At 47.2% G+C, this 72,089-nt stretch overlaps 3 protein-coding genes across 3 annotated transcripts; 1 reads left to right on the forward strand and 2 right to left on the reverse strand.

Annotated features, from left to right (window-relative positions):
- Positions 1 to 12,982: 12,982 nt before the first annotated feature.
- LOC119462495 (uncharacterized) lies at positions 12,983 to 16,158 on the reverse strand (the record flags this gene model as incomplete). Its single annotated transcript, XM_037723841.2, has 1 exon — positions 12,983 to 16,158. A coding segment is annotated over exon 1 (3,006 nt), but the record flags the coding sequence as incomplete, so codon positions are not given.
- Positions 16,159 to 21,412: 5,254 nt separating this feature from the next.
- On the reverse strand, positions 21,413 to 24,092 carry LOC119462499 (uncharacterized). Its single transcript, XM_037723844.2, has 2 exons — positions 24,028 to 24,092; positions 21,413 to 21,975 (listed from the first exon to the last, which is right to left on the reverse strand). Exons 1-2 carry the CDS (start codon positions 24,036 to 24,038, stop codon positions 21,534 to 21,536), a joined length of 453 nt encoding a protein of 150 aa, XP_037579772.1. The 5' UTR covers positions 24,039 to 24,092; the 3' UTR covers positions 21,413 to 21,533.
- A 13,125-nt stretch (positions 24,093 to 37,217) lies between these two features.
- On the forward strand, positions 37,218 to 40,611 carry LOC125939737 (uncharacterized). The gene is made up of 2 exons (XM_049655113.1): positions 37,218 to 37,455; positions 40,450 to 40,611. Exons 1-2 carry the CDS (start codon positions 37,236 to 37,238, stop codon positions 40,452 to 40,454), a joined length of 225 nt encoding a protein of 74 aa, XP_049511070.1. The 5' UTR covers positions 37,218 to 37,235; the 3' UTR covers positions 40,455 to 40,611.
- Positions 40,612 to 72,089: the final 31,478 nt, after the last annotated feature.

A 72,089-nucleotide genomic window follows, 5' to 3' on the forward strand; every position in this document is an offset into this window, starting at 1 on the left:
TTTTGGTTAAAGAAAATGTTAAACTGAAGAAAAACACAGAGACACTAAGCCCTCTAAGGTTAGTTCACTGTGAGGAAGACATCAAATCAAAGTATCCAGAGCTCGTATGCACAGAAAACTATCCTCCGCCAATGAAGTCACATGCAGTTCCCTTTGAACTCGCAGACAAAACAGTGATTTGGAAACCCCCATACAATATGTCAAGAGAGGAAAAGGTTTGGTTGAAAAAGGAGCTGCAAGCAATGTTTGACGCCGACATCATCCGACCATCAGTTTCACCGTTTGCTTCGCCTATAACAATCGCTCCTAAAGACGATGGGACTTTTCGTCTTTGTACCGATTATAGGATTCTAAACTGCCAAACAGAATTAATACCTTCCCCGATGCCAAAAATTGATGCTATTATCGATGAAACTGGTGGTTGCGAATGGTTTTCACGGATCGACCTCTGCAAAGGCTTTTGGCAGATTTTCTTGACCGAGGAGACCAGAAAGTACACCGCATTTGTTACGCCATTCGACTTGTTCGAATATAATCGACTGGCTTTCGGATGGAAGAATTTCTCAGCGTGGTTTCAAAAGGTCATGAATGACATCCTGAAACCATACTTGGGCACCTCTTGCAATGTTTATATTGATGACATAATCGTTTTCTCGAAGACAAAAGAAGATCACAAAAGTCACATTTTTCTAGTTCTCCACGCCTTCATCCTCGCACATCTCAAAGTAAACTTTAAGAAAAGTGCATTCTTCCCAAAAAAGTGGTATTTCTAGGCAGTTCATTTGACGGCTGTACCAAAAGCACAAAGCAGGAATCCGTTGAAAGAAATTCTAAGTTGGTAAAGCCTTACAACGTACATTCCCTTCGTGCCTTCCTAGGCCTTTCTGGACATTTCAGGGCCTCTATAAGAGACTATGCAGTCAAGACACGATGCCTCGCCCGACTGATGCAAAAAGACGTACCATTCCTGTGGAATGACTAGTGTGAAAGTGCCTACCGTGAACTAGTAAGGCTTATATCATCCGACCCTATTCTCCGTATTCCTGAATTCTCTCTACCATTAGTGTTGACCACTGATGCATCGCATTGTGCAACTGGGGCAGTGCTCTATCAGAAACTCTCAAACGAACCTGACCACCAAAGGCATCATGTGGTGGGATACTACAGCTATACATTGAAGCCTGAATAAGTGAGCTACACCACCACCGATAGGGAAGCACTGGCCGTCTTGAAAGCTATTCAGTATTTCCGGACTTACCTAGAAGGAGCGAAATTCACACTTTTCACTGACCATCAGGCATTTACACACCTTCTTGATATGGCACAACCACGAAAACACATTGCAAGGATGGTTAACTACCTGCAACAATTTGACTTGGTCGTTTCGCACCGCCCTGGTCCGCTGCTCACCGATGCAGATGCCTTGTCCAGATTGTTCGTCTCCGAAACAAGCCAACAGCCGGAACAAATAAATTACGTGAAGCTGTGGGAAGGCACAGAAGAAATGAAAGAGATTAATGGAAAGTCCACGTGCCACCGACAATTGTTCCGAAGATCCTTCACCTTTACCACGATACTCCAGGGCCAAGCGGGCATGATGGATTTTGGCGCACATATAACAAGCTACTGAAGCGGTTTACATGGCCAAGCATGAAAGAAGACATTAGCAACTATGTACGGACATGTCACACATGTCAAGTAAACAAAGTGAAGTACAGACAGGCGACAGCCGTCATGATAGTCCCGCAGCATTCGCGAGTCCCCTTTGAAGTCATTCACTTGGATTTCGCAGCGCTAAAGAAAGCGGGTGAAGGTGTCAGGGAAGCCCAGGCGTTTCTACTTTGCACAGATGAATCCACCAGTGTGATTACGGCTAAGGTAGGAAAGGAGACGCCCACAGCGTCATTGCTCTTCTTCAAGCCGAATGTTTTAGACACACGAAGACCATAGTGTGTGACAATGGGCCTGCCTTCCGTAGTGCTAAACTAGCCAAGTGGACTCGAGATCATGGCATGACCATCAAATTTGCTCGCCCTACCACCCCGCCGCAAACAGCTGCGGAGCGTGCCATCCGGGATGTGAAGACATTTATAAGGATGTACCCAAAGTTTACAGGTAGGTGGAAGTGCTGCCTAGAGGCTGCTGTGAGGCACCATAACTGGTTATACACCAGTGGCTTGGGGTGCAGTCCTCTTCCTGCGGATCGCGAACTGGGTATCCTTGGCAAGCCATACATGGTATGCTATACATGTTTTTCATTCTTGCATTTTGTATACATCACTTAATATTCTTATTCTTCTTCAAACCTTTACTATCTGCCTTGTACAACTGCCTATGTAACTGCTACATGGTGTGCCACCTGGGGTATTAATATGCAACTGCAATATAAAGTGTGCACGTAACGACGCTAGGCAGCGCGCTTCTCGCATCGCGTTTAGAGTTACTGTACTATATGGTTCCCACAGGGAGCCAAAGTTGAGCCTCTGCAGTGTTTTCCACGTGGCCGCTCCGTTGCCATTCGCCAAGTGCGGTCACGTGGAACTCCGAAGTGCTGCAGAGAATCAAAACGCAGCCTGGTGATACCAGGCTGCGTTTTGAGGCTGCGGAGATATTCAGTTTTTTAACACGAAAGTGTTTTATGCCGGGGTCCACCAAGACTTCACTGACGTATTTCCGTCACGGAAATACGTCATAGAACATAATACAAAGAAAGAAGCCAGAAGAAAAAGTTCCACAAACATGCAAAATTTGGAAATCGAACCCACGACCTCTCGGTCCGCGACGATAGATCGCCGAGCGTTTAACCCATTGCGCCACAACACATTTGCAGAGAGCTACACAGACGCGCCTTATATATCTAACACTCCTCCGTGTACCCGCGCTCTTGCTCGGCGGTGCCGCCGCCTACGAGCAGAAAAGAGAAGTACTGCATTATGACACTAACGCGCACCGACAGTGAACGCTTCGGTGGTCTCAGCACTACGACGCCTCGATGCCAGCATTCGAAGGGACGCTGGCATCAAGAAGCACTACCAACGCCACCTAGGTGGCGTTCACCGTACTCAGCACAGCGGAGCGTGGCCTCCGCAATTAGCTCTGAAAATGTTTCTGAAGTTGATCGCGGAGGCTGCAATTACGACGCGCTGTACGCGCTGATTTGACTCGGTGACGATTCAGTTACGTGCTTTGTCTTGCGCGTTGTATTAGTGTGTCAGTTACGTGCTTCGTCTTTCGCGTTGTGCTAGCGTGTGCAGCGTAGTGCAGCTTCCATATGCACGACGGTTGCTCATGGTCATCGACGTTGGTAGTCGTGATGGAGGAGACGTGCCACCAGGCGTCAGCGTGGGTGCATCAACGCCTAAGGGCGCTTTAGCCACAAAACACCAATAGACATTATATATCAATGTGCAATAAACATTACACTACTTCTGTGAAGACACGTTTCACTTTCGTGTTCTATACCGATTCCTATAAAAGAGGGATCAACCACATTTTTTTTGTCAGATCCCTTGGTCCATAAACTTTTTTGGTCGAAAGTACGTGCTGACGTCGAATTACTCGATGAATAAACGGATATGCGCAGATTCGCTTTCCCGAACAAGGAAGGTAAGCATGTAGCCGATTGCAATGGTGGCCCAACCAGGTCCAATCACTTATCTGGAAATCAATGATTCGGTGCATACATCACTTCCCTTGCTAATGTATGTGCTGACGCCGATTTGCTCGATGAATAAACGGATATGCGCAGATTGGCTTTCCCGAACAAAAAAAAGGTACATGTAGCCCATTGCAATGTTGGCTCAGCCGAGTCTAATCACTTATCTAGAAAGCACTGATTCCGTGCATACATCACTCCCCGTGCTAATGTACGTGCTGACGCCGATTTGCTCGATGAATAAACGTATATGCGCAGATTGGCTTTCCCGAACAAAAAAAACTACATGTAGCCCATTGCATTGTTGGCTCAGCCGAGTCTAATCACTTATCTGGAAAGCACTGATTCGGTGCATACATCACTCCCCGTGCTAATGTACGTGCTGACGCCGATTTTCTCGATGAATAAACGGATATGCGCAGATTGGCTTTCACGAACAAGAAAGGTAAGCATGTAGCCCATTGCAATGTTGGCTCAGCCGAGTCTAATCACTTATCTGGAAAGCACTGATTCGGTGCATACATCACTCCCCGTGCTAATGTACGTGCTGACGCCGATTTTCTCGATGAATAAACGGATATGCGCAGATTGGCTTTCCCGAACAAAAAAAGGTACATGTAGCCCATTGCAATGTTGGCTCAGCCGAGTCTAATCACTTATCTGGAAAGCACTGATTCGGTGCATACATCACTCCCCGTGCTAATGTACGTGCTGACGCCGATTTTCTCGATGAATAAACGGATATGCGCAGATTGGCTTTCCCGAACAAAAAAAGGTACATGTAGCCCATTGCAATGTTGGCTCAGCCGAGTCTAATCACTTATCTGGAAAGCACTGATTCGGTGCATACATCACTCCCCGTGCTAATGTACGTGCTGACGCCGATTTTCTCGATGAATAAACGGATATGCGCAGATTGGCTTTCACGAACAAGAAAGGTAAGCATGTAGCCCATTGCAATGTTGGCTCAGCCGAGTCTAATCACTTATCTGGAAAGCACTGATTCGGTGCATACATCACTCCCCGTGCTAATGTACGTGCTGACGCCGATTTTCTCGATGAATAAACGGATATGCGCAGATTGGCTTTCCCGAACAAAAAAGGTACATGTAGCCCATTGCAATGTTGGCTCAGCCGAGTCTAATCACTTATCTGGAAAGCACTGATTCGGTGCATACATCACTCCCCGTGCTAATGTACGTGCTGACGCCGATTTTCTCGATGAATAAACGGATATGCGCAGATTGGCTTTCCCGAACAAAAAAGGTACATGTAGCCCATTGCAATGTTGGCTCAGCCGAGTCTAATCACTTATCTGGAAAGCACTGATTCGGTGCATACATCACTCCCCGTGCTAATGTACGTGCTGACGCCGATTTTCTCGATGAATAAACGGATATGCGCAGATTGGCTTTCACGAACAAAAAAGGTACATGTAGCCCATTGCAATGTTGGCTCAGCCGAGTCTAATCACTTATCTGGAAAGCACTGATTCGGTGCATACATCACTCCCCGTGCTAATGTACGTGCTGACGCCGATTTTCTCGATGAATAAACGGATATGCGCAGATTGGCTTTCCCGAACAAAAAAGGTACATGTAGCCCATTGCAATGTTGGCTCAGCCGAGTCTAATCACTTATCTGGAAAGCACTGATTCGGTGCATACATCACTCCCCGTGCTAATGTACGTGCTGACGCCGATTTTCTCGATGAATAAACGGATATGCGCAGATTGGCTTTCCCGAACAAAAAAAGGTACATGTAGCCCATTGCAATGTTGGCTCAGCCGAGTCTAATCACTTATCTGGAAAGCACTGATTCGGTGCATACATCACTCCCCGTGCTAATGTACGTGCTGACGCCGATTTTCTCGATGAATAAACGGATATGCGCAGATTGGCTTTCCCGAACAAAAAAGGTAAGCATGTAGCCCATTGCAATGTTGGCTCAGCCGAGTCTAATCACTTATCTGGAAAGCACTGATTCGGTGCATACATCACTCCCCGTGCTAATGTACGTGCTGACGCCGATTTTCTCGATGAATAAACGGATATGCGCAGATTGGCTTTCCCGAACAAAAAAAGGTACATGTAGCCCATTGCAATGTTGGCTCAGCCGAGTCTAATCACTTATCTGGAAAGCACTGATTCGGTGCATACATCACTCCCCGTGCTAATGTACGTGCTGACGCCGATTTTCTCGATGAATAAACGGATATGCGCAGATTGGCTTTCCCGAACAAAAAAGGTACATGTAGCCCATTGCAATGTTGGCTCAGCCGAGTCTAATCACTTATCTGGAAAGCACTGATTCGGTGCATACATCACTCCCCGTGCTAATGTACGTGCTGACGCCGATTTTCTCGATGAATAAACGGATATGCGCAGATTGGCTTTCCCGAACAAAAAAGGTACATGTAGCCCATTGCAATGTTGGCTCAGCCGAGTCTAATCACTTATCTGGAAAGCACTGATTCGGTGCATACATCACTCCCCGTGCTAATGTACGTGCTGACGCCGATTTTCTCGATGAATAAACGGATATGCGCAGATTGGCTTTCCCGAACAAAAAAGGTACATGTAGCCCATTGCAATGTTGGCTCAGCCGAGTCTAATCACTTATCTGGAAAGCACTGATTCGGTGCATACATCACTCCCCGTGCTAATGTACGTGCTGACGCCGATTTTCTCGATGAATAAACGGATATGCGCAGATTGGCTTTCCCGAACAAAAAAGGTACATGTAGCCCATTGCAATGTTGGCTCAGCCGAGTCTAATCACTTATCTGGAAAGCACTGATTCGGTGCATACATCACGCCCCGTGCTAATGTACGTGCTGACGCCGATTTTCTCGATGAATAAACGGATACGCGCAGATTGGCTTTCCCGAACAAAAAAGGTAAGCCTGTAGCCCATTGCAGTGTGCTGGCTCAGCCGAGTCTAATCACTTATCTGGAAAGCACTGATTCGGTGCATACATCTACTCCCCGTGCTAATGTACGTGCTGACGCCGATTTGTCTCGATGATAAGACGATATGCGCAGATTGGCTTTCCCGAACAAAAAAGGGTAAGCAGTAGCCCATTGCAATGTTGGCTCAGCCGAAGTCTAATCACTTATCTGGAAAGCAACTGATTCGGGTGCATACCTCACTCCCCGTGCTAATGTACGTGCTGACGCCGATTTCTCGATGAATAAACGCGAAGGACGAAGCACGTAACTGACACACTAATACACGCGCAAGACAAAGCACGTAACTGAATCGTCACCGAGTCAAATCATCGCGTACAGCGCGTCGTAATTGCAGCCTCCGCGATCAACTTCAGAAACATTTTCAGAGCTAATTGCGGAGGCCACGCTCCGCTGTGCTGAGTACGGTGAACGCCACCTAGGTGGCGTTGATAGTGCTTCTTGATGCAGCGTCCCTTCGAATGCTGGCATCGAGGCGTCGTAGTGCTGAGACCACCGAAGCGTTCACTGTCGGTGCGCGTTAGTGTCATAATGCAGTACTTCTCTTTTCTGCTCGTAGGCGGCGGCACCGCCCCCGCAAGAGCGCGGGTACACGGAGGAGTGTTAGATATAAAGGCGCGTCTGTGTAGCTCTCTGCAAATGCGTTTGTGGCGCAATGGGTTAAACGCTCGGCGATCTATCGTCGCGGACCGAGAGGTCGTGGGTTCGATTTCCAAATTTGCATGTTTGTCCGCAGATCTCGAGAAAAGGATAGCGCAGATTGGCTTCCCGAACAAAAACGGTAAGTAGCCCTTGCAATGTTGGCTCAGCCGAGTCTAATCACTTATCTGGAAAGCACTGATTCGGTGCATACATCACTCCCGTGCTAATGTACGTGCTGACGCCGATTTTCTCGATGAATAAACGGATACGCGCAGATTGGCTTTCCCGAACAAAAAGGTAAGCCTGTAGCCCATTGCAGTGTTGGCTCAGCCGAGTCTAATCACTTATCTGGAAAGCACTGATTCGGTGCATACATCACTCCCCGTGCTAATGTACGTGCTGACGCCGATTTTCTCGATGAATAAACGGATATGCGCAGATTGGCTTTCCCGAACAAAAAAAGGTACATGTAGCCCATTGCAATGTTGGCTCAGCCGAGTCTAATCACTTATCTGGAAAGCACTGATTCGGTGCATACATCACTCCCCGTGCTAATGTACGTGCTGACGCCGATTTTCTCGATGAATAAACGGATATGCGCAGATTGGCTTTCCCGAACAAAAAAAGGTACATGTAGCCCATTGCAATGTTGGCTCAGCCGAGTCTAATCACTTATCTGGAAAGCACTGATTCGGTGCATACATCACTCCCCGTGCTAATGTACGTGCTGACGCCGATTTTCTCGATGAATAAACGGATATGCGCAGATTGGCTTTCCCGAACAAAAAAGGTACATGTAGCCCATTGCAATGTTGGCTCAGCCGAGTCTAATCACTTATCTGGAAAGCACTGATTCGGTGCATACATCACTCCCCGTGCTAATGTACGTGCTGACGCCGATTTTCTCGATGAATAAACGGATATGCGCAGATTGGCTTTCCCGAACAAAAAAGGTACATGTAGCCCATTGCAATGTTGGCTCAGCCGAGTCTAATCACTTATCTGGAAAGCACTGATTCGGTGCATACATCACTCCCCGTGCTAATGTACGTGCTGACGCCGATTTTCTCGATGAATAAACGGATATGCGCAGATTGGCTTTCCCGAACAAAAAAGGTACATGTAGCCCATTGCAATGTTGGCTCAGCCGAGTCTAATCACTTATCTGGAAAGCACTGATTCGGTGCATACATCACTCCCCGTGCTAATGTACGTGCTGACGCCGATTTTCTCGATGAATAAACGGATATGCGCAGATTGGCTTTCCCGAACAAAAAAAGGTACATGTAGCCCATTGCAATGTTGGCTCAGCCGAGTCTAATCACTTATCTGGAAAGCACTGATTCGGTGCATACATCACTCCCCGTGCTAATGTACGTGCTGACGCCGATTTTCTCGATGAATAAACGGATATGCGCAGATTGGCTTTCCCGAACAAAAAAGGTACATGTAGCCCATTGCAATGTTGGCTCAGCCGAGTCTAATCACTTATCTGGAAAGCACTGATTCGGTGCATACATCACTCCCCGTGCTAATGTACGTGCTGACGCCGATTTTCTCGATGAATAAACGGATATGCGCAGATTGGCTTTCCCGAACAAAAAAGGTACATGTAGCCCATTGCAATGTTGGCTCAGCCGAGTCTAATCACTTATCTGGAAAGCACTGATTCGGTGCATACATCACTCCCCGTGCTAATGTACGTGCTGACGCCGATTTTCTCGATGAATAAACGGATATGCGCAGATTGGCTTTCCCGAACAAAAAAGGTACATGTAGCCCATTGCAATGTTGGCTCAGCCGAGTCTAATCACTTATCTGGAAAGCACTGATTCGGTGCATACATCACTCCCCGTGCTAATGTACGTGCTGACGCCGATTTTCTCGATGAATAAACGGATATGCGCAGATTGGCTTTCCCGAACAAAAAAAGGTACATGTAGCCCATTGCAATGTTGGCTCAGCCGAGTCTAATCACTTATCTGGAAAGCACTGATTCGGTGCATACATCACTCCCCGTGCTAATGTACGTGCTGACGCCGATTTTCTCGATGAATAAACGGATATGCGCAGATTGGCTTTCCCGAACAAAAAAGGTACATGTAGCCCATTGCAATGTTGGCTCAGCCGAGTCTAATCACTTATCTGGAAAGCACTGATTCGGTGCATACATCACTCCCCGTGCTAATGTACGTGCTGACGCCGATTTTCTCGATGAATAAACGGATATGCGCAGATTGGCTTTCCCGAACAAAAAAGGTACATGTAGCCCATTGCAATGTTGGCTCAGCCGAGTCTAATCACTTATCTGGAAAGCACTGATTCGGTGCATACATCACTCCCCGTGCTAATGTACGTGCTGACGCCGATTTTCTCGATGAATAAACGGATATGCGCAGATTGGCTTTCCCGAACAAAAAAGGTACATGTAGCCCATTGCAATGTTGGCTCAGCCGAGTCTAATCACTTATCTGGAAAGCACTGATTCGGTGCATACATCACTCCCCGTGCTAATGTACGTGCTGACGCCGATTTTCTCGATGAATAAACGGATATGCGCAGATTGGCTTTCCCGAACAAAAAAGGTACATGTAGCCCATTGCAATGTTGGCTCAGCCGAGTCTAATCACTTATCTGGAAAGCACTGATTCGGTGCATACATCACTCCCCGTGCTAATGTACGTGCTGACGCCGATTTTCTCGATGAATAAACGGATATGCGCAGATTGGCTTTCCCGAACAAAAAAGGTACATGTAGCCCATTGCAATGTTGGCTCAGCCGAGTCTAATCACTTATCTGGAAAGCACTGATTCGGTGCATACATCACTCCCCGTGCTAATGTACGTGCTGACGCCGATTTTCTCGATGAATAAACGGATATGCGCAGATTGGCTTTCCCGAACAAAAAAGGTACATGTAGCCCATTGCAATGTTGGCTCAGCCGAGTCTAATCACTTATCTGGAAAGCACTGATTCGGTGCATACATCACTCCCCGTGCTAATGTACGTGCTGACGCCGATTTTCTCGATGAATAAACGGATATGCGCAGATTGGCTTTCCCGAACAAAAAAGGTACATGTAGCCCATTGCAATGTTGGCTCAGCCGAGTCTAATCACTTATCTGGAAAGCACTGATTCGGTGCATACATCACTCCCCGTGCTAATGTACGTGCTGACGCCGATTTTCTCGATGAATAAACGGATATGCGCAGATTGGCTTTCCCGAACAAAAAAGGTACATGTAGCCCATTGCAATGTTGGCTCAGCCGAGTCTAATCACTTATCTGGAAAGCACTGATTCGGTGCATACATCACTCCCCGTGCTAATGTACGTGCTGACGCCGATTTTCTCGATGAATAAACGGATATGCGCAGATTGGCTTTCCCGAACAAAAAAGGTACATGTAGCCCATTGCAATGTTGGCTCAGCCGAGTCTAATCACTTATCTGGAAAGCACTGATTCGGTGCATACATCACTCCCCGTGCTAATGTACGTGCTGACGCCGATTTTCTCGATGAATAAACGGATATGCGCAGATTGGCTTTCCCGAACAAAAAAGGTACATGTAGCCCATTGCAATGTTGGCTCAGCCGAGTCTAATCACTTATCTGGAAAGCACTGATTCGGTGCATACATCACTCCCCGTGCTAATGTACGTGCTGACGCCGATTTTCTCGATGAATAAACGGATATGCGCAGATTGGCTTTCCCGAACAAAAAAGGTACATGTAGCCCATTGCAATGTTGGCTCAGCCGAGTCTAATCACTTATCTGGAAAGCACTGATTCGGTGCATACATCACTCCCCGTGCTAATGTACGTGCTGACGCCGATTTTCTCGATGAATAAACGGATATGCGCAGATTGGCTTTCCCGAACAAAAAAGGTACATGTAGCCCATTGCAATGTTGGCTCAGCCGAGTCTAATCACTTATCTGGAAAGCACTGATTCGGTGCATACATCACTCCCCGTGCTAATGTACGTGCTGACGCCGATTTTCTCGATGAATAAACGGATATGCGCAGATTGGCTTTCCCGAACAAAAAAGGTACATGTAGCCCATTGCAATGTTGGCTCAGCCGAGTCTAATCACTTATCTGGAAAGCACTGATTCGGTGCATACATCACTCCCCGTGCTAATGTACGTGCTGACGCCGATTTTCTCGATGAATAAACGGATATGCGCAGATTGGCTTTCCCGAACAAAAAAGGTACATGTAGCCCATTGCAATGTTGGCTCAGCCGAGTCTAATCACTTATCTGGAAAGCACTGATTCGGTGCATACATCACTCCCCGTGCTAATGTACGTGCTGACGCCGATTTTCTCGATGAATAAACGGATATGCGCAGATTGGCTTTCCCGAACAAAAAAAGGTACATGTAGCCCATTGCAATGTTGGCTCAGCCGAGTCTAATCACTTATCTGGAAAGCACTGATTCGGTGCATACATCACTCCCCGTGCTAATGTACGTGCTGACGCCGATTTTCTCGATGAATAAACGGATATGCGCAGATTGGCTTTCCCGAACAAAAAAAGGTACATGTAGCCCATTGCAATGTTGGCTCAGCCGAGTCTAATCACTTATCTGGAAAGCACTGATTCGGTGCATACATCACTCCCCGTGCTAATGTACGTGCTGACGCCGATTTTCTCGATGAATAAACGGATATGCGCAGATTGGCTTTCCCGAACAAAAAAGGTACATGTAGCCCATTGCAATGTTGGCTCAGCCGAGTCTAATCACTTATCTGGAAAGCACTGATTCGGTGCATACATCACTCCCCGTGCTAATGTACGTGCTGACGCCGATTTGCTCGATGAATAAACGGGTATGCGCATATTGGCTCAGACAGGCTTAGTCGTGTCTCACGAAGGCCGTGCCGCGGCCGCAACATAAGCAAGTAAACATGCATTATTCGTATGTGTGGGGTGCTCTTTTTATATAAGCTACGTGCATACCGGACCATTCTGTTCGAAATAATATAGATAGAAGAAAACGTTTCGCACATCATTCATTAATTACGCATCCTTTTAAAACAAAGGAATAATTTGGAAAAACATTCATTTGGTACATATATAAATAGAATACTTTTGGATTGCTATTGCAATAAGAGGCTGCGAAATACGTGAGAGTTATCTTTGTAATTGTCAGACCTGATTATCAATAGGAAATAATGTACCAATAAAGTTCAGTGTTGCCATAATATTCTGATGCGCATTGCTGGAGTGAGAAAGTGAGTTCTTGCTAATGCTGCCAAAGGGATTGTGCGAAACACTCACCACATTAGCAATCAAAAAACTAAAAGCAGATTTGAAAATGTGAGCGCAAACTCTGTAAATGGTGAAAGTTTCGTTGAACTGTTAGGAATATTGAAAGAGAAGATTTGGCGAGTAGCATCTTTCTAATGCTTCGCCACTGTGTTGTAAAGCACTATTATATTGTGAAAGCTACCGATGGGAAGGCAACCATTGCTTCATCATTGTCATTGAGCTTATGTGTGGTACATCGAGTTTCGGCCACTTGTATGTAACTTTTGGCTAATACACTGCGTTCTGAAAGACAATTTTTAGCAACTTCCCTAACTCCTAAATCGCTAAAATTTCGCCTACTTTTCATTTATGTCGCAAAAGAAGGTCGCTGGTCACTAAATAGAGAGAGAGAGAAAAGACTTTATTCGAGGTCAGACTAAGACCTATAGATATTCCTCCGCCAGGAGGACCATGGCCAGCTGGTCGGCGAAGGTCGCCGACGCCAACCACACCCGCCAGTGGGGAGGTGGGGGGTTAGGGTAGTGAGGGGATTGTAGGGCTGCGGGGCAAGAGAAAAGGATGTGCTCTACATTTGCGTACGTAGAGGGGCAGTTGGGACATGAGGGGTCTGAGCGGTAACGATAAAGGTATAGGCGTGCTGGAGTGATCAAGGTGTTGAGCTGGATGGCCCTGAGGGTGCGTACTTGGGCAGTGGAGAGACGAGGGTGTGGTGGCGGAAGCGTCTGCAATGAATGCCGGAGGTGTTTGTAGTGCTGCTTCAGAGTTTTCTTATAAAAGTGTGCCTCGTCCGCTATGGGCGGGCAAGGCCAGGGGATCGTCGGCGCCCGGCTATTAATCTCGCGGGCAAGCTCATGAGCGAGCTTATTGCCGATAATCCCCGCATGACCTGGCACCCACACCACAGTGACCAAAGCAGGGGAGAGAAGGGAGAGAGCGTCAGAAAGGTCGTCATGAAGATTATCGGGAAGTCTGTTGTCGCGAAGAGCCCTGATTGCCGCCATGGAGTCCGAGCAAATGCGATACCGAGGAGAGGGAGGAAGAAGGGTTAGTTCGTGCGTTGCGTGAACGATCGCGGCCAATTCAAGGGATAGAGAAGAAGTAGGAAGTGAGAAGGGGCCAGCGGTGGAAGTGATGGGAATGCCAAGGGGGGTCGGCATTGTCACACAAGCAGTGGAGCCATGAGTTTGGTAATACGCTGCGTCGACGTAGCATGTGACAGTGTCCGGTGGAAAAGGGTCGTGGAAGTGAGCGCGGGCTTGTCGACGTCCCTCATGAAGATGTGGGGTCATATTAGAGGGAATAGGGGCACAGCGGAGATTGCTGGGAAGAGGTCGTTGAGGAGTGTACAGAGGAAAGTCAATGGGCCGGATGCCAGCCCGCTGCAGTAGCCAATGACCCTGCGCAGAGCTGGATAGGCGGCCAAGTTGTCGATCCCTATGGAGGCACAAGAGCTCTGCAAGGGGAAGAAATAAGCCTGTTGCGTAGAGTTTGGCTGTGGATGCGTGTGTCGGAACATGTAGGGCAGCTTTATAGAGAGTGTTTAAAGCCGATTGAATGCGATGCATTTGCGTCTGCGTAAGTGTGCAGTATGGCAGGGAATAAAGGATTTTGTTCAAGGCAAAAGCTGTTACAAGTTGATTGGCTCTGCATTCGTCGAGACCGCCGCGCCGCCTGACCACTCGTCGGACTGAGTGAGTTACTTGGTGGCAGGTGGTGATCGTGGACTGTATTGCGCGGCTGAAAGAGTGGTCTTGGAGGGGAAAGCCTAAAACCCGGCAGGATGACGTGCGGGGGATGGGAGTACCGGCGAGAGTGAGATTAAGGAGGGGGTTTACAGACCGTTGGTACTTTGTAGCGGAAAGGAGCAGCAGCTCAGATTTCTCTGGAGCTGCTTGCATACCAGAGCGGGAAAGGAATTCGGAAATGAGGTTGAGGCCGGATTGTAATGTGAATTCCACCTCCCCCGGTGAGCCGTGAGTACACCAAAAGGTTATATCATCAGCATAGAGAATTGACTGTAGGTGCGGAATCTCCGACAAGGATTTTGCGAGAGGGGCTAGCCCGAGATTAAAGAGGGTTGGAGAGAGCACAGCACCTTGAGGTGTTCCGCGGGTGAGCGCGATGGGCGGGGACAACGTGGTCCCGAGTCGGAACTGAGCTTGTCGAGAGCGGAGAAAAGAAGAAACGTAACAGTAGAGTCGGGATCCACAGCCGGTGTCTTCGAGGGGGGAGAGGATAGCGTCATGAAGTAAGGTATCGAAGGCCTTGCGCACGTCCACAGTGACAAGTGCGTGAACTTGACACCTCGAAGGTTGAAAGAAAGTTTCCTGAAGAAGGAGAAAGAGGTCTTGAGTAGACATGTAGGGGCGGAAACCAATCTGATTGTGCGGAAGGAAGTGAGTATCGTCGAGAAGATCCGTAAGACGTGCGAGTACCATGCGTTCCATGGTTTTCCCGACACAGGAAGTAAGTGAAATGGGTCGCAGGTTGGAGAGTATGGCGGGCTTGCCGGGCTTTGGTATTAGAGTAATGATGGAAGAGGTCCATTCATCGGGAAGAGTGCCGTTGGCCCAGTGTTCATTTATTTTGTTTAAAAGAAATTCTTTATCCGAATCAGGCATGTTCTTCAACAGAGAGTAAGTGATGTGGTCCGCACCCGGAGTGGTACCAGTTTTGTTTTGAGCCAAAGCTCGTTCTAGGTCCGGCAGAGTGAAGGGGCTGTCCAAACCGCTATTGGAAGGCCCTGTGTACTCAGGGTACAGGGAAGGAAGTGGAGGAGGGATGTATATATCCGTGACCTGTTGAAGGAGGGAAGTAGCACCATGCTCGGAGAGATGCTTTTGGATTGTGGGGAGAGGAGCAGGTTGAGGGCCAAGGAGGGACCGGAGGATCAACCAGGCTGATTTAGTGTGGAGGGAAGAGTTGATAGAATCGCATATGCGATTCCAATTTGTTGTCTCAAGGATGGAGCAGTGAGTTAGTATGTCAGTGTTGAGTATGTCTAATGTATGTCTAAGCTGGATGTTGTTAGGTTGGGTGCGGATGCGACTAAGGAGGCGTTTACGGCGTCTCCAGAGACGCATGAGGTGTGGGTCAGCGTGGTCCGACGGGGGGTTAGCTTCTGTAGTGGTGGTGGTCTGCGACCGCGTTCGCCGTAGCGAGTCCACCCACACATCATAGTTGGGAGTTGACTCCTGGACTCGCAGGCGACGAAAGAGGTGCCAGTTGGTCTGGGTGATGCGTTTTTTGGGTTTGTGAGTGAGTGTCAGTTTAATTTCAATTATGTGATGGTCGGATAGGAGGGTGTCCGGAAGGACTTGCCAAGTCTCTGGAGGATTGTGGCCATGGTGAAAGGTGAGGTCAGGCGTTGTATGACGTTGTTTTGCGTTTCCGTCTCGTGTGGGTGTGTCTGGTGTATTGATGAGTGTATATGAGTGCTGCATAGTGTGTGCGTGAAGAAGGCGGCCAGGGCGCAGAGTGTTTGGGTAACCCCAGATGGTATTTGGGGCATTGAAGTCTCCGCCAAGAATAATGTCACGGTGTTTTGGAAAGGATCGAAGAAAATGAAAGAGAGGAGAGAGAATTGTGGTAGAATTTGGGGGATTATAGACGTTCACAAGTCTGAGAGATGGGTTCGGGGGGTCTGGGTAATACGAAATGGCTGTTACATATGGAAGTAACGTGGATGGAACATCTTCCACTTCATAAGCGATATCCCGGCGAATATAAATGGAAGACAGCGTCGCGGCGGGGTCGGCGTGCAGAGCTCGGTAGCCTGGGATGTTTTTGGTATGCCTTGTTTCTTGTAGTAGGATAAAGTGAGGTAGCGTGGTTTGCGTAAGGAGCCATTGCTGTAAGGGGGTGCGGTTTGTGGAGAGGCTACGGCAGTTCCACTGAATTATTGTGATCGCCATGATGCTTGTTATTGGAAGGGTTGGGTGGAGCGAGAAGGGTGGCGGGCTTAATTTTGGGGGCTAGGCCTACTGACGCAGCGGGTATGGGGTGGGTGCGCTTGAAGGGGTGGTTCTTGTCTTCCATAGGGCCTGGGGCGTCATTAAATGCTTTGTTTATGGTGGAGTTCAGATTGTCAAGGGACTGTGTGAGGTTTGAAATGAGCGTCTCGAGGTTGGAAGTACGTTGGTCTTGTGCCTCGATACGTTTTTGTTGCATCTCAACGAGGGATGTCAGTGCGGTTACGCGAGAGGTAAGCTCCGTCAGCCCCAGCTCCAGCTGTTCAACGCGGCAGGGAGAGGGGGAGGTTGTGGGTGCGGGTGCGGGAGTCGTCGGCGACCTTACCTGGTGTACAGGTTTCTGCAGGGGTGAATCTTGCTTCACCGGAGCAGGCGTGTGGTATTCCGCAGGCTTCGGTTGTGCACTCGGTGCTGGTTGAATCACAGGGGTTGGTGACACCTGGGTCAGACGCGGGTGCTGGCCCCCCCACTGGGCATGTGTAGGCAGTAGGCTTGACGAGGCGCGCACCTTGGGTATAGATGAGGGACTGGAGGGTTTTACTGGGGGTTGTGACGTGTTCAGACTCTTCCACTGCTGTCTGTGTAGGAGGCGCTGCTTCTTGGCCGCGTTGGCGCAGGCTTCATCCCGTTGCATCCGAACTGGGCATATTTCTGCAAAGGGAGTGTGATGGTCTTGACAATGAAGACACCATGGTGAGCAGGAATGTGGTTCATCAGGCTGGCTGATGAGTGTGGAACAAGTGGGGCACAGGCGCTGGTTTCCGGGGCAGGCACACGTGCGATGTTCATATTGCAGGCAGATAGTGCAATGATGGGCCCGGGGCTTATGGGGACGGCAGCGGAATTCGAGTCGTTGGTAGTACACGGAAAATGGAACGTGCATGCCATGCGAAAGTGATCAGGGCGGAGTTCGTATTTCCCATGCGGCGGGCCAGTAGGATGTCGGCTTGATAGCTGTCTAAATCACGCAGAAGTTCTTCTTGGGTAGCGTCAGGGGCAATTCCGTGGATAACCCCGCGGCACGAGTTGGTTGGAGCTGCGAGGTATGGAGCTACGGCATATATGCGGCCAGCGAGCACGATGCTCTCAACGCTGAGAAGGCGGCTGGCGAGTTCGATGTGGTGGGTCTTGAGTATGGCGAGGCGGTTGCGATTGCGTAGATGGACTGAAACGTCGGCACAAGTATGCGCCGGGAGCTTTGCTGCTCATATGAAAGCTGGGAGAATGTCCAGCAGCTGGGCGGAGGTGGCGGAAGGTAACGCTGGCAGGTGGACACAAACCGCATGGAGGTCAAAACTTGGGCGGGCAGCAAGTCGAGGCTTTCGGACATTTCCGGGCGTTGTCCATTCTCCTTCAGGCTCATCCAACTCGATAGGGGTTGGAGTGGAAGTGGGATCTGACGTCGGCGTCTCGTCAGCCATGCCGGCACGCAGCAGTGGTGGGGTAGGGCTAGCGAGGCGGTCACCGCTTCAAAACTTGAAGTGGCCGAAGACGACGATCCGTGGGAAAAACCACTAAATAGAAAACTTTGTCGCTAAACGGACTTGAAAGTCGCTAAATCTAGCGACAAAATCAATCAAATGGCAACATTGGTTTCAGACCGGTGAATTACAAAAAGCAAAGCTGATCTTGTGTATTCAAAGACGGTTAGATTAGGCGGCCCCAACAAACACGGGATGATGCAACTTGCAAGCGACAGCAGGTGGAACCTGTTTCGTACTGCCTGGCGGCAGCCTTCTCTGCAATGCAGGCATGCATGACACGTCCTACAGGTGACTCGCACCACGAAGAACCGCAACCCTTCTGCGTAGTGCAGCCGACCGAGCGTTATCTGCTACAGCGCGTGCCGGCAAGGCCCGAAAGACAATCTTAGGTACCCTATAGCAGAGGATATGTAATAAAAAAATTACACTAATACGGGTGCAATTCTGAAAGAACACTCAGCCGCAGCTGTTGGTTTGTTGCATATGTGTCAGTGTGCAGCTGCCTCTGCCCGCTTTCAAAAGCGGGGGGGCCAAATGGCCTACTTCGCACCCCCCCCCCCCTCTCCTCACAGGGAGGGGAGAAATCAAGGGCCCCACCCCCGTAGATACGCCTATGCACTTATGTTTAGATTACGGTCAACAGAAATGGCCTTTGATAATGGCGGTGCATAACATTTTTTTTTCAGCATCATTAGTTTGTTCAGTTCCGCAAGGGCAGCCAAGCCACCGAATCTATGGCGCACTGGGCACGAGGTCATGGGTACGACTCCTTATCATGGCGATCGTATTCGCACTATAACGGAACGCAAAAAAAAAAGCAAGCATACGAAATCACTGGTATTTAATCTAAGCATGGCGCTTTTACAAGTGTACACGTGTATTCGCGTGTTTAGATTAAATGCGGTCAGTCAAAAGTCTGTAATTTAAAAATATTTCTCCCCCTCCCTCTCCCTCTTGTCCCTCCTGCATTTCGCGAATTTTAGGCACAAATGCGCCGTGTAGGCTTTCACAATGTCCAAGGATATGTGGAAGACTGTGCCGCCACCTCTCCCTGCAGATGCCAAGTAATCGTCCCGAAGTGTCGCCTCCAAGATTGTCGGCGTAACGGGCACCTGTGTCTCATCGAAAATCTTGGAGGTCATGTCGCACGCCGGTAATATCAGGTGTGTCGAAGGCAGCGCTACTGTAAAGCGTTTCCTATGTAAATGAGCTGAAGTGCACGGATTTAGTAGAGCCCGAATTGAAATACGGCGCGTGATTGCCTTCAGTACGTGCACATAATCTCCGAGGATTCCGCTGCGGTACCGAACGGGAACTGCAAGGCGCTCAATTGGTCTCTACCAACGCCGACAGAGGGCGCACGTCTTCTTCGCATTTTAGAGATTCTGTATATGGCTTCCAAAGGGTTGGTAGCATCTACAGTAAACTCTAATTTAGTGTCTGACAAAACGAGCAACGTACGGCGCGTTCTTTGAAGCTTGCGCAACTGTTTTGCGTGAGCGAAGAAAATTACGAGCAAGCTTTAACTCGTGGTATACACCGATAGCACTATTCAAATACACGCGGAACGCCGGATTGCTTTCATTAGTCAACCGACTTGCCTTCATTAGGCTGGACTGATTATGAATGAATTCTGCGCATTACACTCGCAACTACTCGCAACAGTCGTACGCAGACAGCGAGCGGGTGTAGGGAGGTTGCCTAACTACAATATTGGTCTTTATTTCTATAAAAGATTTGCTGAGTTCTAAATTTGACGATTCAATTTCCTACTAATTTTGTTACTATTTTTATTTAAACATTTGGAACGTATATCTGAACTCCACTCTAACAGTCGCTGGAATTTTACCTGCGAAGATGTTGATTAAAGGCAATCGGAAAAGAACGCGAGCTGGGAACGTTATTGAGAGCAAACGGACGACGCCCGATGCGCTGACTTCCAACTAAATTTTATTGCGCAGTGACGGAAGATAACGGCAAAGAAATACGGCGCAGAAGCAATCACACACAAGCACACGCACACATACGCAAAGAACGAAATATGATTACATATCCGTGACTAGGGGACCTGTGCAGGGCTTCTTCCATCCGCGAAAGAGGGTGCTGGGGGAGGCGGTGGAGGGGGTAATTATGTAGATACGCGACCTCGATCTGTCAACGTTTTTTTTTTTTAAGATTTTAACGTTTCTTTATAACGTCTTAATAGTCTTCTGTTTATTTTTTCAGATGCCGCAAGTTTCTTTCGTTCGGCTGAGCCAATGATGAGTGAACGCATTTCTGCGTTACACATCTATTTCAATCAGGAATGGTGCGAGAGAAAGTTATTCGTGCTAATATCGATATATCATGACCTTGCTTACTATTTCTTTCAAAGTGGCTCTTTGCTGGTAACCTTTTCCTTCGCTAATATAAAAGCCTATTTCACTATTTGACTAGTTTAAGCCAATCGGCAGGTTAGCTGGCGCAGGCTTCCGCCGGTGCGGCGAAGTGATTTCTTCATTTTAGGAAGCAACTATGCAGAGTAATTCGCTTGTTCAGCCGCCGGTCACTGCGTTCACTGTATCCCAGCCCCGATTTGGATTGACTCGTAACGCCTTTCCTCACACCAGAAATTGCCTCGAGTTTATGATATATTTGAGGCCAGGCCATCAATTTGCAGGATATTCATTAAAATTGTCACACACACACACACACACACACACACACACACAAGGACGTGAACGGACCTCGGTTGCTCGCTTCTTGTATATGGATGGTCCATTTGGTGGCGACGGCCCGGCCCGCGTCCTCGTCACAGACGAATTCATGAATATTGGGCTCATTGGGCCTCAGTAGAGAGGGAGAGAGTTAGTCTTAACTGAAGATGTCAAACCTGTTATGTGCAGCGCTTGCTACTTCAGATGAGATGTCTGAGATGACACGAACAGGAAAAGAATACGAGAACTATGCGGAGAAAAAAAAAAGTGAAAACCTTTCTTCTTGCTATGTCGGGCACAGATCCTCTGATTTGCATGTCTGGTTGCTGATATTGCGTCTGGTTCTGCTTTACGCATGCCCTTACAATAGTATGTAGAGGTCCAACGAGCTTTCCGTAGTAATGACCTGGAAAAGAACATCATGCGCGTTGAATAATCATAACACTGTGGCGCACGTGTCGCTACAAGGAAAAACGTTTAGTGACAACATACTCTTTTATTAACGTGCTGTCCCCAAATGTTTTAGGTGCGATATGTGCTCAGCGAAGAATACATAGTATAGTAAACAAACAGTTGCGCCGACTTACCATGTCGCAGATCTTAATCTCCGCAATGCACGTAACAGTGATTCAAATAAATTATTGCGAAGTTTTCCTCGCTACACATTCAACTTCCTTTCACAGCCGTTGCCTTAAAGCATGATAGATAGCATCAATAAGCGTGCGTAACAATGAAATTTATTAGGAATGAGGGTATGGTGGGGAATGGTCGCCCTGTTCATAGTGACGCAGCATCTCGTGCGCTGTCCGGAGAGCCTGGCGACTGACGTCCGCATGTTTAGAAGGGCTGTCGCAGAACCAATGGCCGAGCGATGGCCAGTGGATCGAGGGCTTTCGCGGGCAGGACGAGAAACCAGTTCCTGCCTCCTCCTCCTCCTCCTCCTCCTCCTCCTCCACGGCGACGCTGGCCGCGATAGTCGCCATCGTCGTGGCCAGGGATGACGACCCGACGACGGGTCGATGAGACGACCGTGGTCGAGGGCCGGTCCCTGTCATCTTCGTCGTCGTCGTCCATCATATCGCCGCCTCCTCCTCGGCCACGCGTGGTCCGCTCTTCGTGCGTGATCGTCTCCTGGCGCTCACGCGGTGCCAAGGACTGCAGCGGCTCCAGCATCAAGGACCAGCAACCATCACTACCAAGGACCACCAGCAGCAGCAGCATCACCACGACGACAGCTGGCAGGGAATGGAGCCCCGCCCACGCCACCACTGTGCGGTTTCTGCCGGCGGGCGAAAAAAAGGAAATGTGCATTACATAACCTGCGTATTCAGAAAGGTGCCTTGACTCGAAGCGCATGCTTGACTTGGTCAAAACAACACCTGACCTCTACGCGCTGAAGGAAAAGCAATGAGCGTCTTGGGCACATTCATGACAGGCGTCATCTACGTCAAATCAAGCATGGGCTTCAAGTGAAGATACATTTTTGAATACGGGGATAAGAATATACGCGTATCTTGACTCTACTTAAAGGGAGTATCTTGTGAAACACGCAGCGCGCGAATGCATAGCTTGCGCATATGACCTCGAGGCGATGTCCCCGAACACGTGGGACATTTACAGGTACGTATAGGTTGGTCCACATGCATCGCCATTTCCTGCTCTCCATGGCCGCGCTAGAGGCCTAAAGGGAATGTGAGCCATTGGCCTCGCTGACTGGAGCACACGTTTTCCATAAGCCCTGCGAGATCGCTGATAGCGCAGGTGACACACGTAATTAATCTTAGAGGCGGTAGTTCTCCAAGTTCTCGTCCTTGCCAGTTTGGGGTGAACTGACCCGACGTTGCCGAAAGTAACAAATGACTTGCACTTGTCTCCCCTACGCAGTTCTGCTGCGAGTTCGCTTCGCTGAAATCAATAAATGAATCAATTATTCAATCTTATTTGAAAAATAAAGAAAAAACATTGGTTCGTTTCGATCAGGAGAACATTCGTTACAGTGCCCTGAAAAAAAATTCACCGATGATTACGATACTCCCTAATGCCAAATTTGAGCGCAGCTTTTTAGGTGTTTTGAATTCGCGATACATTCAGGCAAATAATTTTAATCTGAACGGCAGGGTCCGCTCGGCGGCGGCGCTGAGCCTCTGCTCGCGCACATCGTTTAGCAGCACCTGCAGGTGAAGCCCTTCCACCGGTTGCGTCGCTCATTGTCCAGAAAACAAATTCTCTAGCGGCGGCGGCGCAGGCTAAGTAGCGCACGCGCAGTGGGTCGGACGCCAACGCCAGCGCTTTGTTTCTATATATGACATCGGTGGACGCATTCGCCGCGTGACTCAGTAATGACGTCATCGGCGCGAAGCACATCTCGAGCGGCACTCCGCTTTCTTTCTTCACCTTTTCGCCATACGATCCTCTTCCGCTCTCCTCTCGTGATGTTTTCGCTATCGCCATCTTCCATCCCCCGCTGCGCTCCGCGTTCGCTCTTTCATCCTTCGCTGCGCTTGTTCACTCGGTTACGCCGAGGGAAGCCGACGCTCAACGCCGGAACAGGCGCCTAATTAAGAGCTGCGTTGTAAAATGTATGTTAAGAAGTCGTCGTTGCTTCTATAACTGAAGACAAGATGTGCCCGATTTACTGCGTTCTCAGCTTTCCGTTCGTCCAAGCCGTTATTCAGCGCTCGTTCGCGATTGTCTCAAGAAAAAAAAAACGCTTAACCTTGCACTCGGCCGCGCAACGCTTGAAACAGCGAAGCTGGGCGATCGTAGCCCAGCATTTTCCTGAAGTGCGCGCGAACTTTTCATCTTATTACTCATGATTATGATAATTTATTTTCGCGCGTCTCGGACTTACGGCTGTCACTGCGGGTTGCATAACGCATTAAATGAAGCTCCTTGATTCCTTTATTACTAATGTTTTGAAGCTGTCATACATGCCTGGTACCACTACCACGAAATCTCAAACAACCTTCGGTGGCACAAAAGCTGCGCAATATATACGAAAGAAAACGAATCTCATGTCTCAGACTTGAAATAAGATTATGGAGCAATATATAGTTCCATTTCTATGTATTGATTTAAATAACATGCAGAGAAATTACTCATTAGTTGCTTTTACAACTTCGTAAGGTGACCCCACAGCTATCGTTAACAGAGGAGATGACCTAAACAGTTTTCAATTTCTTGAAAGAGAACAATTAAGCAGATCGTAATTCATAGTAGTAAAAAAACATAAACGCCACACCCGTTTCTCTCGTCTTTAAATGCGAGTTAATGCGAATACATGAAATAAGGAATAGACAATAACTAATAAAAAGGGAGCTTGAACACTTACGCACTGGACATCTTCGGGCGTGCGTCAATGGCAGCACGTCTGCCACAGCACCATGACTGCTGACATTAAGCCGCTCTATAATGTGGCGTGCCTTGCGTCGTTCTTTTCTTATATACTTCCACGTCTACCTGGTGCACCGATGTCGAGAGTGATTAATTTAAAGAACAGCTCATCCAGGCGGCCACGCTTGGCTGACGGTCGAAGCAAGTCGCCCACTCGATGGGCCTCGCTGATTTTCGAGCACGCGCTTCGATGCTCTCCCTGAAGCATGATACGTCCTACCGCCGGCGTAGGCAAGTAATCGCGTACAGCTATAGGTCTGTTGCTACATGGTTGCTAGCAGCAAGGAGACAATCGCACGGAGTCCTTGAGTTTGTGTCGTTGGCTCTGGCGTGACACGAGCCTGGTGATTGTCGTGCGAAACGCAGGGGACGACGAATTAAGCTCCTGCTGTCCCCGAAGAGAGCGTGATGCAGTCGGTGCGCCCTTGCCTGACATTGAAGCCGCATACGCGGTTATTGAGACGTCTTTTTGGCACAATCGTTAGCCCGACGTTATTCTCGAAACCTCTCAATTTCGCGGTTATTCTCTGTACTCCCAAAAGTGTGGCAGTTTCGCCCGAAGGGCGCCGCACTGAGAGCGATAGCAAGGTTTAGTGTTGCGCTAGAACCCCTAGGACGGTGTTCTAACTTATATGCGGGTGTGACATCTAGGCGTGACGCAGTACGCAAGGCAACTCCTGCTGGGAAGTAGGCAGCTTCTTCCTCAGGAGTACGCACTACTCGTGGTCTTCCCATAGTTGTAGCTGGGATGGAATGTGCGGAACCACTAATGCAAAGCTCCGTATATGCAACCAACGCTATCGCGAACTCCTCTCACGCCCCACTCCTCCGTTGACCTACTTTTTTCCTACACCGCCATTGGTTGGCGTGCCTCACGCTCTCCCCTTTCAACGCGAGTATTGGATGGCGCGACTTACGTCAGCCCCCTCCCCGTTTTCCTTTTAATCGGCACCCTCTCACAGCATTCTCACATGGGATAAAGTGGTCACTCCAACCCCTTTCCTCCTGTTGGGCTCTTCTTTCCTCTCCTCTCCCGCTAGGTCACGTTGCCCATTTTAGCGAACTCCGACAACAACGGCACAGGGTCCGCATAAACAGCTTCGCTGTAAAAGAACCAGAAAGCTCGCCTTCGTGCATAGCCTTCGTGCACAGCCTTCGCCGCAAGCGTTTCCGGGTAAAGATTACGGTTGCATAAGTTGCACTTGCCGGGAAGCGTGAGAAGCAATCAGAGACCTTTTTAACACGAAAGTGTTTTATGCCGGGGTCCACCAAGACTTCACTGACGTATTTCCGTCACGGAAATACGTCAGCTTACAATGTACACGAACATAATACAAAGAAAGAAACCAGAAGAAAAAGTTCCACAAACATGCAAAATTTGGAAATCGAACCCACGACCTCTCGGTCCGCGACGATAGATCGCCAAGCGTTTAACCCATTGCGCCACAAACGCATTTGCCGAGAGCTACACAGACGCGCCTTATATATCTAACACTCCTCCGTGTACCCGCGCTCTTGCTCGGGGCGGTGCCGCCGCCTACGAGCAGAAAAGAGAAGTACTGCATTATGACACTAACGCGCACCGACAGTGAACGCTTCGGTGGTCTCAGCACTACGACGCCTCGATGCCAGCATTCGAAGGGACGCTGGCATCAAGAAGCACTACCAACGCCACCTAGGTGGCGTTCACTGTACTCAGCACAGCGGAGCGTGGCCTCCGCAATTAGCTCTGAAAATGTTTCTGAAGTTGATCGCGGAGGCTGCAATTACGACGCGCTGTACGCGCTGATTTGACTCGGTGACGATTCAGTTACGTGCTTTGTCTTGCGCGTTGTATTAGTGTGTCAGTTACGTGCTTCGTCTTTCGCGTTGTGCTAGCGTGTGCAGCGTAGTGCAGCTTCCATATGCACGACGGTTGCTCATGGTCATCGACGTTGGTAGTCGTGATGGAGGAGACGTGCCACCAGGCGTCAGCGTGGGTGCATCAACGCCTAAGGGCGCTTTAGCCACAAAACACCAATAGACATTATATATCAATGTGCAATAAACATTACACTACTTCTGTGAAGACAGGTTTCACTTTCGTGTTCTATACCGATTCCTATATAAGAGGGATCAACCACATTTTTTTTTTTTTGTGCTATCGCGTTCTACTGTTAGAGGTGAAGCTCAGGCGTCTCCCAAGTTTTTTATTGTATTTTTTTCAATGGTTTAGGTTAAAAGGCATGCACTGCGAAATAATTTTTTGTGACTGCTCTTTGGCGTTCTGCAATTGCCAAAGTTCTAAACAATAAATTGGTCAAGACCGTTAAACCTGGTAAGAGGAACGATATTATAGCATCTATCTAGCATATCGAAGAATGCATATGAATCACTACACGAGCACCGAAGCCCACGCCGACACCGAAGATTCGCCAATAGTGTCCGTATAATTGCCATCGTAATAAAAGCAATTCAATGCACCCTGAACTTCCCGAGTTCATGCCGGTGAAGATATCTAGAATGCTGATCTGATGTACATTCAGTTGCCAAGTTGCAATTGCGGTTTCTGATTCCCACCTTCCATGCACTCCTCTTGCCCAAAATACGAAAACATTGCATTTGCGTTCCTTCGATCATAATTTTGCGGTAACTGCTCCGCAGTATAGCTAAGAGGCTGTAGGCATTCTAAATCTGAACATGACAGCTGCAATGTGCGTTAAGCCAGAATATGTATCGACGAATGATCTGGGCTAACTTTGAACACGCAGGGTGCCTTAATGCGATTTAAATGCATAGATTTAGGGAATTGGATTTAAATGCATAGAAACAAAGTCAGCCACGGGCTCCTCTTGTTTCGCCGTTATTAAAGGAAAAATTTTAAACAGATTCAAAGGAAAATAACTTCACAACAACGCAATCGCAAATTTATACACGAATACAAACATGTTTATGTAAAAAAAATTTTTTTGACAGATGGAAGATACAAAACCAAGGCTATTGTACGGTAGCGCAAATATTATGACTATGCCCTCATTAAAAACTCGGACAAATACATGCATACGTCTAGCGAATGCATTCAGCTCCCATTTCATGGGGGGGACCCGTATGTAACTTTCATTGTTTCATTTCTAAGCGTGATCGACCACGTCAAGTACTTGTTTGCTTTATGTTTAGTTGTTTTCTAATCGCCCGTTCAATAGACACGAGCCATCCCCGTCAGAACGACATTAAACGATCAACATTAAATTTGCATAGACTCGCAAGCTATTCCTTCATTACTCTATTTCACTCTATTTGGCCGATGAATATTGATTACCACTGAAGGAATTTAAGGCCAAACTTTCCTTTCTTCAATTTCACGCTGGGTCCTTCCCGTCGGTGTTCCAGCCTGACACGTCACGGGTTTCAACGCAATTCAAGTCCTGACATTTGGGCCATTTTGGCGCAGGCCTACTAAAAAAAAAATTGCTAGGTTGAGTCCTCGATTTATTCAGGTTGCAATGTAGACCCCCATTATCGATAAACATTTGACGAAAGCTAAACAGACACTATGAAATCTATGACGTCATGCCAACCTGTCACTCGAAGGTGCGAATGGCAACGGCCCCCGCCTGACGCTTGTGCGTCTTGTCTGGCCTACCAAGCGTCCTCTGCCAGGAATAGCAGCTGTGCTATTTAAAAAGCTCAGTTTATTATACAGTGTATCCTAATAATATATTTTAGTGTCATTTTTCCTTTCTCTCTCTCTTTTTAGTGGTCTTTTAACAATTAACCGATACGCCAGGTGTACAAACGCCGAGTTTCGAATATTGTACGTCGTAGCGTTTCTTCGCGTACTACTGCAAGCTCCTCATCTGCAGACGTTGTGGTGAGGGCAGATGCGACGAAGTTCAATTTTTCGCGAGCAGAATCAAAAGCGTCGTCGTCGTCGTCGTCGTCGTGATCATCAACATAATCGTTATCATCATCAACAACAGCAACTGGTATTGCTAGTCTCGGCAGCGAGCTCTTCCGCAGTTCTGCGTCATCATAATGAATCCAATCCAGTATATTGTTACGTTGCGGAAGTCACATAGAAAGATGTATCCGCAACGTAACACTATACAGGTGGTTTCCAGAAATTGAGCAAGTCGCCTATATATGCTGCCGAGTTGCCCTGGCGTGCAGCACAGTCACGGCTGCAGTCCTGGCTGTCTCCCGCGTACTGAAAATATTGCGCGCAAACGTTGATGCACACAGAGCGGAAGGAATCGGTGAAGCCTGCTGATTTTTCAGTTTTCGCATGTCATCGAGAAATAAGTTTCCTTATACCTTTTCTTTTTCTCCTCGAATGACGAAGACTCGCGACATGGTTTTGATAATCTTCACGTAACGTTATTCCGCACCCGTAACCGTTTTACAGTCGTTTTTTTTTTTTTCAAGCTGGTTTTACGCAACAATCAGTCGACTAACAAAATATACTATTTGCTTGCTATGGAAGATATCGCAATGGCGCTTATTAAAGCCAGTCAGCGCTCAAGGCAGGTGCGTCTTCACCGCATCCGACCAGTCGGTAAAATGAGCAAATATATGGCAAATATATGGCCACGCGTAGTAATCGAATTAGTGAACTGCTGTCCCATTACACACAGGCTGGGGAGCATTATTTTATTTTATTATTTGAAATAATAATAATAATAATAATAATAATAATAATAATAATAAGAAGAAGAAGAAGAAGAAGAAGAAGAAGAAGAAGAAGAAGAAGAAGAAGAAGAAGAAGAAGAAGAAGAAGAAAGCTTTTGAGGCCGAGTCGAATACAAAATCAATGTACTTGATGCAGCGCGAAGTGAGGACAGTAACCGAAAACAAACAACAGGACGAGCGCTGAACTGCCAACCTAAAAATTTATTGAAGGAACCACCAGCTTCATATATTATGTGAAAAACATCAACAAGGACCATAAAGTTGAAGGGCACGAGACAGGTCTGCAAGTACAGGTGCTTATCTTGAAAAACTACCTCTATTTTTGTTAGGCTGAGTGGCGCTGCTGCTTTATCTTCTGCTTTAGAGATGCAGTACACTTCTCCAATTTCTTTTTCTTTTTTTTTTCCTTTTTTGTCTGCTTCGGAAACTTAATGTCACTGAACACTGGAGTACATGCGCATTTGTTACAATGCGCCGCTAAATGGCTCCCGTGCCTGATTGTTTTTACATTGTTTTTATGCTGCCTGGCTCTACCGCTAAAACATAGCCCGGCTTGTTCGATGTACCATCTTCCGCAACATAACGGTATCTCGTAAACGACGTCAGAGGTGTGTTTGGTGAATTTTGTTTCGTGATTCGTGGTGCATTGCTGTCGTTTCTGATTTTTCGTTGCCTTGCACAGCTTCGAAAGTTTGCAGGGAGCGAGAAACACGTACTACGTTGACTTGGCGCCTGCTGGCCACTTTCTTCAGATTAGGAGATAACCTGTGAACATACGGTACTACTTGCACTGGTCTCTTTCCTTTTTTCTGCTTTCCGATTATTCTTCCTGAGCGCTCGAATCAAATCGAATAGTACCAGAAGCGAGTTGAATCGACTGTCAAATATTTTTCGGATATATTGCTAGTAATTAAAGGGAAAATGAGACATCCACCCAAATGCAGCAATTGCTACAAAGGAAACCCATACGGGTTTCCTTTGTAGCGGGTTTCCGCTGAACTATTACGTCAAACACTTGCCTTTGCTTCGAATTGTTGACAAATTCGACTTCGCCCTGCCATCTGCTAGCCGCCTGGTTAGCTCAGATGGTAGAGCGGCTGCCCCGGAAAGGCGGTGGTCCCGTGTTCGAGTCCCGGACCAAGACGAATTTTTCTTCAACTGCGAGGCTTTCTTTCGAGGAACCCGTATGGGTTTCCTTTGTAGCAATTGCTGCATTTGGGTGGATGTCTCATTTTCGCTTTAATTACTTATCTCCACCTAGCGGGTTTCCGCTGAACTATTACGTCATCTTGCTAGTAATGTGCAGCCTTCTCACCATTAATATCGAACAATGTTCACATTCTGACACAAGAGTTTCTATCATTAAACTCCACATTATAAAGCATACTTTATTAAATGCCAAAGTAAGCATTAAGAGGAAGCTAATTAGCTCAGGCCCAACTCAAATGCCACCTATTAAAATAGATGTAAACTGCTGAAGCGCTTTTCTGAGATAACCATTGGGCCGATTTTAATTAAATGTGTTGCATTTGAGAGAGAAAATTAAATTCTTGTGACTGCTGGATAAACTTTTCAATTTATGGCCTCAATTTTTTATAAGAAATATTCAAAAGTTGGTAACATTGAAAGATAAAGAAGCAGGAAGTTTACAAATTTGTACCTCTGCATCAAGAAACGATACAGCAGTTTTGTAAACTGCATCCGTTAGGGCATCTAAAACGGACAAATTTTATATATAAATTTATATCTTGCGTGAATTTGTGACATTGTTTACAAGGGTTCAGCAGTAGTCCTACTCACAGAAAAGAGGTCTATTTGAGAGCCATGCATAATACATCAATATTGTCCACTTTAGATGTACTATTTAGATGTAATTTACAGAATTGAGATATCATTTTTCATCGCTGAGTTACAGAGTTGTAAACTTTATATTTTCGTTCTCTGAAAATTTGCAATTTTCAGCAATTTTTATCGAAAAAAATGACTGTTAAATCAAACTTCGCCAGCAATTAACAGTCGCTAGTTTTGAACTTTTTGCTTTTAAATGCAACAGACCTCGTCAAATTTGGTCCAGTGGTTGCCCCCAAAAAAACACAGTATATCATTTTCCATGTATTTTGATAGGAGCCCCGAAGCTAAAGCTTCCTCTTAAGAAGAGTTAACTGAGCAGTTGGTACGCAAACTCAGGGCTCTTCAAAGCGGACGTGGTCATGCATCACTATATAGAGTATAGAAAGGCAGCCGTGTTGGCCAATAATTATCTGTATATATAGCATCATGACCAGTTCATAAGTGCGTGCTATCTTTGGCAATGGCAGAGCGAAACAAAAAAGCGCTTTTTCTCTCGCTATTTTTTAATTTCTTTCTTTCTTTCTTTTTTCTTCTTTCTTTCTTTCTCTCTCTCTCTCTCTTTCTTTCTTTTTCTCTTTCTTTCTTTCTTTCTTTCTTCCTTTCATAAAGAATGGAGGAGGTTAGGAAAATAAAGCCACAGGAACGACTTGAGGGAACCGTAACCTTTCGACAATATGGAGTTGACAACAATGCGGCGAGTCACACTCTTGTTGCAGACAAACTTTACAACTAAGGTGTCACATTAACAGATAAGACCAAGATTAAATGCAGTACTTCAGTATTTCTAAATATACGTAAGAGAAATGCATCGTAAGCCTACAATCAACAAAGGATAAAGGAAAACACTCGTGAATCTTTGTATAGCTGTGAACACAAACTGGAACTAAAATTACAACAAACTCCTCAAGATTGTCATAACAGTGGTCGAATGGTCGTGGCAGATGGTGCCACTATTGTATAAAGCACGTTGCAATGAAACGTATCTATATTCATCCAATTGAAGGAAATATGTTCTGTATCTATAAACAGTACCAGAACAATACCCACTGCCGAATGGCGTATCTAAACAACCTTTTCTTGAGAGTGTTCGTGTTTAGTTCTAATAAGTGTGGCGCTACGAAAAGCGCAGCATGCTGTCCATGGTGATGCCCACTGTTGATAGAAAGAAAGTTACCGCACTTCTGCTTCAATTTCATGTTTGGTCGTGCACAGTCGACGACGTAGATTATACGGAAGCTATTCGAAAAATTAGTGGCTATTAATTCATTCCCCGGGGACCTCATCGAATAGTCAAGTTTGATTCGAGGAACGAATTAAACAAAGGGAAGAGTTCGATTCGTTATTTGAAAGTTTCTAATATTCGTGCAACCTTATTATTTTCATGATCTGTCAGCGCAACTAGACGAAGACGAACAAGAGACGATAGCCGACGCTGTGATCGTCTGTTCTTTTTCGTCTTCGTCTAGTTGGTGCGCTGACGGATCGTGAACATATTTCAACTCGACCAGTTCTTGTTACTTATTATTTTATGCTCTCTTTACATCGTCCCGCCAGGTGGGATAGTTGACCCATTACACAGAGTTCAATGTACAGTCATCGAAATCGTTAAGCCACGGCTGGTCTACCGCTTTTGTATGCAAACAGGAGTCACGTGCGGTTGAAGGTTACTAATTACAGAATAAACATATTTACGCATTAGATTTGTTTATGTATCTAATTAGTTTTTTATCAGCCAACATATCCTGCTCGAGGCCACAAAAAATTTCCATGAAGGATCTCGTGCTAATACCTACCGCGCTTTGTATAGCATTTTTTTCTTTAATTTCTACTAAAACACGTAGTAGACATCCTGCGATATGTGCATTCGTCGGGTGATTCTAAGAAAAAGAAAAACTCTGGACAAAGTTAAAAGCAGGAGAGAGAGGGAAAGAAAATGAACGGAAAGGAAGGGAGGTGAACCAGGTTGCACGTGGCTCGCCACCCTACAATGGGGAGATGGTGTAGCGGGAAGCAAAAGAAAGGATGAGAACAAAGGGATGATGTTCAAGTGATTCGCACGCACGTAAAATGGCGTTCTACCTGCAGTTAATCATCAGTCGTGTTGAAAAAGTGCAGCAGTGTCTCTGTGGCCCTCTGCGACATAAGACGGAGGAGAGTTAATAAGGACGATAGAGTGAATTTGAATTGTGGGGTTGTGCGTGGCCATAGCCACGATGTGATCATGAGGCACGCCGTAGTGGGGGACTCCGGATTAAATTTTGACCACCTGGCGATCTTTAGCGTGCCCCCAATGCGCGGGACACAGGTGCTCTTGGATTTCGCCCCCATCGAAACGCGGCCGCCGCGGCCGGGATTTGATCCCGCGACCTCGGGCTTAGCAGCGCAACACACAGCCGCTAAGCCACTGCGGCGGGTGACGATAGAGTGACGTCCGTAGATGACATCGAGATCTTGTTGGGAGAGAGAGAGCTCGGTTCATAATCTCGCATGCGCGTCAACAGGTCGTCGACGAAGACGAAAACAAACGCGGATATGAGCCGTGGAAAAAAAAAAAAAAAACGGTGCGCCGTCGCGACAGAGGATGCTCTTATGACAGACGGGGCTCAAGGAGTGCCGCTGCCGTTGGGGCGCCCTTCGTGATGCAGCGTTCTGTCACCACAGCTACGAGCCTCGAACAGTCGTGTCTTGGTATCACAAGAGTGCGATCGCTGCTGAAAGAGTCTCGCTTCTTTCTTTTACTACAGCGAACGCCGCTCCGTCAGACCCCGATGGGCGAGAAACCGTGACCTCCGGATGTGTCGTGGAAGCTCTTCGGAGCGCCGTCGACGGCACCCTTCTCCACCGCTTGTTTCCGAATCGACCGAAGACCAGCCTAAAATATCGTGCGGGGGTGGGAGGCCGAGACCAGCCTTCTCTCACGTTCTCAAGACGCTCATCCGCACGTATAAGAACGGCCGCTCCGAGCGAACGCTTTGCAAACCACTTGTCACGGGCACTACTGCAACTTTGGAAGCAGGAACGGTAACTAGTTTGCCCATCAATCTTACTTTCAGCGGGGAAACCTATACGGAAGCGGAGCTCCAGTTAAAATGGTAAGTATGCTTGGAGCTCATGGTAGAAACTGATGTAACTAGTCGCATCATGACGGCACGCGCAGGTACACTTGTCCTTCTATAAGGCAACTGACTTGCGCGACTAGCATACAAGACTCAAGAAAGATTTCATCACTTATTTGAAAAATTTCTGATCGACTTGTCGATTCTCCGCGCGTGGCCAAAAATTATAGACAAAGGAAGGCTTAGGTGGATATGGGGTTAGTTGCTTTAGGTTTGGTTAGGTAACGTTAGGTGAGGCGGGGCTATAGGCTATGCTAGGTTAGGTTGACTTAGGTTTGATTAGGTTACGTCAAAATAGATGTGCTTATTTTAGACAGTATACTCTTGACTTTTAAAGCATTGGTTCTCTTGCCCAGTCCTCCCTTTGAAGCTGCAGTGCTGACTGGACTTGTTTAGCCGTGTTCGCGCAGAAGCCTAAAGAGAAAATGCAGCTGTCGCAGTGAAATGTATGGCCTTGTAAACGCTCGTGGTCGGGCTGAACCAGAATTGTATCGAGTTGAGCTGACGCGCCTTGACTGTATACGGCTTGACTCGACGCGGCCCGTTTGTGAAGGTGTACGCAAACGCAGTCTAGCATTATTCGGCGGCAGTTAAATAGAGGAAAACTGCTACTTTGATATTTCTGGTGTGAAGCAATTAAAATACCTTCAACAATGGTTTCCTCTGAATTAGGCAGTTCATAATTGTACTGTAGCGTACAGCCTGAAATTACAGACAGGGTAACTAAGAGGCAGCACAACCACGGCTATGTGCCGTGTTGCCTCTTTTTCCTGTCGTAAACGTATGATTCACGCTACGGTAAAAAAGTTCATGTTGCTATTCTTTTTTTATTGAACAAGCAGTTATTGAACAGCCATTACTTCGGCAAGAAATCAAAATTCTTAAGTAAATTTTTAACATAATTAGGCTAATTAACCATTTAATTATTCACTTTACGGCATATATTTCGAATCAACGAATTTATAGCTAGTGAGTTTGCAAGGCATATCCGCTTGGAACGAATTCTGAGGGTAGCACTGGTTTCGAAATATGCGCCGTCAAAGTTGCGGTAAAAATGTACTGTTCCACTTATTCTTTAAGAAAGCACTGTTTTATTCATTGAATCACAGAAGTAACGGGAACGGCAATGCATTTTGTCAGACACTTCGAAAATTAATGTCTCGAAACTGGTGGAGTTCTGAGAACTCGTTCTAGGTGGATATGCCTTGCGAAGTCACCGGCTACAATTAATAGATGGAAATATGTGCCGTAAAGTAAATAATTAAATGGCAATGAGCATAATTATGTCAATTATTCAATTAAGCATTTTGCTTTCTCGTAGAAGGCATGGTCACCTCATTGAATAATTTAGGTCACAGGTTAGCAGTGTGCTAACTGCCACAGGCTAATTAAAAAATTGGTGCAGCTAGACAACACCCTGTATATATATATATATATATATATATATATATATATATATATATATATATATATATATATATATAAGATTGAAAGGTAGAAAATAATACAGAAAAGCGAAATGAAAGTCGACGAAAAGTTCAGTTGTCGCCGGTGCGGACCGAGCCCCCATCTCTCGCATTCCGCGTGCGATTGGTTGGTTGGTCGGTTGGTAAAAACTTTTATTAAGGGTCCTGCACTACCAATTTTGCTACAGCGATTGCCATCAATCCATCCACTATCTTGGGTATTATTGTGCACTATAAGATGATTTGGCCCTGGGAGTGTTAGCCAGTGCCACTCAGAGCCATGTCGGGCGGATGTGGAACATACTTTTTTAACCGACGGCGTCACGTAACACGTGGGCTTAAGAGAGCAGGCACACGGCTAATATAGACCTTCGTGTGCCACCTAATGGTATCAAGGCAGTCAGATATAGGAACCTCGCTACAATGAGCGAGAAGAAAGGAAACGGAGGGGCTCGATCATCGTCAGTTGCACTTAGCTCCTCGAAGAGCCGGGACGTGTGTCGAGTGAGCTCCCGAACAATACTTTGCAATGGGGTGCACGCGGCTTAAATTGTGGATGATGCGGGAGCTCAAAGCTGCGCGACGTTTCTCTCGGACTTACCGCTAAATCGCCACTGAAGCTTTATTATCGTTCACAACCTTTTTTGTTACGACTTGGACCGATCCCGAAAGCGGTGCAATGTCGCGCAGCGTCTGCGTAACGTTATCGGCAACGAGGAAATGTCTGGGAAAGCGTGGGTCTGCACGTTCCCGTTCGTGGCGCACTGTAGAGATAAAAACTGGTCAGTGCGCGCGTGGGCTCTCTCTCGTGCTGTGTGACGTGACGAACGCGTGTCAGTCGTCTCAAAGAGCGGTGATTGGCACGTGGGAAATGTGCGCGAGATCGTGGCCTAATCGATGATGGGCGTAAAAAAAAAAGCTATCGAAGCTATGTAAATGGTTAGGGCATAGGGCTGCTGTGGTTTCAGCCAGAGGTTCCATCTCGCCATATCGGACACCTGAATTTTCGTTTCGTTCAAGAGGCCCGAAACGAGGTGAGACATGAACCTACCTGCCTCCTTACCGCAAAACGCCTGGGGTAAGCCAAATAATGCCTAAGTAATTAATTAATTAGTGGAGCTCTAGTGTGTTACGTTCCAAAACTACAACATGATTATGAAGCACGCCGTATTGGGAGACTCTGGATTAATTTTGGTCACCTGGAGATCTTTTAACGTGCACCTATATCTAAGTTGACGAGCGTTCTTGCATTTCGACCCCAGTGAAACGCGGCGATGGAGGTGCACTCAGAACTTTGGCACTCAGAACACACATGCACTGGTAAGCAAATGCCAGCGTATAATAATAGTATCCGGTCAGCTATGGCACTTGGTGATTTCTGCGTGTTTTTGCGCGCCACGCAGGCTCTGAAGTTAGCGGTGTCTGTGCGTCTACTTCGGAGGCGGTGGTTGTTGACCTGAATGGTTGTGGCGCACATCCACAGTGGGGGACTGGCCATGAATAGGGTGGTTATATTCGGTGTATAAAAACAAGGGAATTAACGAAAGCCATTTAGTACTGTAGTCGTCATCGTTGTTGCTGTCGTTGTTGTTGTTGTCGTTGTTGTCGTTGTTGTCTGTGGCTCCTACCCACTATGGGGGATTGGCTAAGAAATGGGTGAATTTAATATGAAGCATAAATTTCCGAATATCTATGGAGGTAGAAAAGGCCAATACTGTATAGCTGACGAAGACGACGTTATGCCCATGGTTAAGAAGCAGTTCTTTCAGAGGCTCTATTTTTGGGTTCAGCGACAGAAATGTTTGCTTGGCAATCCGGAATTACCTTACACACAAACACTCAGGACCACAACAACAACGACAGTTGTTCAGAAGATGGCGTTGTCCGCTATGAGTACTTGCTATTGTCGCCGTGAATAAATCCATAGCTGGTATATCGCTGAAGCCCGCTTTTGTTTTTAAACCTGTTTGGCTGTCTGAAAACATTGCAAGCACTTGCGAGACATGGTTTATTTGGGTGACCCGGGAACTTCCCTATACTGACGTATGCTTCATGCCTCCACCTCGCAGAAGGCCTCGTTGCTGTTCCTGGTGGTGGCTGCGTCTTGCATCGCGCTGGTACACGGCGGTGCCGTACACTTGTTTGCCGTGCCCGTCGTTGCTGCGGCGCCCGCAGTGCTGGCCGCACCGGCCGCCGTCTCGCATACTTACGCTCACCGGGTACACGCACCGCTCGCCGCTGCCTACCCAGTGCACTATGTCGTCGGTGAGTAATCGCCTGTGGCTTGGTGATGCCTTCATGCTTAACTTGAAAGCAACCGCACTAAAAAAACAGAACCAAGACAAGATTTGACAAACACGGCGCTCTTGTATTGGTACTGTTCCTTAGCGATCTTACCATCGAGTTCCTCAATGTATTAACCAGTCCAAATTCAACACGCTACTGCCTTCATGCGTGCTTGGACGGTATGTTGCGCAGTCGCCGATTTTCTCGGTACCAGAAAAGCAGCCGGAACAGAAATGGTTGGAACAGAAAGTAATTCAACCTTGGTTATGACGCTATAAAGATAGACAAGCTTTCAAATCGCCGCTGTGATTTTTCTCGTGAACAGTTATCTTATTAAAGCGATAGAGACCTTTAATGAAAGTTTGATAGATTTTCCCAACCGCTTGCCTAACGTGCCAATTGAGATGAGCGTAATCACACTGGAGATTACATACATGGAAAACAGCGCACTTACATAAGATAAGAACCAAGGAAACGGAGTGGCTTGATGTGTATACAAAGAAGCCAAAAAGAAAACGCAAAGAAGCCAAAAAAAATCATAAAGAAAAATCAATTTTCTAAGCTACGGTGCTCAGATTTTATACTAGGTATTGTCGCGACTGCGGCTGCTAGAATTTCACTTTATATGTAGTTTACACCATCTAACATAGCTTATGCTGCATACAAGCAGCAGAAGCCGTGAACCAGTACTTCATGTATAGGGGAAGACGTTAAAAGATTGGCATTATATCCGCGTCCATTTGTTCAAGGCCAGAAAGCAGTAAGGTATTTCTTAGCGGTACTGTACGCTCAGAAATCCAACCGGGGTTTTAGTGCCGTCCCCCGTATCCTCTCGTACTGGCTTTAGACCTGTGCAAAACTCGAAGAGACGTTTAGGTCTGCCGTGCCACTGTGACGTCTAAAGCAGGTTACCTTGGTTGTTGCTGGGTCTTCTTGACGCTGTCGCTGCTGTTTTCATGTCATGTTTAGTCCGTAAATTTAGCCGCAACCACCTTTTAAGGGTTGCTCCTGTTCGTAGCTCGTGCATAAGTACCTCGTTCACACTGCTAAGCTGTTTGGTCAGAGGTTGTTTGTTGACAGGGGCACTCCTGCGCAAGCTTTCCCTGTTCTTCGCTTTGATAGCCTTGAGTGTTAGCTTGGGGTCGCTTTTTGCTCCCATGACGGCAGAGAAATGACAGAGCACTCCGTTGCTGTCATGCGGGCTGTTTCGTTGCCGAATCAGCCCGCGTGTCCCTGGCCCTCATTCCACCCGTGGGATGATGTTATGCTCGGTCTTTTAGATGTCCTGCAAGTCTCTTTGATTTGCTGGAGAATTGGATCGTTAAATTTGAGAGAAAAGAGAACTTGCCACCGATGGCTTTTTGGCTCCCGCGGCCGACGACAAGTTTTTCTCTTTTCTTTTTTCCTCTTTTCTCACATGCACCTAAAGGGTTAGTAAAAAAAAAAACCTGTTACGTCCCACCAAAGGCAGCCATGATGGAACTTTTGACAACAATCTTACAAGAATGGCCGACAAATACGATGGCACGTCTACTGCACGTCACGGACACGGATCCCCGGACACGGAAAGAAACAGTTCTTTAACGCGAAGCTGTTTAAGCCAGCCGCAATTTGTGCGTGTGCCACGAAATTATCATCATCAGAATTGGCTCGAGCGTCGTCGTCTTCTTCCGCAGTTTAAGCCAGCCGTAATTTGGGCGTGTGGCACGAAACTGCCGTGCTGTAGCCTGATTCGATTCAGCCTGCCGCTTACGCTGAAGCGCACGCACAGACGGCCCAGCCGGCACGCCATCCATGGTGAGACTGAGCGACCAAGCGCCGGCGAAGCAGCCGTTAAACATTCGCCTAGTCACGTGGTACCACAGCTGCGACGCCTCTCCGCAGCGGATCACGTGGCATGACGTCACACTTGCCACACGCGCTCCGGCGGCTCAAGGTCACTGCGACGCGATGAATGACCTTGCGAGACATGGCGTAGTAGAGCTTTCGCTATAAAAAAAAAGAAATTTTCGGAGCTAGGGCAGCGTGCGCCATGAAGAAGCGCGCTGCGCTAAGGGCTAAGTACTTACGGGCTGCTCTGCAGGCTCTGTATTATTGCTCCGCGAAGAAAGCAGACAGCGTAAACACCGGGGGTATGTGCATTTCGGGATTGGCCGGCACCCTCTCCACTTTTTTATTTTCGCCAGCTGCGGCCACGGCTCGCGTGTTGCAGCTAATATTGAGCGTGATAGTACGTTACGAAAGCTGCATCAAAAACCCTCAGCAGCTATCGTATAAAAATACAAAAAATAAAAACTCCACTCACCCGTATGCCGCCCAAAAGATCCGGGATTGACATTTAGAAAGCTGTACTCGAGACTCGATGTTCCTTCATTCTGAAGGCTCTCGTCGTGCATCCCGCACCTTTCTTTGGGCAATCGATATCCGCGTTCTCATTACCTTCTGCAGGAAGTCCAGTCAATACAGCTATGACACGTCTAGCAGCACATGAAGAGCCACATGTCGCAAAGGCAATACTCGGACATTATATAAATACGTAACCTCATAGCTCTCAGATACCAGTATAGTTTGCAGATCAACTCAGTCAATGACTAGTATATCTGAGAGCTGAGACTAGCAAAGCATGATAATGAACGAAGATATTGCTTTCATGCTGAGTGAAATTTATTCTTGGTGTCCTTACTGTATATGTCTCTACAATGGTACCAGTATCTTCCTGAATGTTAGTGTTAGAATTGATTGATTGATTGATTGATTGATTGATTGATTGATTGATTGATTGATTGATTGATTGATTGATTGATTGATTAATTGATTGATTGGAAACAAGTGAAGCACTTTGCAGCGAAAAGCGTGTCACATACCTAGCTTTGTTACACTAATGATATCACTGTAGTAGATTGTGCCTCCGTTCGAATTTTATACGTTGCTTTTCATTAATCATACCCTCCTGTTTGTTTTTTTCTCCCGCAGGATGAGTGAAGTGATGAAGACATGAAGCCAGTGTGACAAGTGCTACTCAATGGTATGGCGATGGAATGTGGCAGCGCACTTCGAAACAAGGACGTAACGCAGAGTGAGTTCACTCTGCGTGTTTGTTAACAAACACGAGCGCTGTACTGCAACTGTGGTCTGACGAGGCAGTGGTTCTGTGAATAAAAAGTTGGTGCGCTCCCTTGGTGGTCTTGGATTGTTGATCGATGAACTTAGCCGCACCCTATAACCTCACAGTGTAACTGCATGGTGAAATGTTCATCAATCGCGCTTTATTTTTTTTATGAAATTTTTTTTTCGAATGGTTCGGTGGTATACTTGATAAAGTACGCTTGGCTTTTATGGGGGAGCAAAACCCGATTCATGTTCTCAATGATATGTGCTACATTATGAAACTCCAGAGAGACAAACAAAACATTTGGATGCCCGCTTAGCCTTCTGAATGCAAAATTAGCATTGTAGTGTCAATTATTATTTCTTATGAAGATGTTTTTACTCTTCAAGTGTGTGACACATTACTTCAGCAGGTAACGCCGAACGGCATTGGTATTGCTTTCCGAGGCGCGACCGATACTACTATGTTATTTTATACATATTAAAATGATATTTTACGATGCATGCAGGCATGCGATACTGAAGCATTCAGCATTTGATTCAATGGTGGTTGAAATATTCAACATACTACTGGCCTCTTCTCCCAGGACAGTCGGTTTCGCATTAGAATCCTGTTGAATGATTTGTTCGGTGATCTTTTTGTTGGAATTATCTTAACTATCAACAGGTGGGGCCTGCCTTTAGTTCTCCAATGTGGGTTATCTAACTTTTATCACATAGCTTATCTCCTTTGGCAGAAGGAATATGCATGGTCCTTGTTGTTTCCTATTTCCTTCCATTTCTTTTTCATTTTGTAATAAAAGCATGCAAAAATCATATCTTTTTTATAAAGAATCTTCATGAAATATAAAATTGCTCTTATTTATCCCTATTTACTGTAACATTGTTCAATATTTTATTGAATAAGAAGACACGAGCATCATCATCTCTGGCGGCGGCAACAAATGGACCGGAATGAATAGTAATGTTGACGGGATCCTTATTCTCTTTTTATATCTGCAACAGTCTCTGTATCCAGCAAAAAAGTATTTTGCCGAAATAGAGATAAACAAGCAAACACCTCTAGCATACACATAGGCAGGTAACGCTATAAAGATGCATTATATGTGAAATGTCATCCATTCATCATTTACGCTATTCTTTTCTTAAACACACCAACAAAGGTCAGCATGAGAAAAAATTAGTAGCCCCTCCCCTGCCGAGGAGATGAGGCTAAGCGAAGCTTGTCGTGTGTTTCTTCGATGTTCCTCGGGACGATTTGCACTGACGAGTACCACGTTGTGCTCGCACCACAACCGGTCACACGCACAGCAGCTGGCTTCGAAGTTCCTGTTGAGAAACTCGCGTTGAAACCTGGCAGTCGCACCGGGGAAGTTGGCGCTAGCGTTTCAGAGGCGTACACCACCGTTGTCGGGTTCCTGGAGGGCTAAACGACGCTGACGTTTGGCCTCAACATCGTGCTCCCTCAACTCGGGGTCCGTGGCTCTTCGCTGACGTTTCGCCTGGGTTTCGGAAGCCCTCACGTTAGAATCGGCACGTCGACGGCGAGCCCTTTCCCGAGCGCGTTCATTCTGGATGGATTTCCATGAAATTTCTTCAAAATTAAAACTGTCCTGTTACGCAAGACGATGAATGACTAATATCGCCCTTAAGCAATGGCTCATACCCCTGAAAACGCGGCCTCCCTATTACGACGACAGAAGAGAAGTGAAATGCTACACTGGAATCATTAGCGGCAACTAGAGTGTACTAGACCGGCAACGCAGCCAGCTGCGGAAGCAGACGACGACGACGAACGCGGGAGCATTTGTACGAGCGCGTGCCGAGCACGAGCCACCAGTGCAGCTCTGAGAGCAGCTGGTTTTTTTTAGCGTTACATTGCCGGCGCAGGTTCGCGCATACAAGCTTCGCTTGAAAAAATTCCCCGATTAATACGATACTCCCTAATGCGAAATTCTAGCGCAGCTCTGTACATGTTTTCATTTCGCGATTTATTGGCTGGCGCGGACAATCTTTCTCGTGCGGCACGTTGCAGACGGAGCGAAGCGTTGCAAAACAAGTAACACTCAAGCACAATGATAGTGGCGAGTAGAGTCGGCGATCGTCGAAAATCTGATCTGCGGGTCAAGCGCCTCGACTTTTATGCATGACTCGTCGAAGGTTCCAGAGTAATCGCTGGTTCCCGCGTGGCCTCCAGAAAGCACTACACCATTCGCGTCGCGCATAAAATCGGATTAGAAAAAGCTTTCGTGACAACAGCCAACGGAAAGAACTATCGATAACATTCGAGAAACTTATGATGCATACAAGCAGGTCGTGCGTCGAGGGTTTAACATTTGCTAGCCGATGAAACGCAGTGACCGTAGAAAGATAAAGGGAAGAGACGACTGGCGGTACTCTGGAGCCATCTCGTAGCGATCGTCGGCACGACGCTTTTCATCCTTCGCTGTTGCGCTCGTTTGCTTGGTTACGCCGCCGACGCTCGCCACAGGAACGGGCCATTAAGAGCTACGCTCTAAACATAATGAAGGTGGGCGAACAGCCGTACGTGCTATGTTCAGCACTTCTCGAAGTTCGGCGATGAATAAATCAAAGATAAAGTACAGTTGACAAAAAGGTGCAATGTCCCACCAAAGTTCCAGAACCCTTTTTGGCAGAACTCCGTATCCTGGCAATCACCTTCCAGAAGGACGGTGCCAATCTCGCCGCCGTTAAAAAGCTGAAAGACACAGTTACTCAAGTCGCGCACCTGGTGCGAAAAGTGATTAACAGAAAGCACGGCCTGAAGGAGCAGCTTACGATCAAATTAATACAAGCCCTGATAATCAGCAGAGTCACTTACGGCGCCCCGAACCTGGGTCTCAAAAACAGCGATCGAGAAGGACAAGCTGAACACTCTCAAACGAAAGACCTACAAGCTGGACACTGGGGCTTCCCCCGGCGCCGTCGACGGAGAAGCTACTCAGCCTGGGCATCCACAATACTAGGAAGGAACTAGCAAAGGTCCACACAAGTCAGATAGAGCGAGGCAAGCTCACCAGCACGGGAAGGGACACGCTATGAAGACTGGGCTAACCAATCGAACATGAACCCAGAAAACAGCGGGTCCCTCTACCCCTGAGGGAGAAGATCAAGGTGGCTCGCATCCCGAGAAACATGCACCCGCAATACAACAGAGAAAGGAGGCAAGCGAGAGTACAAGCTCTACGTAAAGCCTGCAAAGAACCAAGAAGAGGAGAAGTCAGATACACTGACGCGTCAAAGTACAAGAACAGAGCGGCCCACGCTGTCAGAGTGATCAATGGCTAGGGAGAAGAGGTAGCAGCGGCCTTGGTGAACACTCCAGACGTCAACTCTGCGGAAGAAACGGCGATAGCCCTGGCGGTCACGACGAGCAAGCGAGAGAGAGAGAGAGCACATCACAGTCATCGCGCACTCACAAACATAATGCAGACATTACCAAAAGGACCGCATTTCCAAACAAGCCCAGAGCATACTCGAGAAACAGGACAATTTTCAAGATTTATACATTGTCTGGGCCCCGGGACATGAGTCCCTGGCGGGTAATCACATTTTCCGGGCTATCCCACTGGGTTAACGAGATCCGGTAGACCTACACGATAGTCTCCCGTGTTTTCCGGCTCGAGACCGGCTTTACAAAGTATGCAGGCAGTTCGCCGACGTGGAGCTCACGAACAACTGACGTACGAAATTGTCAAACTTCACCATGACGTCAAACAGAAAGGCTACGAAATTATTTTCCAATGGCTACCTGGCCATTGCGGGATTAGTGGAAACGATCTCGCTGACAAAGCTGCCCGAGAGTCACATCAAGAACAACACAGCGTTCCCATTCCTTTTTCCAGGACAGACACTGGAAGGCAGCTTCGTCACCTGGCGCGCAAGCTCTCTTTAACAGAGTGGAACACCCCAAACATAAGGCGCACCAGGCTACACGAACTGAACCCTTCGCTCCAACTCCGACCTCCACCCGGGATTCACCGACGTGAGGCATCGCTTCTATACCGGCTGTGGTTGGGAGTGGCTTTCACGAAGGCGTACTGTGCTTTGATTGGAATGACCGAAAGTGCTACGTGTGACGTCTGCGGCAGCGAAGAGAACATAGAACATTTATTATGTCACTGCGATTGATTTCAGTCGGAAAGACAAACTTTGTCGAACGCATTGCGACGACTTGACGATCGACCATTGTCCGTGCAGGTGCTCCTTGAAGACCGTCCCCATCGCTCGTCGGCCCACAAAGCTGTGAAGGCACTGTTGTCTTTCTTGAGGACGACTGGCCTATGTGAACGCCTTTGAATTGCTCAGGCCCTCCGCGTGCGTGCGCGAGCTCAGCCGTGTCCTTCCTTCCTCTCCCCCCTCCTCCCTCTATCTCATCTTTCTATTCCCTCTTTCCCGTCCCCCAGAGTAGGGTAGCCAACCAGACGCATTTCTGGTTAACATCCCTGCCTTCTCTTTCTCTCCTCCTCCTCCTCCTCCCTCCTCCTCCCCAAAAGATATACCGACATCCTGAGCCACTACAGATTGGGTAGGAGGACCTAGCCACCCCCGCATCCCAAGCTGACCACAGAAGGGGCGATGATGTTCCGGAAACTGGCACATTCCCGCACGGCACCCTGCTGCACGCCATGTATCCTATACAAGCTACACTTACAAGTGCGCCTTCTGCTCTAGCGCCCAATACCCTCTACCACGTGATATGGGAGTGTGGGCACAACCCATTGACACCACACTTCACCGGACCAACCGTCGAGCAGTGGGGAGGCCCAGCTGACAAGCCCGAGCCCTGAAGACCAGAATTGTCTGAAGAGCAGGGCCAAGCTATCGGCTCAGGCCAACGGCATCCTGGACTATAGGTACGCTGCCCAACTCGGACCTTTCGGCTCATTTCTACAAATAAAGTTTATTCTCCTCTGAATGCAGTATATTTGTGAATCGCGCCCATTATACTTGCTAAAAATAGAAGGTACACACTTAAAAATTGGGTCGGCATGTGTATACTAGTCATACACTCCGTACGTGTGTGAAACACGGACATCTCTTGCGCTGCCAGTGAGCTAAGGATAGGGAAATAGCCTGACGACGTGGACACTGTGATTTATATTGTTGGCTGGGGCCCTAAGTAAGTTCGGGGAGTCCGATCTACGGGAACTTGTTTATTGCATCACGTAGGTACTGCTGCTAGACTCAGACTCACATACGAACCATACAGTTTCCAAAAAGAATCACAAGAGGTAAATATGGCGCTAGTGTCTATGGGAATTTCAGGTATGCTAGTTAAGCCAACGTCGGAATGGTGGGCTGTACATTTGCCTAAACTTTGTCTTTCTAGCTTCGATACGCTTTTTTGTCGCTTGGCGAATTGATCATTTTCAACAGAATATTGTGCAGTAAGTATAACAATTCACAACGCTTATGCGTGTGCGCAGAGAGTAATTGACGTGCTGTGTTTAGAAACTATGAGTGATTGACCGTCACAGGAACGTTTGAAGCCACAAGCGCGAAGAATGATCAAATACACGCACTAACCACGATTTCTATGGTAGATGAACAATCACGGCCCCATAGTTCCCCCTAGTAATCTTGGTATAGCAAACTCTTGTGATCCGAGCCTTCGAGGAGGGTCTTTCTTCGGCTGCAGGTCTGGCTATGGAGTTCGTGTTTCATGGGCTGTGTAGGTGGCGCCGGCTTTCGGCTGACACGTGTAAACGACGTGACAACGAACTGACGATGACGCCATGACGACACTAAAGGAAAGGGCGGACGGACGCAGCAAATCGATCTTCCAGCCCTTAGCTGTCACATATTAATCTCGGCCAAAGCTAGCGTTGCCCACTTGTGCGAGGACTGATACCTGTTCAATTCGGTTATCGTATAGCTCTGTCTTTCGCGGAGTAACGTAGTATTCACCAGCTGTCCGTCAGCTAGCATCCAACTTACCTCTCCCGTAGTATATCGCTCTCTCACCGTATGTACATCATTGCTTTTTTCCCCCCTTCCGGTGGCAGTTGCCAGCCTTGCTCCTCCTTTCCCTTTCCTGTGTATATGTTTTGAAATCAAATAATAATAATAATAATAATAATAATAATAATAATAATAATAATAATAATAATAATAATAATAATAATAATAATAATAATAATAATAATAATAATAATAATAATAATGTATCCCCAAGCACGAAAAGCTATTTCCAGTTCGAATGCCATCTGCAACGTCGTTTGCTTCAGGAGTGAGCACGCCTTGCCTTTGTGCGCTTGTACATACTGTTGCCTATATCGCTGCTTCTCGTCGTTATAAGGCGCTGACATGCTGTGCGGTCGATGCTCGTGCGTTCTGGTTAAAAATATTGTAAGAGTGTACTACATCGTTGCTGCAGCCTCTGCAATGTTTCCATACAGCTACTTTGCTACGCTTACACGACTTTCAGAAGCGCGTTGTTGCCAAGACATCGCCCGCGTAATCGACTTCCGGTAGCCCCCACTCCAATATACCTGAGGCCAACTTCAGCCACTGCATGGAGTGCGTTACGTCTACCACCCCTGTACGAAAACAAAGGACCATTAGCATGCAAAATACTTTATGCTTGACCTTCGGATGGTGGATTTCAGCGACCTCAGGCTGTCGGGCAGTGCAAGCGTGCCGTAGAAAAAGGCTTTTGAGCAACTGAGCTCATAAAGATCTTGCCAAGCGTTTCCCCGATAAGGCTATACTATGCCGTGCACTTCGCAAACCGGGATGCGGCGGAGCAATGCCATCGTCTTCGAGGACGTTAACGCACTGCATATCATATATTGATCTCGGTCCGGCTAAAACCATGCACTATGGTGGTATCCCAATCTGGTGTCACCTAGCAACAGGTGTTCTGATTCAGGAGTACGCTAGAACGTAAGAAAGCTGGCCCTGGGATATGTATGTAGCTTATGTATAGACGATACATACAGTTATCCCGGGAAGTACGCTGCGAAGGAAATATTGTAGGGCACAGCACAGATTTTTATTAGTGTGGTTCAACCGGAGGCTCCACCACGCATGCAATTCCTTGCTCAGTAAAATAATAAAAGTGAATTTGGACCACCCATGCTTCTTAAGCGTGCACCTGAGACTGAGTTAAACGGATGTTACTGCGTTCTGCACCTCTAGAAATGCGGTCGTCGGGACAGGGAGTCGAACCTGCAGCATCATTCTACGCAGCAGAACACGCAGCTACTGAGCCAGCAATGGCGATCCTCGCATTTTGGCCCAATTGCCAACGATAAGCGTTTAGCATCACGGACGCTCGATGAACGCACACTGTGTGTGTGTGTGCGTGTGCGTGTGCGTGTGCGTGTGCGTGTGCGTGTGTGCGTGTGCGTGTGCGTGTGTGTGTGTGTGTGTGTGTGTGTGTGTGTGTGTGTGTGTGTGTGTGTGTGTGTGTGTGTGTGTGTGTGTGTGTGTGTGTGTGTTCTGCCGAGATAAGAACGAACTCTTTGACGCAGGATTAAAAAAAGTTATTGTGATTATTGTGATTAACTATTAGACGAAGGGTACCAATTAAGATATACAGAAGCGACGTGTACAGGACGAGCTTCTGCTATCTGTGCATGTCTTCATTTGCGCTTCTGGTCTAATAGCTATGAGTCACCAACAAGAACTGCTCCTAAGATTGAGCACACTTCATGCGCACCAAAGACGTTGCGCACTTGGCCAAACCCAGCTAATGGCAAGGTCTATAGATTCCCCTGTGCTGCACGGTTTTAGAGTAATAATGTTTCTGTCTGCAGCAGGCACCGCGCAAGAAATGCGATATGGCAGCGGGCGCTTCGAAGGTTTCGATTGCGACTGCATCGGGCCAAACGGCGCACAAAAGCGCGGAAGCGTGACCTGCTTCTACGGGGCGATGGAAAACTACTTAGAAGACGCTTCTGTTGTTTCCACGTTGCGAACATCGCCACCTACGAGGTCCACAGAAGAAACCGGGCGCTCTAGAAAGGTCAATTTACTTGCGTGGTCGCTTTCGATAGCTCCAAAGTTCGCACGGCGCTTAACGAGAACAGACGGATTACAATGGAATGTGTCCTTCGCTAAGCGGATTCCACTCGGCACAGTGGAATCCGTTCGGAAGAAAGATAGCAAGCCCCGCTTCCCTTCTCCCCACCCCCATACACACCGCACAAGCACAAGCACTTTTTTTTTTCGTTTTTTTGACTGAGCAGCCTGAGCAGCCTTTGACTGACAGACTGAGCAAGACGACTTGTGTGTAAACTTGAGAACGCGGGTTCTGCCGTTCTACACGCAGCGCAACATGGAGAGATAGAGAAATGGGATAAGAAAGACAGAGAGGCTAACCGGAAGACAAACATCCGGTTTGCTACCCTACACTGGAAGAGTGGTAAGGGAGGCGAAATGCTGAAAGGGAAAGCGGTCCGCAACGCAAGCTGCTGCTGCAATTAACCCCACCGCGCATTCCGCAGCCAAGACGTTTTCGATTATCTTAGGTTGTAGGCAGTTTCAGCTGAAATATTCTTCGAGGTCTTGGGGAAGGAATGGCGAAGTAAAAAATCCCAGCACTTCCGGTTTATAATTAAGCGTTTGTTCTCTCTTGTCCCATGCCCATCATCACACAGAGACAGCGACTCGAACAAGAATGTCGTTTATTTGACTCACATCGGCATTTTCTTCACTTGCCATGGTGTCAGATCCAAGGTCATCAAATGTAGTTAAACACAAAACAGTAAGAGCTTTTCAACGCTTTTTTTGAAGCCCACTCCCACACCCCATCCTACCTCGCTATAAACCCTTTTCTTTTTCTTCTTTTTTTTCTTTTTTCACTGAAGCGCTCTGCATTGAGGCTCACTTCATTTTCTCCCATTTCATCTTATTACCTATTGTAAGAAATCATATGTTTTCTTTGTTGTTTATCTTACATTAAGAACCAAGTGAAAAGAGCAGCCGTCTACAGCAAACAGCGACAGCTTCTTGTAGTGATCCTGGCGCCGGAAGAACTAACCACATTTGGTCTCCGCGAAATGATCACCAACAAAGCAAAGGCACCGATCAGCGACATCACAGAAAGATGTACCGTGAAAATCAACATGGAACGCCGTGTTTATTTTCGAGGTAAAATAATAATAATAATAATAATAATAATAATAATAATAATAATAATAATAATAATAATAATAATAATAATAATAATAATAATAATAATAATAAACTCAGCAGAACGGCCCCACTGTTTTGCTTACGTCTGTCGGAATTGGGCATTGTATATATGAGCACTTTATCAGTATTTATTCTATGAGATTATTTTACTGCGACGGCAAATAAAAGCTAGAAAGATTGTTTCCCCTATCCTACCGGCCGTCCTTTCTGCGTGCTGTTTCCCTCAGGATGCCGCAGCTTCGCCTGAGCCATACGGTGAAAAACATAATAAAGCACTGCGGCATGGGGCAATTCGGGGGCCGTGCACGCTAACCACACCTGTGCTGTCACGCAGTTTTGGAACTTGGCGATTTGTGCGAGGGTCTGTGCGCAACACAGACTTCGAGATTGGGGGGCGTGTGTGAATTTATTTAGGAGGCCAATATTAGGACAGCGCTATAGCGGGCGAAGATTATGTTTTGTGCATCGCGAGAGAAGTAGTCCTTGAGAAAATGGTGGTGTAGGCCGTGAAAGCCCGCTGCTTGCGGGCGCAGCATATGAGTTCAGGACTGGATGAATCGCCCCAAGTGTGCTGATTTTATTAATTCGTATCGTCTATCTGACGTCATTGTTTTTCAGTTATCTTCCGCGTTCCAAGTTTTGTTGTGCTGCATTTATATTGCAGCCTTTGTCTGTCGCGAACCGCGCTTCGTGGCTCCTGGCACCGAGAGAATCGTTACAGAGCCGGAAGATCTACGCGCCAAGAGCCATCGCATTCGTGAATAGACTTCGAGTGCAAATGGCTCACAAGTACGCAGAATAACTGCAGAATGTGAGCAGAAGACCACCTGTGGTACCAGCAAACGTGCGATGAATCTTTCGCGCGGTAATCGACATAATGTTGGTAATTCCATCTTCATCATAATACAGGCTTTATTCAGCACCGCTTTCAAATTTCTGCATTTGCTTGCCGAGTTTTTTTTTTTCAATTTTTTTTAATCTTGTTTTCTCATTTTCGACAGACATGATAATGTTCTTACCCCCCCCCCCCTCGCCCTCTCACTTCTTGGCCTTCATACCTCTTGAAACCCAAAAACAAAATGGTAATCTTGTGTAAATCCTCGCCAGATGAGTGGCTTGCCCAGCATGCTCTGACCTTCAGATGAGCTGGAATGTAGCATTCATTTAGATCCATTAACTTTCATGTGAAACGAGAAGAGCAACTAAAATGCATAGCTCAAGATGAAGCCATTGCAATTTTTTTTTCTTCCTTTCATTGCTTACCACACGGTATAATGTAGGAATCAAATTATATGCAAGCATGGAGGCCCGTTTCATGCAGACTCCCCGTCCCAGTGCTCCTTTGCGAGAAACAGCACGTGACTTCCGCCACACTTTCTCCAATTGACCCTTTTCGCGGAGCAGTTTGTTTTAGAGAAACGAGATGGCGCTCACGGCGGCGCGCCATACGTCTCCTCAGCGACCGCGCACGAATACGAAACCATTACCGCTTCTACCTTGCTTCTGTGCGATCAGCTGTCGGAAATGCAACTGAGTTTTCGCTAACACACTGTGCTCCAATCATTCTGGGTTGAATCATGTGGATTGAAGACGTGTGCAGTAGTTGGCTGCAAAAATAGTGACTGACATGTTAAGGAATAGAATGAATCTGTGTGGCCAAGTTCACGAACCGCTGCTGCAACTGTCAGAACGTGTTACCGGCACTTTCGAGATGTACGGCTTTCCTCGAGGATACAGAAATTTGCTCATCCGCCAGCCTTGTACCGCTAACCTTCAAAGAAAGGGTTTCATCCCCAGAACGTCGGCAAGAGTGCGTGAGTACCACTCGTTAAACAATTACAAAGGCAGAAGCGCCGCTTCCTGTCATAGTAAGTTTCACGCACGTTATCTATACACACCTTCCCCAAATGGCAGGAAACTTACGCCAATTCTATCGCCGACGTATCAAGAATAAGTGAATGGGCACACACTTGAATATATGCGCACTGTATACGCACAATAAATAACGACTACACCTATGGCGCACGTATGGTCGAAGCTGAATGTTTCGTGACGGTCGAGAAGAGTAAGCGAGTTACTAGCTGTAATATATATTTGCTACAAGGTATTACAATGTACAAAACAGCTACGTTTCAAGCCTTGTGCGCACCAAGAACAAATCTATCGGAACTGAGCACACCCACGAGCGATTAGGCAGAAAATAATCAGATAGTGGCCGCACCGAGGAACTTAACTGAGTCAGAAACTGACAAGCCACTGCGTCAAAATATTTGCAGAATAAAGAACAAAGAGCAAAACACACTAATCCTGACTGAATTTATAATCGGAAAGCTTGGATAGCTTGGAATACATATTTAGCCCCGCTTTTAGAACAAGCACCATATACACTGCTTGCGCCGTTTGGACATACCTTAATCATCTCCGAATACGCTTTTGCATGTTCTCTGAAGCTGTGATCAAAGCGTCGTGTCGTCCACCTAGTGACCGTCTACGATATCTCCGAAAACAGAGGTTTGCTAAGCCGCGCCGGCGTCATACACTTCCATTGTAAACAAGGAGGCAACGGAGGCAGTTGAGGCAAGCAATGCACTCGTCACCACGTGATCAGACATGGAAGCGCCCACGGGATCGCCGCGAAAAGGGTCAATACGTCCGTGCTGACCGGGGCCTCTCCTGGGTTTGTTTCCTCCATGCTTACATTGCTGGACGTCTGGGGCTAAGGTCAATGTAAAAAAAAAAAGAAAATTACCATTTGCAGGAGAATCCCGGCGCGCTTTTCAGGGAAGCCGAGGGCGGATGTGTCAAACGACAAGTGACTGTACGCTGTTTCACCAACACTTCGAGCACTATCTAGGCGTTTGATAACTGTAGCTGCTTCGCGAAAACGGGCTACAATGGACAAGAGTGCTCCGCTTTTATACATTTTCCGTGAGCCACCACTCATAGCTGACTGGTTGATCACTTCTTATCACCCGGGAGTTCATCTTCGCGTACCGTCTTTGGCCAACGGCATGTCCAAAGTAGATGCCATGGAGCTAGTACTCTTTTGTAGGTGGCGGGCACAAAAATTTTAAATCCGGACAGCCCAGGTTTCGACTAAACATTTCGGGTAAGGTGCTCCGCTTGTAGGCGCGTATTCATCTCGTCACACTGCCCCGTGCTCGCGTGAGAGGGAGGGAAGGCAGGGACATTACCCAGACGCGCGTTCGGTTTGTTACATTTCACTGGGGGAGCGGGGATATGGGGACGAAAAAAGAGAGATTCGTTCCAGTAACCTATAAAGAGATACAGGAAAGGAGGAAGGACAGGGGGGATAACCAGATTTGAGTGGCCCTGCTATTCCACGCTGGGAAAATAAGAGGAAGAAAAAACAGGACAAAAACACACTTGCAGCAGACAAAGAAAAAGGAGGGGGGGGAGGTTTTGCAACAGGCGTTCACAGAGGCCTTTGTGAACCAACCACAGTTGATCACAAAATCCACAGTACTGTTCGCACTGCTGGTGCTGCGATGAGGCACGTCGACGCTGTAGAACCATCTGTTTTACAGGTTGAGCTTGAGGTTGAGAACAATGGAGAGTGTCTACCTCTTCAACACAGAACTGCGAAGAGTACTGCGTCGGGCTGTCAGCGTAAAATTACAGCACATATGGCCAAAGCAAAATTCGTTCTTCAGCGAACTTATGCTTTAGTACCATGGTAGCAGACACGCAGTTATACATGCACACAACGGACACGGGAAACAAGAACAAATTGTGTTTGTATGTGTGTTGTTGTGCGGGAAGAAGTTCGCGCCCGGACCTACTATCCCATAAGCCTCCTGCTTACGGCAGGGCATGATATAGTGGCCGCGCGTGCATGTTCCTCGCACGTAAGAACAACAAGCACTCAAGGTCCACTGCAACGACTCTTCACTTTGGGCTAAATTGGTCATAAATGAGTAGTAGTACGCCATGTGTCCCAGCTAGCGTTAGTCAAGCTATTCATCGAAAAAAAAAAGGTTAAAGACGTGCGCGGAATGCTGATTAGCGCTGCGTCCGTTTGCACTAAGTACGCAAACGAGGCGGAGGAAACCGCGATAGCCTTGGCCCTTAACGCTGCCAAAGGCCCAACGACTGTTTTCTCCGACTCGCGCACTGCCGTCAGGGCCTTCTCGTCAGCCCTAGTGTCTAAGCACACTGGCTAGCCTAGTAAACAAATCTCATCAGAAATACTGCGGACAACGAGACAGGAGGTCACCACATCGCCTGGTTCCCGGCCCACGTTAAAGGAGTAGTTAATCAAGCGGGTTGCAACCCCAACGAGCAGGCCCACTGCCTAGCGCGTGAATTCACGAACCGCGCCCGGGCTAACGGTCCAGCTCTCTCACAGGATTGCTCTCCTCAAGACCCTCTTACTACCTTTAACGAGATCACATCCCACTACAGACTGAGCAGGAGGAAATTCCCTCCCCCTCACCCAAAATTAAACATGGCTCAGTCTGTCACGTTCAGGCTTCTTACAGACGAGATCGTACCTCACCCCCAGAGCGCTCAATCGGATAGATTCCAACTTCCCGCAATCGTGCTCCAAATGTGGGCACGAGCACTGCTCTTTCGATCATATGCTCTGGCTGTGCCCGTTCAACGCGGGCTCTGATCTTCACAAGTCCAAGTGGGACGCCCTACTGCAAAGCGCGGACTTTACGCATCAACGACAGGCCGTCCAGAGGGCCCGCGACGTCGCCGAGAGCCACCAGCTCCCGGTTCCGTCATGGGCGGAGCCACCAACTTGATTGGGTGCCTTTGGCTCCCCTAATCTTTTTCCTCAGGACCTTTCAATAAAGTTCTTGTCAACTGTCAACTGTCAAAAGAAGATGGTGAAAGAATCGTAAGTCCTACGGTGTTCGCTCTTTAGACCTCTGACGACCAACACCCTGGGTCTTAAAATTGTATCTTGCACCGTGTTGTTTAAATATTTATTTTCGTTGAAGACTTTGGCTAACGTTAGCTAGGACACGCTATGTATTGACGCAAGATATTGTCTTTAATATACGTGCTCCGGTTCATGCTATTGCGATCCGGTTCTGGGGTTCGTGGTTTGAACTCGAGCGTCATTGAGAAGGTCGCTTGCCTACGCTGGCCTGCGCTGTACCGGGGTGTCGCACTAAGCTGGCTAAGCGGAACCACGCCGTCGTCCGCATCTGCCACCGAAAGTTGCCTGTTGGTGAGGAGATGAGCTCGGGAGGTTGAAGGAAGCGAGAAACTGCTTTATTTTACATATTTAACCGACTGGCTCCACATATGGGAGCACACTCCATGTCAGAGCACTTTAACTGTCTGCGCTCGCTACAATGTCTTATAGCACACATGTCAGCACACACCTCACGGCACCAAAGTCGCCCGTTTTTAAAGCATTTGTATTTCCTAATTAACTGTTCGAGTGAATTTGATGACTGTGCCACGGCCATTCATAACGGTCGAACTGTTCGCAAAATCCCACCTATGGTCGCACCAAGTTGCTGGACTCCGCCTCAGCGGTCCAACCTTCGAACCCGCTTACGAAGCAATGACGAGGCAATCTGGAAACGGGTCCACGCTGTTTCCACGGAAGTCGTAGACACTGGTCCGTCGCTCTCCGTGACGGTCAGCCCATCAGGGTCACAAGACTGGCCTTCACGGTCGTTGCCGCTTCCACGGAGTGCAGCGGTTGCTGTCTCCTCGAAGAGTTAGCCCTGTGAGGAGACGGCGTCGGGTCGGCGTCTCCACCAACTTCACCAACGCCCTTCAGCAACGCCCGCCGTCCCGGCTGGCGTTGGTGAAGTGCTGGCTCGTGGGAAGCACCCAAATAATGTGCATTAACGTTTTGGGACGCAACAGTGCCCAAACCAAGAGAGAGAGAGAAACGAAGAGGGAAAGGTAGGAAGGTGAACCAAGGACTTGCCCGGTTGGCTGCCCTGCACTTGGGGAGTGGGAAAATGGGAAGAATAGATAAGGAGACAAGAGAAAAATAATACAGTCATTCGCAGAGTCAGACATGAAGGAATCTCCGCTGTCACAAGTGTTCCTATAATCCAGTATACTTCACGAACTGCAGAAGGGCTTTTGTGGCCTTTTGCATACAATAATGAATAGGCCATGGTCCAAGGATATTTTCTTCCGAGAGCGCTTTGTTATCTAACAAGGTTGAGTTTAGCTTGGAGAGTACGTCGTTGAGTGTCACAGGATGGGCACTGACACAGAAGGTGCTCTAGAGTCTCATCGCACCCACACACATTGCACGCCGCACTGCTGGCCGTCCCTATTAGGAACGAATAGGCTTTGGTAAATGCGACGCCCAACCACATGCAACCCGTAAAGGCCCAAACCAAGATTTCAAAGGCGCATGGTGCATGGGCGAAACGGCAAAACTTCGATATAGACATCATTTGCCAGTGTAGCATGTGTCGCCACCGCACGCGATCTTGTATGACCGGCGCCGGACAAGAGAAGAAAAAGAGAAGCGACGTTGGAGGGGTAACTTTGCCTTCTGTTAAATGCAACAACAGCGGATTCTCAATCGGTGAAAAGACGCCACCTTATGTATTTGTTTGTCGGGTATTGGTTTGCCCAGAAAAGAATAATTAATAAAAGTAAATCTCGTGAACTGTTTCCTACATTTTAAGAACTCGACGATCGCCCCTTTACAGACGAAAAAGTTCTAGGACTCTGGTCCAGACGGTGGGGGCGAAATGCGAAAACACCCGTGTACTTAGATTTAGGTGCACGTTAAAGAACCCCAGGTGGTCCAAATTTCCGGAGTCCCCCACTACGGCGTGCCTCATAATCAGAACTGGTTTTGGCACGTAAAACCCCATAATTTTTTTCTGGTCCAGGCGGGTTTCGGCACTCAAGGCCTTAAGGGCTCTGCTCAAGTTTTAAGGGCTCGTGAATTGTGCGACCGACTTTGAACGTTGTTGCGCGTAGCATCGCGTTATTGCAAGAATTTTTCTTACTTTTTTATTTGTTTCTTCTATCACCTTTCATTCCCTTTACCCTTTACACGATAGCCAGCCGGCACTCACACTTACTAACCTCCCTGTGTTTCCTTCCTTTTCTCTCTCTCTCTCCTGACACAGTTTCAGGGCTGGTAATTGTTTTGTTTTCTTATTAACGGCATTTCAAAAAGCACCTTAGCTGACAACGTACACGCACACCTGGTGTTTAACGGAGGTGACGCAAGTCCCAGTACATCGCCCCCGAGATTTTTAGCGTGCCGCGGGCGCCTCCAAATCTCGGAAGTGATACTTAAGAGCTGTGCGGGTCATGGCGTCATTTTCTTCGAGTTTCGGATACCAAAAAAGTTTCTTTTTGCGAACTTTTCGTGACGCATCTACTCCTAGTTCGAACGTAAAATTCTGTGAAGTGGCTTGGTATACATGTCGACGCTATCCAAACCCAGAATTTTTACGCGGTCCGGCGTTGCTGTTAGCAGTTTTAAAGCAAAACTCTATCCTCTGACCGTGGTATATGCGCGTGTTGAAGATTGTGTTAAATGTTAATCGAAGTTGCAGAGGAGTAAATCGCCAAGCATGGGGAACAGGCTGATCAAAGACGAGCACAAGCGCTCTTCTTCGTCTCTGGTCGTCATGTTGCCCGCTTCGCGCTATAGTTATGCATCGCTGCGTAGGAACTCGTGACCCGTGTAAGCGGCGAGCCTGTGTGACAAGCGACGACAAAACAATATTGCCGAGAGCTTTCAAAGGCGACCGTACTAACATATGGACCAGGGCCCTTATTCACTAAAATGTCTTACGCTAGAATTGTTCGTAAGAGAAAATTTCAGCCAATCCTGTTGCTGCACATATTAGCAAACCCGGTTGGCCAATGGCAAATAGCACTTACAAATGAAAAGCTTTGTGAATTCGGTCCCAGATACTTGGAGGTTAACAAAGGAGCGTGAGAAGCAGCTGACAATCGCACAAAAAGCGATATAATGAAATATGATAAGCGTAACGTTAAGACATAGGAAGAGCGCGGTGTGTATTAGTCTGCAAACGGCGGTACTCTATATGTTCCACTTAAATTTCGAAGGAGGAAATTGAGTTGGACAGGCCACGTTATGTGTAGGGCAGATATCTGGTAGTCTATTAGAGTCACAGAATAGTTGCCAAGTTAAGGAATGCGCGGTTGAGGGCGGTGGATAATTAGGTGGCGTGACGAAATGAGGAAATTTGCAGGTGCCATACAGGATGGAGTCAGCCGAGTAATTGGTGATCGCTGGCAGAGGCATGTGCCCCGAACTGGGCATGAAATAATCTGCCGCTGATGACTTAACAGTGAACCTTAGGCTCCACTCAAAAGAGCGATACCTCGCATGACGACCAAGACGATAACGATGGCGATGACAAAGATGACGCTACGATAGCGGCACGAGAGCTCACAATCAAATCATCGTTGAGAACAAGTCAGTGTTTCGTTTCTGGGGGACATTTTTCAAGAAAACGTGGTGTTGGCAAACTTGACGAGACATGTAACAGGCGCCGCGCGCTGTCCCTGCTCCTACAGTAGGTCTCTGTGTCCGAATACTAACTGAGCACTCCGCACAAAGATCACTATAGCAAGTTGGGTGATTTGGTGTTAACATTCTTATTCGGTGCGTCATGTAGCCGACGTCCGCCCAGTTTTTTTGGGTCTTCGTTCCCGTGAAATGGAGGGCGTCCAATTAACTCAACACCATACGAAGAGACTGGCGTTGTACGTCTAAAGCCTACAGCACCCGACGAGACGCTCAAAAATCTGTTCACGTATACGAACTATAGTCGCGAGTGGGAAGTCATTCCTCCATTCTAGCGTTGCACGGCGCAATAAATTGTGAGGGCGATCAGTCGTAGCTTTTATTGGCAGGTTTCTATGTATGTGTCACTGGATATCAGATTGATCCCCGTAAAGATCGGCGTTGTGCGCGATAGGGCACACGTTATATCTCGCATCTTCGATGAATATCGACATCGAAGATCGACTACGATCGCGAAATGTACTCAACGTTGCAGGTACATGAAATGCCTTCTTGCACATGGAAAGGAAAGAACGCGAAGGAATGAAAGCATAACTTTTTTTTTCCCCACTGCGAGTCATTCATTCAGAAGAAACTGCATTTGTTGCTGTCTTTGTGTCATGCTACGTCAGGTAAGTGCAACTTTTTCTTTTCATGAACCTTACTCAAATTGAGAGATTGCCGCAAGATTCCCTTGGACACCGTAGCAAAGCTGAGTGCAGCGATGCCGACTGCAGCCGCACGCGACGCATTGAGGTCATATGACAGGTACAACTAAAAGGTTATTTTGAGCAAGTTGAAAAATGTGACAGCAAGGAGGCTGTTATCCTGCATACTGCCAAGTGCTGGCTCAATTTCACACTACCAAAAAATGGTTTCACGTGGTTTTTGAAGTTTTCCGAGTGCATAGTGTCACTGCCGCTACGCTTCTGCTCTTATCGAACGGCCGCTTGTACAACACTTTCTGCGCGGCTCGTTGACTTCGCAGTAAGGATGGTATATTTTATGCAAATCACCATCGATGTCGTCGACTAAGACGCAGTATACCATTCGTTGTGAGCGTCGGCGTAAAGATGTATGAACTACGATGCGATTTATTATGCATACGTCGTACAACGTAAGCTCAACGGATGCCAGCGACGTAAGAGAGCGTATAATGGCCACACTGGCTGCACACTTTACGAAAGCACCCGCGAAAAGCGTCGATGTGAACACGACTTTTCCTTTACAAAGCGAGAAAAAAAAAGAAAAAAAAATGAAGGAAGTCGCGCGCTGAGTGTGAGCAATGCCCAGATCGCGCACGCTGTCAACACCGCACTGCGTTCTGACAAGTGCAGCGCGCGACCCAGTTACACGGCGACGGCGTTCGCATCGCTCGCGCCACTTTGCGTTTCGACGTGCTTCGGCAACGGGTGGTGGTATAGCACTTTGGCCGTAGCAGCGGTGTCCTTGCGCAAGAGACGACGCGCGGCCGTCGGAATCTGAAAGCAAAATGATCAATGGATGCTCGAGGTAGACGCATTACTGCTGTGTCGCGCCACCTGAACGAAGTTGGATGCGCGGAAGAGCGGGGGAAATGTGTCGCGCGCTCAACGCCGAAAGCCCGAGGCCTGGAAGATTGTCATTGGTTGCCAGTGGTAGGGGCCGAGGAAAGGAAAAAGATGCGGCAGTGAGATCGGCCAGAGGTCGTTGGAAGTGCGAGTTACGACAGCGCGCCGTTTGCCGCGTACGCGGCCGCTTCCCGTTCATGTGCGTGAGCCCTCAGTTTGTATAGACGAGGAAACCTTTTTTTTTTCTTTCCTATAACACGTTATTCGCATATTGAGCCGCTGGAAACCGATTACGCTTTCCTGCGCAGCCAGAGAAAGTGAGGAAGAACGGAGCGAATGCGTAGAGTTCTGAGTCATAAAAAAGGAGATTTTCTACTGGCTTGGCGCGTCTCGTCCGCAGCTCCAGTTACGAAATCGCCGTCGCTGCCGTTCGCTTGCGTCAGTACAGCGAGGACCTGCGTGAATCGTGAGGGTCACGAGTGCGTGCGGCTTCCCACGTGACACCAAGGCCGTCACCCCAGGACGGGAACCGGGTTCCTTGATCGAGTCGCAATCGAATCGCGTGGGTATACTGGGTCTCTAATATTAAGATGCGCTCGGCATTTACCGAATTTGCAGGCACGGAGAAGTTCAGTTAGCCCAAGGGGCTGAGGCATTCCTGCGTCGTCCAGGAGGAAATGTTTGTCGGCTTCTAAATGTTCCCTCACGCTGTTTTCCTGGGAGTGAGAAGTTCAGAATATGGCCAGGTTTCAACCCTGGCTCGGCAAACCAGGCTCAGTTCTGGTTAATCTCCCTGCCTTCCCTTTCTCTCTCAGGTAGTGTCCAAGGGCTAAACCACGGTCCTTTAATTTTTTCAGAACCTATTTTTGTCAGGTTACTTATTCGTAGCCGTGAAAACATATATTTCCATCGTACACAACGCTCCAATATCTTTCGTCACTCGGAACATTATCCCTATTTCCAACAAATATAAGCAGGGTGCCTCGTTCAGTTCACGGAGAAGACTGCGAAAACGCCTAGTATAACGCATCGAATCACGCATGAAAATAGGAAGAAAACGAGTATTCAGCAATTGTTTCTGACAGTAACATACTTACCGTTCTCTCCAAATATAAGTTCGCTGCTACAAATGGTTCGCCCAAGGCATCGGCCAAACATTCTATTCGTTTCACATAACGCCTGTATACAAGCAAGAAATGCGCATGTAGAAATATTGATTAACCCCTAATGAACCCACCGACTTCCATCTTGACCCGTTACAATCCATACCATGCCCCCTCCCTCTTTCTATTTCTCCAAGGTCGACCTTGGTGCATCATTTAGTTATCGAAGGACACCTAGAAAAATATGCGTATAACGTTTTCGAGCACTCCGACTATAATCACACTAAAGGCTTCGCCGTATAAGGTAAATGAAGAAAAATGTTCCCGGAAAGAATAAAAAGCACGAACACGAAGCGCATACCGAGAAGATTCGGCTACGCGCACATAATAGTCCAGGGGTCAAAAACAGAAAAGAAATCTCAGTCGAAGACAGAAAGAGCGGTTTCACTGACGCATATTTCTAGCTGCAAATCAGTTCTGCAGAAATTAGCAAGGTGTATATATAAATTAAGTTTCGTCGAGTTGTAATCCGCCCGAAAGTAGGATGAGAAAAAATGATTATGAGGCACGCCGTAGTAGGGGACTCCGGATTAATTTTGACTACTGGGGTTGTTAAACGTACACCTAAATGTATACGTGCACGAGCCTTTCGGCATTTCGCACTCATGCGGCCACTGCAGGCCGGTAGTCGAAAGCGAGACCTCGTACTTAACAGCGCAAAGCCATACCACTAAAGAAAGTAGCACTAAGCCCGAGACTATGCCTTATTTCCAACCTTTATATCCCCCACCCCAGTGCAGGGTAGCAAACCAGGAACTCACATCTTGTTAACCTCCCTGCCTTTTCTCTTTCTCTCTCCCTCTCTCTCCCTCTTGCAGGTTTCTCAGAACACAAGCTCCTCAGTTTAAAAAAAAAAAAAAAAAAAGTTGGGAATCAACCCCGGACCCAACGGCTTCAGAGTCGGTCGCTCTATCATCGATTTCCTTTTCAGCATCACGTTAAACTCTCGGCTGGATGAATGTTTTCTTCTTCCGCATTTTTTGTTGTTTTTATTTCAATCTTAATATATTTATTATGATTATTATATACAGAATACCATTTCATTCTTTGCCTCTTAGCAGGCTATGCGGCAGGTGAAGCATTTCTCTTGTCTTGCTCCTTTTTCCTTTATTTTATGCGCATGAATTTTCTGCCTGCGGTCACGACTGGCACAACTGCCATAACCACTCGTTTCGCCTTTTCATATTTTCATTCAAGCAGAAATTTAACGTTGTGGAGAGCTCTGCCACATATTAGTGGCCCACGTTCATGATATCGTATTAATTCAATCACTCAACCTCTGGTCAGTCGAGCCATTCGGTTCGCATTCATCTACATATCTACACATAAGACAGGTCCTCCCGGTTAAGTTGGACGAACGTACAAAAATTTTCCCGTGTTCTATATAAGAACTAACGCCAAGTTGTTGGCCATCTCTAAGGATCAAGTCACAGTATTTTTGTATACCGCCTATTCGCATACCGTTAGTCGACAATAGTTAAACAACTTCGAAAATACTAAACGTAGGAAAGACTCCCAAGGAGAAAGTTGTAGTGCGTTATAGAAAATCTTCGATTCAGAAATGTTTAACTTCCTATATGCCCATTATAAAATAACGTTTTAACTACCGTTTTGGGAAAGGGGCTTTGGCTTTGCGCTGCGGAGCCCGAGGGCGCGGCATCAAATTCAGGCCACGTAGGCAGCATGGGGGGCAGGCAGCATGCCGTGCATTGCGTGCACGTTAAAGATCACCAGGTGGTTAAAATTACTTCCGGAGTCCCCCCACTACGACGTGGCTCATAATCAGATCGTGGTTTCGTGCCGTGAAACCCCGGAATTTTCAATAAATTCTTTCCGTATCAAAAAATTCACCGACGATTACGATACTCCCTAATGTGAAATTTGAGCGTAAGCTCTATACGTGCTTCCATTTGGCGACATATTGGCCGGCGCGGCCAATCTGACTCGTGCGGCATGTTGCAAACGGAGGGAAGTAGTGGCGCGACTGCCTCGCCAATCGGGAGATCGCGAGAGGCAGCGCGTGGGTGACGCGTGAGCGCGATTCACAGCCGCCACCACCGACAGACCTAACAGACGACGCGCGCTGCTCTGGCGCCATCTCGTAGCCATCGTCGCCGTACTACGCTTTTTTTCTCACGCTTTCACCATACGCACCTCCGCTTTCCGCCTCTTGGTTCCGCTTTCCTCCTCGCGGCTTTCATCCCCCGCTATGCTCTGCTTTCGCTTTATTCGTTCGCTGTGTCCGTTCGCTCGGTCACGCCACCGACGCTGCGCTCTAAAGAAAGTCCCTCAAATCTGAAAATAATCAACGCACCCGTTTGCGCGCACCGCGTCGCAGGGCTCTCAATGTTGCAGAGCGGCAACGATCTCGGGTTTCTCTGCCTCCTTATAACAATCACAAACCACCGCACCTGTTCCTTTGAGCAGCGCAAGCATGGCCGATCGCTTTCGTGAATAACTCTGCCAGCGACTGCATCGCTGCCCACTTTCTCGGCACATGGCACCGCGTGCTAGGTTAAATGCGCTATTCAGTCACGCGCGGGACTTTTGACAGCACTGCAGTCGCGGCGTGACACGGGTAGTCATGTGTGGCTTTTAAATGCGAAACATTTCTTGGCGAACATTTGCTACTTTGACCATATCTATCTATCTAGCCGCCTACGACTTTGTGCTCTCATGGTCGTTTCGTTAACTTGGTATGTACCAAAATTGACATAGTATTACAAGAGTATACGACGAACATAAATGATATGTCATGACATGAATATCGCGACATGCGTGTCATGTAGGTCATGACAATGACCCAGCGAAAAAGTTCAACACTCAAAAACCACTCAAATGGGTTCAGACGTGGGTACTAAGTGAAGGAAACACTATAGGATGCTGGTAGAATAGTCATGGGCATGACTCAGAAAAAAATGACAATGACGCAGCGAAAAAAGATTAACACTTAAAAACCACTGGAATGGGTTCGGACGTGGGCACTAAGTGAAGGGAACACTAAAGGACGATTGTAAAAATCATAGTCATGAGCATGACTCAGCAAAAATGACAATGACTCAGCGAATAAATATTAACACTCAAAAGACATTGAAATGGGTTCGGACGTGGGTACTAAGTAAAGGAAACACTACAGGAGGCTGGTAGAAGTCATTGTCGTGAGCATGACTCAGCAAAATGACAATGACTTAGCGAAAAAAGTATAGCACTCAAAAACCACTGAAATGGGTTCGGACGTGGGTACTAAGTGAAGGAAACACTACAGGATGCTGGTAGAAGTAATAGTCGTGAGCATCACTCAGCGAAAATGACAATGACTCAGCGAAAAATTATTAACACTCAAAAACCACTGGAACGGGTTCGGACGTGGGTAGTAAGGGAAGCAAACACTAAAGGATACTGGTAGAAGTCATAGTCATGAGCGTGACTCAGCAAAATGACAATGACTCAGCGAAAAAATATTAACACTCAAAAACCACTGAAATGGGTTCGGACGTGGGTACTAAGTGAAGGAAACACTAAAGGATGGTCGTAGATGTCATAGTCACGAGTATGACTAAGGCTTTCGCCTTAAGGTCTCTTAGGTGTAGCTAAAGGAACTCCTGAGGACTCATGACATGCGTGTCATATAGGTCATGAAAGAGCCGCCTACGTCTTTGTGCTCTCATGGTCGTTTCGTTAACTTGGTAGGCTATCCGCCCTCTGCTTCGCATAACATCGATTCCCACAGGGCGTGGGGTCTGCCGGCTTCTTTTTTATCGTGGTCTCTCGTTATGACAGGCAATATATATATATATATATATATATATATATATATATATAGAGAGAGAGAGAGAGAGAGAGAGAGTAATATGTACGACATTAAATGTTGCTGGATTGGACGTTTCTTAGACCGTACTACAACTTTTTCATGCCAAGTTGATTTTGACTACTTATGCAGTCACACAAAATGCGAGAAATGGGAGGAATTGCTTTATGTAACGGCAAACAACATGCAGGGACTCACGCCCTCCTTCTGTGCACCGGAAAATCTCAAGTTTTTGCTCCAATTATAGCTGGGACGCCCTGTATACAGACGTTGGAGTGCACAAGCCGAATTTTGTAGCCCACAAAATTTGATTGAGGTCTAAGAAGTGTTCATAGTAGCGCCATTTGTGTACTCAGTGAGACAGCAGAGTGTTTATCTTGTCATCTCTATGCGAACGATATCCGTAGCATGAACAATGTCGTTAAATGAACGGCGTTGATATTACGGGAGCTTCGCCCGTCAGTTATCGAGTTATTCCTCGAAATGGTCCTTCTTCACAGCATTCCACACAACCACAAGCATATCTGTTGCTGGTATGTCGCGTTCTTGACCCGTCCGTCGAACACTTCATCGCAATTCTCTACGTAGCTCAAGGAACGGTCGGGTTGTGCCCTATACCTTGCGTTGCGCGTGGAACGTGTAATTCGGTCGCGCGCATTCCCCTATAGTTACGCTTTGCATGCCCTGGAGACGCTTTCGTGATTCTACGCCTATAGTGGGCGAAAGTATACGGAGATCGTCGCATGTCCTTCAATCTGGGTGGAGCAACCCGAATGTGGGCCGACCGAACGATTGTGCTCACGGAGACGGAGTAAGAAAGCGTTCGGGGACGTGGTAATCAGATGAGAATGCATCGCTTATCTCTTGGGAGGAGAAGTTTGTTGCCCGGCATGGCGGCTGCACAAAGATATGTGGTTAGTTGTCGATGACGTGTACCTTTGCCCTGAGGCAGTCCGTTCTCGCAATAATGCCAATGGCGCTGCGAGTTTTGTTTGAATAAAGAATAAAGCACTTGCGCCCTAGTTTCCGGAGCCTGAGATGTGTTCTCTCGCGTGATGTTTTCCCACGGGATCTGAGTCATACACCAGCTACACAGTTATCTTCCGGCCTATTGGCACGCCTTTTGATGATGATGATGATGATGATGATGATGATGATGATGATGATGATGATGATGATGATGATGATGATGATGATGATGATGATGATGATGATGATCGTAAAACATGGCACGTACCCACTCTGAGGGATTGGCCAAGAACTATAGATGCACCTGAACTTTTATTTTCCTTCTTCTACTTCTCCCTTTTTTTTCTTTTTTTTTTTTACTGTGAGCACACTGAGGCAATGTTACGTATTTGTTCTTGACCCAAAGGTTCGCTTTCACAATTTCCAGATATGTTCACGTTTTATTCCCCAGCCTCGCATTTGTGCATGTTGAATAACAAAACTGCTTCTCAGTGGAGCGTTCTGCCACATGATCATTTGCTTCCCAAAGTTAGAGCCCGATGTTTGACTGGAACGATTTCATGTAACTGCGACTATAGCACTAAAATGAATAGTTCAACTACGCCAAATACAACTTCTATTTCATTCAACCATAGTTAGGTCGTTCGCAAACTCTGATCACACCAAGTAGAACAACCCGTAAACTAAAGCGGGCCCTTCAGTTAAACTGTCAGGCTCACACAATTCATAATTTAAAACTAGAATTGGTTACGTCGTCATTTATATCGTTGGCAGATAAACGGTTGTCGCCTCGCATGTCTTATACAAGTACTAGCGCAAGTCTGGTCACATTGGTAACTAGCTGGAAAGCTCATATCGGTTCCGGTCGACGGCTCAGGAACCCTCCCTCTGCATTCCCCAGTGAATTTATCACCTGGGCCCTGTCTAGCCGTTTTCACGGCCTTTAGCCCAGCGGACCTTCCAGTGATTTGTCTCGTAAATAAATTTGATTTGACTTCAATTGAATTGAATGCTATAGCAGGTCAAGTTCTCATTCTGTCGAGATGCATAGCTTCTAGACTTAACCATCTGGCCACGCAGATTTGACGTTGTAGTGTCCAAAACATTTCAAGCCTTTTTCGCTCTTCAGTGTCATGACTGTGCTCAAGTCCTAGTCTTCGCTACGGCTAGCCTCTTCATCATGGTTGACGATGTAGCGAACGTATAGCGCGCTTGAATTTTTGGTGGGAAGGCAGCGCCCTCACTATTTGTCGCTTTTTGCCAGCTCTTCTTGGCGGTTGGAGGTTTGGTGGCAGAAAAGTAGGGAGACCACAAACAACGTTGACGTACAGAACAGAGTTCCCAGTAATGGTTCAAAAAGGTTGATGCCTGGAATTCTTTGTATTTGTATGTTTCTCAAAAATAAAGGTAGGCCATTAGGCAAAATAATAACAAGAGCTTGGTGGCGCAACCCACCACCCGGTTTCAAAGGGGACGCTCATAGCATCCATCCATCCATCCATCCATCCATCCATCCATCCATCCATCCATCCTGAAGCCAGTCCTGAAGCAAGGAAGTCCTCTGTCTCCATTTTTATTCACGCTTTACGTTAATGACATAGAACAACAACTCGAAAACAGTGAATTAGGGTTTGATTTATCCTACATGCGTAATGAGCAAATGGTGCAACAGAAGCACCGTGGACCTGAACCAAGCACCATGTATGTGGACGACAAAGTGCTACTAACAAACAATGCAAGAAATTTACAGAGACTTGCAAATATGTGTGGTAATGTAGCGGCAAGAATAGGCCTTAAGATTACCACATATAAATCTGGAATTATGATATTTAATGAAGAGGCGAGTAATTACGTGATGTCGATTCAACAGCAAGTCATACCCAGAGTGACGCAATATAAATACCTCGGCGTATACGTAAACAAAGGAAAGACTTACTCAAGTGCTCATCAAGACAATCGGAAAATGAAGGGGAAGCGAAAGGCAGCTGTAATGAAACATAGATCACTTTGGGGCCACAATAAATGTAACATGGTGCATGGAGTCTGGATAGGAATAACGTTACCAGCCCTAACGTTCACAAATGCCACCATGTGCTTGAAGTCGGATATCTTGTCGGGGTTGGAAGTTAACCAAAGATCGGGAGGCCGGTTGGCTTTGGGAGCCCACTGTAATACCACAAATGAGGCAGTGCAGGGTGACATGGGTTGGGCCACTTTTGAAACCAGAGAAGCGCAGAACAAAATTGGTTTTGAAGAACGACTCATGAACATAGATCAAAATAAATGAGCGGCTAACGTGCACAAGTGTCTGTACCTGAAAAGCGTGTACACAGAATGGAGGAAGAGGTCAAGAAAGTTGGCAAACAACTTACAGGGTATTTGAAAGTGTAAACTGACAGCCAGGAGTCATCAAAAAGAAAGTGAGAGAAACAGAGACAGCAAATTTGATGCAAAGAATGGAAACAAAAAAAAAATGCCATAGAGATTTATGAGAATTGGAAGAAAGAAATTAGAAGTGAAAATCTTCACGATAACACAAAGGCATTGTGCAGGCATTGCAGGCTCGACCTGGTTGCCTAAGGACAAAAACGTACCAGAGCAAATCTTCGCAAAAAGATGAGGTATCTGTATGTTGCAGCAAAAATCCGGAGAGCACATCCTAATGGAATGCGAAGGAAATTCACCCAGTGAGACCCGTAGGTAACGTACACCTACCAGAAGCGCTTGGATTTAAACTGGATGGAAGCATCAACCGGTCAGCAGCCGAGATAAGCAAGAGACATTTAGAGTATTGGTGGGAAAAAATGCAGGGAAGAGATTGATACGACCGGATTAGTTACAGGCATAGGTAGCGGTACAACGTAGATGAAGACGTTTTGAAGAAGAGCCACAAGGTTAAGTAGAGTATAGAAAAGTGCTAGAATCAAAAACATGTATAGCATATACCTGATTACTACAAGCAGGCCAGGTGACTATTTGTCCCCACCCCGTTTCAAAGGGGATGTCAATAAATCATCGTCATCATCATCATCACCACCACCACCACTATATTTCAGTGCATACTCATTCAACTAAAATTAGCAAAAAACAAATAAAGAAAACGCTGTGTCGATTCAAAATTTGCTCTCTACGCACACGCACCGCGCTCTCGAGACAGCGAGAGGCGGAGGAAGTGACGGAATTATAAAATTAAAAAAAAGAAATAACTTGAAACCCTCATGCGCCGACTGTCAGCAAGGGCGCGAGAGTTATTTAACGACACACGCACAACGGCATACGCTCACGACGACACCGGGAAGTTCGTTTTCTTGTGCGCACACCCGCACACTCGCCGCCCTTCGCCTCCCATGCACGAAGTCTTATTTTTGGATCCAGAGTCGTGCCCGGTGATCGACAAGCATTGCGTCTCATGCGAGATTCATGTCGCCATGCGAACACAGTCGCGCACGGCACGACGACCCACATGCGCGGCGGCGACTGTCGAGCCCTAGCTTCCTCATTCGCGCGATCACCACGCTTCAACGATCCCGCGAGTGAAGTGGTGAACGCGCCATACCGAGGCCCTGCCGGAGGTGGTCACGCACTCCTCTCCGTTTCGTCGTTTCACACTCACGCACAAACCCGTCACACACAGCGCCTTCGCTATTCATTTGCATCAACTTCTTCTCGTCCTCTAGAGTCCTCCTATATAAGAAAACTCCGCGTTGAAGCGCTCGAGCCAAAGAGCGTGCCACATCTCACCGTAGATCTCCGTAAACTTGTTCAACCTAGTCCCATCCAGCTTCTTGCACATACACCATGAAGGCCGTGAGTACCCCGGAAAAAAAACTCCTTTTATGACTTGTTTGTTGCTAAAGCAAACTAAAGCCGTTTGTGAATAGTTTAGAAGCCGCTGTGGACGTAGCCGGACCTGTCGTTGCACCGCGACCTGGAACCTTCCATGAGTTTGGCTGATCTAAATGACCAATGATTGACAGGGACAAAGTTCATTACTATCCTAAACTACTGAGTTCTGAGCACCAGGCTTACCACAGGCAAATTTCATTAAAGCTCAATGATAGCGTCACTCGGGAAGTGGCTTCAAAATCAGCAACAAATAATACACGTGAACGCAGACGTTGCAGTTGGCGAGTTGGGGTAGGAAGCTTCGAGGGAATTTTAGTGCACTCATTTTTTTTTAAGTTTGTCGCCACAGGTTTCGACACCATACGCATTTTCGTAAAGGCAATGGCTGTGTCCGTATCCTGCACAATGTCGCCAGTATAAGAGAAAGACTGTGAATCCGAAGGAACATTTTGTGGGCTGACCAGGAGTGCACTAACTGCAAATGCGACAGGTTGCACAAGCTCCTGACGGTACCATTTTTGTATAACTTGAACGCTACATTTTGAAGCAAGTTGAGGCCCTTTCCGATACGTTGAAATTGATCCCTGTGTTGGCATTATTCACTTGAAGTGTTTAACACGCATGGCGTCGCCACTTTCGTTTTCAAAGCGAACAGGTTGCAATAAACCATTAGCTTATTTGTCATACAGGTATAATTCAATGACAGATGTTTACCGATTGAAAGGCTATACTGGCCGCTTTCTCTTTCTTTACGGTCAATTAGAACAAGTGCGAGATGTATCAAAAAGTTGCGCTAAAAAAACAGTGCGTAGAACAGGAACTGAAGCAGTTAGAAAAACAGCAGCTTCATCCCCAAATAAGAGTAAATTTAAACGTATAGAGCTAAGCGGTTGCTTTTCTCCCTCCCCTAACGCAGGGTAGCAAAGCAGATATTGCAATCTAGATATTTCCTGCGTCTACCTTTATTTCCATCTCTCTCTCTCTCTCTCTTGGATAATTATATAGCGAAATAAATTTTATACTTGGGTAGAGGTGATTATGCGTGCAAAAAGCGAAACGGTGTCGGTCTCAGAATGCGTATTCCCCTGAAGTGTCGCTGCAATACTCTGTAGCTAAAACTTGCTCTAAACTCTAAATAAATACAGCACTGCGAGGCCAGCCTGGAGTTAAAAGCTCAATGCAGCCCTATGCGTCTCTCTCTCTCTCTTATATTTATTATAATTATTCAATTTGTGAGTAGGGAAGGTTGGCATAATAGATGATACTAGCTACTCCCTGTAATTTATGCTTCTTTCGGCACAATTGAAAGCAGACAAGTTCAAGCTCCACCAGAACAAGACGTTGCGTCGAGTCCGGGCACAGCCGGGTAGAGCTTCATGTATCTGGAATAAATGGCGTAATGTTTCATACGCGTCCCCTGTACTTTCCTATCTCATCAGCTGATGGATTTAAAAAAATATTGTCTCTCTATATGCATCTAACAGACGACGTGCTAATGATTGTAAAACGAAGAGCTCAAGGAAAATATCCAGCGAAGTTCGTATTGTACCATTCTTGTATCTGAGATGCTCCTCGTTTTATACCGGTGCCGTTCCACAATGCGACGCGATCGCGCCTCTGCGTCATGCAAAAGCGCACCTGCGGAGCGTGGCAGCAACCTCCGATTTGCGTCTTCATTATATAAGCTGCTCTTCTTCACCGAGAGCAGATATCGCGCCGATAATAAACGCATCCGTATAGGGCTCCGGCGGCGTTTGCCATTCGCTGAAATAATCAATGAGCAATCGTTCGTACTTTAAGTCGGCCAAAGGGACGCCAAGGTTAATCTCTTAATTTGTCTATTCACCGCTCTCAATTCCTTTCGCTGCACGCGTCCGACTAATCGGGCTCGATTTGTCACTTGTCGAGCGACGGCGTTTTCCCTCGAAGCGCTAATTCAGCTTGCGCGCCGAGCTCTCCGCCATTCGCTGGCGTCGCCGACGTTGGCGTCAGCGAAAGAAGTCCGCCAGCGTCTCGAACACGGAGAGGCCGATCGGCGCCGATCTCTTTCCCGATCTCCTCTCGAGAGCCTTGGAAAGCCGCGCGGTAAATCAAGCTCGTCTGCCTTAGGCCAGTGCGGCGGCGAGAACGGCGCTTCTCCGGCGTGCAGCCGTGTCGTGCTGGCAGAGCTCGATGCTAACCCGCGACACAATTTTCGAGATGTCGCATCTCGATACAGGCCCGCTCAAGCGGAACGCTCCGGCGCCGAGCACTCCGCAGCGGAAAACAACGTCGACATACCGGAATATCGGAACGTTTCCCTGATTCACGCATTCTCTTTACCTCCCTGAAGTGATATCGTGCTCACCAAATCCTCGTTATCGTCACGCGTCTTTCACTCGTTCTCCAACACCGCAAGTTTTTTTTTTCTTTTTTTTAATCAAGCAACTCAATTGGTGTACAGTACGGTTCCGAAAAAGACGATACAGGCGGAGCAGATAGTCCACTTTAGT

The sequence above is a fragment of the Dermacentor silvarum genome, chromosome 8 (assembly GCF_013339745.2).
Source record: "Dermacentor silvarum isolate Dsil-2018 chromosome 8, BIME_Dsil_1.4, whole genome shotgun sequence".
NCBI classification, from domain to species: domain Eukaryota; kingdom Metazoa; phylum Arthropoda; class Arachnida; order Ixodida; family Ixodidae; genus Dermacentor; species Dermacentor silvarum.

Coding starts and splice junctions, on each gene's coding strand:
- LOC125939737 (XM_049655113.1), top strand. CDS start 37,236: ATGCTTCATGCCTCCACCTCGCAGAAGGCCTCGTTGCTGTTCCTGGTG.